Consider the following 72,089-nt stretch of genomic DNA (forward strand, 5'->3'; position numbering starts at 1 on the left):
GTTTTTATAACGCCTCTTCACAATATGATCTAATACGCAGTCACCAAAATATTGTCCACATTAATTTATAAATATCCCAACTCAACTAACTCTAAAAATAATCCAACAAAAGAAAACATATTTGTGTATTGTGTCTTTGACATGCAAGCAAGAAAGTTAATAAAGAACTCCCAATAAATATACTATGTTCAAAATGGGAAAATGAATCAAAGTTGCAGAGTTCACTAAGATTGGGCACAGGTTTTTGAAACCTGAAGGTGCAATTCTTTGCCCTTCCCAAAAATTTTAAAATGAGTATCTTAAATTTTTCTACAGTTTTCATCATCTACTTTTGCTTTAATTTTTTCAAGCAATTTTCCATTGAGTCTCTCTTCTAGAGTTTGTCAAGTATTGCATAAAGAGAAAATCCAATTTAAGCACTAAATGACAAAAAATAAAATAACAATAGTTTATTGCAATCTTTTGACCAAATGGTTTCTTAGTGTTAATATGTCTGCCTTGAAATTAAAGTTCTACAAAAATGCACACCTCTTATGAAAAGTAGGCTTCCATTGGAACTCTTAGATATGAAAACCCAAAACCACGATGCTCATATGGCTTGTTGGATTATAGATATAGACTTTATTATCTGATTGAAAGTGTTGGTGGCCTCCTAATGGGTATCACCTTCTCCACAATGGGCTAGATTTCTTTTGTTGGATATAATTACCTCTGTTAAATTTGATTATAAGGGTGGGTTTCTTCTTCTATGATATCCTATGAATATTTGACAAAGGTTTATTCTTGTTAACATTACCTCTTTTGTATTTAACTAGACAACTTGAGTTTTTCATCGACTAAGTATTGCCTTTTCAACAAAATATGGCTTTTTCCCCTATACCACTTTTGTTTTGTAAATTAAGAGCCTATAAGAGAGCTTGTTATTGTAGTTACCCTAGGCATGCTTGGAAACTTATTTCTTGCTTGTTATATTCATACAATTTTTTAATATTGGTTAAATCAGCATACTATTTATATGAAACATAGTTAATGAGTAATATTTATATATCATGTTGGTTGAGAGATTGTCTCTCTTTAATATTTCCTTATGTTCAACTCTAGTACCCAATTGATAGAAACAATAATTCCCAACAATTAAAAATATTGGTTGCATTGTCAAGAATTCCCTTTGAATTGCAAGGTAAAACTCCCTTATTTCTGCGATGTCCAATGAATTGTGTTTGAATTCCTACTTAAAAAGGGTGTGCTCTTGACCCAAGAGAAGAAAAGATGATAACCAAACCTTCCATATCCATAATAGGTTTAGGCATAAAATTGGTTTGCAATTGAATTAAATCTCACACACAACTATGAGTGGGTTTAATCTTCAAATTCCCTCCCTAATTTAACATACAACTACTACGCTCTTACATACATGATTCACTTGATATGATTTACTAACTTCCAAACATGCAATTAAATGATGAAAGAGAGGCAATTGAATTACAATGACACTTAGATTACTATTACCCTCGTATTCAAATAAATATCTCACTCCACTTCAAATTCAACGCCATTTAATTCAATTAGCATTCACCCATCACATGGAAAATGAAAAGCTAAGTGGACTAATTGAACAATAAACTTTGATATAACTCTTGAGACTTGATTTTTCCAACAAGGGGAGAATTCACACCAAAATTTGTCAATCCTTTCTATTGATTCTCCAAATAGTTGTCATCTTTAAGAAGTTAAAAGGGAAGCCAAAAAGAGAAGATGACACTCGTCATTTTGGAATAGAGAAATGATTAAGGTTGGGGAGTTGAAGCATTTCCACTTCCATTCAATTTGCTTGGTACTTTCTTGGCTCGCCTTATGTGTCTTCATAGCCCCCAAGATAACCAAAAGGTCCTTTATATTAAGAATATGTACATTTTTGAGTGAACCATCCATAAATCATGATCTCTAACAAGCCTTTCAACTATGTTAGCTCAGGTTTGTATCTTTTCTAAAACCTTCACTAGCATTCCATCTAAAGCGGTTAACTTATGGAGTTTGTAAATTTGAAAAATTGGTGGGGCACACCAAGTCATCTATGAAGTCCTAATATGAAGTCTTCATGTGCTCAATATCGACAAGCTCACCGCTTTTGCTTATGTGGGACTTTGTATGCAACTCCTTGAGATGCCCAAAATTGTTCCCTCTACTTTCTTCACACAGTCATGCACTTTTCTCAACTGCTTCTCAACCTTGAGCATGCTCTCTCTCTTAAAATCAAGGGATTGCATCCAATGCAACAAAGGTTCATTTCCAATCTTCAAAATCCCTAAGTTGATGGCACTTTGGAGTTTTAAACCCATGAAATCTTCCAGCAATGACATAGACTCTTTATACTTATCAACATCTTCCTTTAAGGATTTGAGGAAAATAATCTTGTTCAATCTCACGACCTCCTTGTAAAGGATGTCAAGATTCTCAATCAAGGGTAGGCCCCCGGTTTTCATGTCTTCAACCCATCCACACCTGATTCGACCAAAGTGCCTTTCTTCTTGTAGTTTGGCAATCACATCCTTGTTCTCCTCCATTGATGGATCGAAAGGCTTGGAGATAGAGGATTCTCTTGAGAGGATTGTAAGTAGAGTGAGCAAGCCCTTGATATACTCTAAAAGCTTTTTATTAGAAGCCTTCAGGTATGCTTTGTATATCTTTAACTCTTCCAACTCTTCTTTAACCTGTTGATTGGTAAACTTCCACATCCTCATTGTGGTATTGTATTAAGAGGACTTGTATCACATGTCTAGATGTTGCAATTTGTAGGAGATAGTTGTTAGGTCCCCTTCTCCTTGATCCTAAGCTATCTCTGTGACAACATGGGCAGAAGTGGTGTCTTTTTCGAGGGTGGCCAAGCGTGGTTTCTTCATCTTCTGGACAGAAGTACATAGATGTGGTGTCTAAGTAATTAGGTCCTTGGAGGGAGCACTCTCATATGCTCTCTTTCTTTTCCTTTGCAATGTGCTCTCCATCCATAATTTTACTGCCAAAATATTCAACGAGTTTTGGAGAGTGTTTGCATCAAAGAGATTACTTGCCATTGGGGGAGTGGATTTTATACTTGGAAGAAAAAGGAAACACAATGGTTTTAGCAAAAACACTAGTAGAAGGAGCTTTACCTTGGTTGCCTTGGCTCTATGGTGTCTCTTATTGGTGTGCACCACCATTGTCTCCATCATAAGGTCCACCTAGGTTGATAATTTGAATGGCTAGACCATTGTTTGACTCTGGCTCCTTTCCTTTATCTCCTTCCTTGTCCTTCTTTGCTTCCCCTATTGTTTTGATATTTGGGACTTAACCACCTCCACACATTGGATGGATAGGAATGTGCTTCTCTATAGGTTGGTCTTCTCCACCAGTAATTTGCACAAGACCCAACATGAAAGATACAATGGTCATGGAGCTAGTGGTGGCGGTAGAAGGGGAGACCTCTATAGGGTTAGATGTTAAAGGTGATGCTTTTGTTCTCTTATTTCTTACCTTGGTTTATTTTACCAACTTGTTTGTTATTTTGATGGTGCCAACTAACAAGTCATCCAAGGTTTGAGTTGTAGGTCCCAAGAGTGGGGTAGAATCGATTGGGATGTCTTTGATTTCCTTTAAGTATGTGGGTGGTTTCATATGTTGATTATCGTCCTCAATCTCTTCAACATCAGTATTCACACCTTTCAACCTTATCTACTTAATAGTTATCCTTGAGTAGAATCTCTCCATGCTCTCCAATTCATTGACATAATCAACCCAATAATATTTGAGCTCAAGGACGTGCCTAAAATTGTAGGTTGTCTTTGATGTAGTTCACAAGGTCAAACTTGAGTCTCAATACTTTATAGGAATCCACCTTATATATCTCTCCAAACACCTTCAACATGTTCTTGGTGTTTGATAATGATGCACATGAGTAAACCCCAACAATAATGGAAAAGGGATGTTTACTTTTTGTGCATCTACACATAGAGTATTTACCTCCAAGAAAAGTAATGTGACTCGAACCCGGCTTAGACTCAATAAGGGTAACTTGACTCGTGACTCGGCTCAGACTCGAAAGTGACTTGACAAAGTGAAAAAATCTCAAAATTTTGAGATTTCTTAGGATTTAAAGAACATTCGATGATTAATGAATAAAGCTCAAAGAAACAATAATATCATTATATAGAAGATAATTTGATCATAATGCACATACTTAAAAGTTAAACATATATTGATTACATAAGTACAATACTACAAAGGAAAATTGCTAAATACTTATTGTAGACACCTAAAAACCTTTAGAAAATAAAGTATTTTTATTTTCTGAAAAAGTCCTGATGACATCATCATTTATTAATTAATTAATTATTTAATTAATTAATTAATTTTTATGCCATTAAATCCTTTTATCTTAATTAAAAATATTTAATTAAGGAATCCCTCCCAAAAATGTTTAAATCTTATTTAAACATTATTTCTTTATTTATTAATTATTTAATTAATAAATTGACCAAAAATCCTAAAATAAATTAAAAAATTATTTTTTGCCCAAAAATTGGCCAATTTCCTTATGACCAATAACCTCTTCCAAAATCTTCTAATCCTTCTTTAATTTCAATTAAAGGCTAATCTCATCATTTCCTACCCCTAACCCCAACTCAAAATATTTAATTAAAATTAAATATTAATCCTCATATTTATTAAAAAAGTTTTAATAAATATCTCCTCAACCCAAACCCTTGAAATAAATAAAACTTTATTTATTTCCTAAAAATCTAATTTATCCTCACCCTAAGAAGTTCTAGACTCTTCTAGAAAGACTTCATCCTCATCCTAGGAAATTCTAGACTATTCTAGAAAGTCTTTATCCTCATCCAAAATCTAGACTCTTCTAGAAGATGTCTTTAAACCTAATCCTAATCCCCTCCTAACCTTGTCACATTCCCTAAACATGGGTTAAAACTTACTAACCCAAGCCAAAGTTAACAAATATCTCTTCCTTCACCCACCCTCATTAAATGCCATCCACTTGCCTATCCTTAAGCTAATCCTAAACCATCCTAATCCATCCTCTAATCATTTGCACAAGCCTAAGCAAGCTTAAAACTTTCCTAATCAAGTCCAAGTCGAATTTGCTCTCATCACCCTCAAAATATCTCAACCATAAAACTTTATGAAGTCCACTAGGCCATAAATGACTCTTACAAGCCCTTTTATTGCTCTTACAAGTCATTATGAGGGTCTTTATGAAGATTTTATCTCTTGAGCCTCCTTTGTTGACTCATCCTTGCCCTTTCCTCCATCCTCTCACCATGTGACATGTGTCACTCCTTGATTGGCTATAAGGAAGCACAATCCATGTGCTCTCCTCTCATGCAATCTGAGCCTTCCATAAGCTTTTTCCCATCCTTGCATCTTAGCCCTCAAACCCTCAAGCCTCTTGCCTATAAATTGGATCCTTCCCCTTTGCAAAATAACACAATCCATGAAGTAAAGTTATAATGCTATTTTGAGAGCCAAATCCATACTAAAGCCATCTATCCACACCAAAAATCCACAATCATCCATTGAAGCCCTTTTTGAAGCATAAAGCTTGAGCATACATCCTATCTATTTAGACAAAGCTACTCAACAAGAGAGCTTCTTATTGAGAGAGCCCATTAATGGCTCATACTCTCAATTAAGAGCTCATCTTAGTCTATCTTGAAGTTTATGAATTTTGTTTAGTTTGTAGAAGCTTTATTTAAATTTGGTTTCTATTAGCATACTAACATTTTCTCATATACATTTTGGCACGCCCGGTGGGACCCCGCATGGGTCATCTTCATTAGCTTTTTTAGTTAAGTTTTGTATGTCATTTGCTGATTTTGGCTAATTTTTCTTGTTTTTGTGATTGGTAGGATTGTATAAATTGGTTTTGTAGGTCTACATGAGCATGAAGAAGACAAAGGAACTCATAGTCAATCTCATAGTGTTTGCAGATTTTTCAAGCTTATAGGTGGAGAAAGCACTTGGGATTATTCTTCCTCTTCTTGTCTATATTCTTCTTATTCCATCTACTTCTTCTTCTTCTTCTTGTGGGAGATCTTGGCCATTTTTATTTTTTGTTAAGGAAGCAAAATCATACACACTTCTTTTTAGTGCTTAAAATGAACCCCCAAATCATACTTAAATCCATTGAAAAACTAACAATTTGCAAAAAAGAAAAAATCTTTTAACAAGTGAAACTAAACCAATCTAATCATTTGCATCCTTGCAACATCAAGGTTTTAGATGCATTCATGCAAAATTAGGAACACTTCATTTTTGGGAATTTAAAAAGAACTTCAAGTTTCTATTTCAAAAGGTTCAAAATCAACACTAAGTGCACACTAAAGTTCTTTTAAAAAATTTCATGAAAACTAAGAGTCCTAAATGGTTGCCAAAAATTGTCCTAAAAGCTTTGTTATTTGTTCCAAACAAATGTCTTATTGCAAAATCTTGAATGTTTCTTAGGATTTTCATGCATCAAAACAATCTAGGAATATCATTTTTTAAAACATGCAAACTAGAACACAAAATTTTGAATGAAAACCAAAGTCCAAAGAGTCATTTTCACTTTTGAGTCCAAAACAAAATCTTGAATGATCTAAGGTTAAAACAAAGCACTTCAAAGTTCTTAAAACAACACACAAAATCTCAATCTTGAATGCTCAAAAGAAAACACTTGAATGTTTAACCACTTGTCTTTGAATGCATGTTGCTAAAATCACTCTTGAATGCCATGGATTAAAATCAAATTTTCCTTGAATGCATGATTAAAAAAACAAATCCAATCTTGAATTCTAAGGATCAATTAACCATTGCAATATCAAACACTTCATTTGGAGCTTCTAAAAATTGAACAAAACAAATCTCTTTTTGCAATCTAGGTAAAGTTTGATTTTTGGACATTTAAGAAACCTTGTTAAGTTAAAATACAAATTTGCAAAAATCAATTTGAGTAGTTCCTTGGACTCACCTCTTTTCTAATCACCCATCAAATATTAACCATTGGTTGCAATCTCAACGCCATTTATGGGGATGGGTCTACTTGAAAAAGGTGTTAAATGTTCCACAATCTAACTCACTCACTTGGTCTTTGAATGTTTGCTTTAACTTTATCAAAATTCTTAAATGATCAAAACTCTAGATTAAATCGATCACACTTCAAGTTTGGGCACTAAAATTGAACAACAACTGACGTGGAGAGCCTCCGGGTGCGCGCTTGAAATCGAATCTCACACACTTTTGTTTTGGGCTTAAAACAAACTCACACTCAATCTTGAATGCCTTAAAGAAAATTAATCGATACTTGACGTGGAGGGCCTCTGGGCGCGCGAGTTTGCTTTTGTTGACCCTAACTCTTCTTATTGTTTTCATTCTTCGATTGATTTACTTTTGTTGGCGCTTCAAGTTGGAATAAACATTGTATCTTAAACATGAGTGCTTGCAAAGTCTAGATCAGAAAACTTAAGCATCAATTGGTAAAAAAACAAGCGTGTTTTTTAGCCCAAGGTCATCCAAGTCTTCTCTCCCCTTGTCGTCTTTCGAGGCCATCTTGGGTGCATAAGATTAGGATCCAAAACCTTGTTTCTTTTTAGGAGGCCTGCTTGGGGATTTCATCACCCCTTGGACGACCTCAACTCCAGCGTTCTGGCGGAGTATAAGAATTGGGAGGTGAATCGAAAGACACCTCTCTTGGGATCAAGATTTTGTCACTCGGGCTAAGCCTCAAGGAACTTTATACCCTTGAGAAGTGAAAGAGGAGAAGTGGGTTACCGCTCCTCTCGGCTGTGTGACATCTTTTTGGTCTCATCTACGGATTTGGGCCTCACGTACCTTGGGTATATCGAGGACTCCTTAGCTAAACCAACTGTCAGCCTTGTAGACAACCATCTAAGATGTTAATGTGTTTGAGGTGACTGATCGAAACATTTGTAGAACATACACACTCCTTGGCGCAAGTATCACTTTCTAAGAATCAAAAACTTCTATTTGGTTGTTTCTATCTATTGCTTGATCTTTTATTTGTTGAATGAATGTTTGCCAAACTTGGTCAATCCTAGCTTAGGGCATACTTAGCGTAGTCACTGCCTATTCCAGAAGTTGAATGAGTTGAAGCAAAACAACCAAGATCTCTCAAAGCCAAGCAAATTCAGAAATTGATGTCAGAGCAACCCAAACCCAAACAGAAGTTCCACAAAGTTAAACTCAAACCATCTCTAGCATACCAAGAACTTTCAGCCAAGAGAAAAGAAATAACACCAAGCCCACGAATTGCCAAACTCCACAAAGTAGAGGAAAAAGCTACCGACGAAGCACTTCAAGAGGCCTGGTTAGAGCGCACCATCAAATTTAGCCAACATTCAGGAGTTAATCCTGCTTATGCCTTACCAACTAGGCATGATTTCTATGATTAGACACCCTTGTTTCTTCACATCTTCTTGGATAAGCTTCACTTTAGAGTCATTTTTGTAGAAAATCCAGCCATCTTAGGTTATCCCCTTAAGCATTATTAGCTCATCCATCTCATTTAGAATCAAACCATCTAGCCAGCAATCAAAACCTCACATCCAAGCCTTAAAAATTGTTGTCACTTTTGCCAAAAGTTTGCCACTCCTAAAATCTTCCAAATCCATCAATCTCACCAAGGTTATCCCTTTGACAGAGCTTTGTCTAGGGTGATCCAGCTTTGTCACTTGTTATCCCTCATCACCTTGAGCTAAAGGTTAGGATCCACAAGTGGTCAATCTCGTGTTCTTCCTAAAGGATCATTAGTCTATCCTTAAGTTGACACAATCACCACCAAGCTTACACATAGGAAAGCAGACCTTTTGTGCTTTGACAACATATCTTTGAAGTTAGAATCTCCAACCCAATCCTCCTTAGGTTTTGTCGTATAGCTTTGCCTTAACCTAGGAAATCATTTGCATAGAGAAGCCTTCCCCCTTTTGCATCCATTAGCATTATTGCATCTCATCCCTAGGAGCATTTTTCATGCCACCCGTCACTCGCTTAGCCAAGAAGAAAGAAACAATGGAGCCCTATCATTTGGATCAAACAGCCTCACCCCCTTTGAGCACTCAGCCATCCTTCAGCGCAGAGAAAGCTATGCCATCACGTACTGACATTGAAGCTTTCATGAACCAACCAGGAAATGCAGTATTGGTAAATGCCATTATAGACAAAAACAAAGAGACAATCATGGCTAATTTTCGAAGGGAAAATGTAGGAACCTTTGACTTTGGAAGACCCCCTCCATTATCAGATCCATCTCACCCATTGTTTGGGCAGCTACCACCACCCATAGGCTCTTATGATCCAAATTATCCTCAATATATGCCAAAAGAAGAGCCTCCAGCCAATCCATATGATCCAACAGACCCAAACATACCATCATCCACCCAAGTTGAAATCTCCATGCCGCAAGCCAACCCAGCCACCACCACTCCATCCTTGGTTCATACCTCTCCGCTCCAAACCCCCTTTACCCAAAACAGCTCACCGTTCACCCCCTTCACTATTGCTGCTGCTGCTCCCCAACCCAGCCTTCCAAAATCCACCCATCTCCCAAATCAGTGCTAGCATCTTTGGCCAACCTCAGCAATATACAACAGGGATGCCACCCATGGGGCCAAGTAATCAACCTTTCATCACCCCCAGCTTGTTCACTGCAGCCCAACACACAATCCCATCATTTCCATTAGGTCTTGGGAGCTCAATACCATTAGCCACAAATCTACAAGCTACTACCCTCACTCCACAAAGCTATCAAATCCCACAAGCTACTACCAATTTTCTACCAAGCTCCCAAGTGACCCCAGCCCCTGCCACCACTCTACCAAGCTTCCAAATCCAACCACAAAGCTATCAAACCCCATCAGTTCCATTCCCAAGCTTTCAATTCCCACCACCTCCACCACCAACTAATCCATTACCTCCAATTACCAACTACTTTTCAATGCCACTTCTAGGAGGTAATCCACCACCCCAGCCAGCCACCAATTATTTGCAGATACCATCCCAAATGGGGGCACAACCCACATATATTGGTCAAACCCCACAAGCCCCCCGATCCTTTCCCCAAGCCTCTCAACCATCTTATACCTTACCTCCACAAAGCAATCCATTTATCCCACAGCCATCTTATGTTCCTCAATCCCAACCTCAAATCCCATATCAACAGCAAGCCTCACAGCACATGCAGCAATATGCGCCACCTCCCCCTCAGCAACCTGTCATCCACCATGCAGCTGCCCAAACAATGTACAATCCCTATCAGCAAATCCCTCATAGCCATCCATATTCAGTGGCCCCATCCAGCACATACCTACCTCAAGGCACTCCTACATTGGGGGCACCCCATCCATCACCTATCAATTCAGAATGGGAGCAAATGAAGATAGCTCTGAAAGCCATCCAAGAAGGGAATGATCCGAAGACATTCAAGTTTGAGAATGTGTGTCCTTACCCATTTGACAGAGCCATTACCATGACACCATTTCCCAAACACTTTGAGGTACCCAAATTTGACAAATTCAGAGGAAAAGGAGACCCTGTCACACATATCAAAGAATTTTACATGCACTGCCAGGACGTAGCATACAATGATGTCTTCCTCTTGCGCCTTTTTCCCAAAAGCTTAGCTGGACTAGCTCTTGAATGGTTTTATAGAATCCCCTATGGCACAATTAAAAACTTTGCTGAATTATCTGAGGCATTTGTAGCCCAATATGCCCATCTTGTTGAAACAGAGCTATCAATAGTTGATCTTGTCCACACCAAGCAAAAAGGTGGAGAAAGCCTTGCCGAATACCTGCAAAGATGGCAAACCCTTACCACTCGCATATCCTGCACCTTGCCAGAACGCCATGTTGTGAAAATGTTTATTGATAATGCCCATCCTAGCTTGGCTCACCACATGACCATGAACTGTTTGCAAACCTACAAAGATATCAAAGAGAAAGGAATGATCCTTGAGCAAGGACTCATTAAAGATGGTGTGGTCAAGCTTTACAAGGAAGCCAACCAAAATCAATCACATTCCAATGAAAAGTCTAGGTATTGGAACAAAAACAAGCACGTTGCAACAGATGGCGTCACTGACACCAGACATGTGAATATTGTTGGTCCTTCTCACAACCAGTCCAACCCACCATATCAACCAAAAAATCAACAAGCTATCAACTACCAACAACAGAATAACCAAAGCTATCAAAACCACAATCCAAGACCCAACTTCCAAGGGTATAGCAATCAAGCTAATGCCATCAATGTAGCTGCAGGACAAAAGCCTAGATTCCAACCTACACCTAGAAACTATACACCCCTTGGTGAACCATTGGATGTCATTTTTGAGAAATTAGTCAAAGAAAACCTCATCAAATTTCCTCCTACCCAGCAAATTGACCCAAGCCAATCCAAAGCTGCATGGTACAAAGATAATGAGTACTGCAAATTTCATAGGGTAAAAGGTCACACTACCCTCAGATGCATGAAACTAAAAGACTATGTGCAGGACCTCATTGATCAGAAGGAAATCACTGTTGGTGCCCAAACCTCTCCCAATGCAGGCTTACAGATCTATCAAAATGCTTTTCCTCCACACCACAACCAAAATCCTGGAAAAGCACCTATCCAAACCAACAACAACAACACCAACAACCGTCAGCCAAACCAACAGCATGGGAAGAACAATGACCACACTTCATCCTATATAGACTATAGTAGCCTTATAGGTTGTATATCCAAGAAAGAGCCTTCCGTCAATGTTATCAATATCCAAGGACCAAACAATGAGTGTGCAGTCACCACTCGAAGAGCGCGATTTAACATCGCAGGCCCACCTGTTACACCAACACCATCAGCTCCATCAAAAAGCCAGTACAATATCTTGGAACACCTTGGGAACATGCCAGCCCAAATCTCCATTTTAGACCTTCTTCGCACTAGTCCTGTGTACAAGAACATCCTTGATAGTGCTCTCATAGAATCTCGTGTCCCTTTTGATATCAATGCTACTGATTTTCGTAATCTTGTTGGACACCTCTCATCCTCATGTGCCCTATCGTTCAAACCCACTGACATACCCGTGGTCGAGCCAGATCACACCCTTCCGCTTCGCATAGCCATCATGGTATCCAACTTTGCTGTAAAAAGAGTAATGATAGATAATGGATCAGCCTTGAATATTTGCACCCTAAAATTCATAAAACAAGCTGGGTATACTGAGGCAGATATCATCAGTGAGGTTATCACCATCAAAGCTTATGACAACTTGGAAAGAACCACAGAAGGAACTATTTTGCTGCCAATCAAGGTTGGGCCAGTCATCCAAGAGACACTCTGCCATGTTATTGATCTAAACCTACCATTTAACATCCTCCTTGGTCGCCCATGGATTCATGCCATGAAAGCCGTTCCATCCACTTACCATCAGTGCATCAAATTTCCGCATCAAGGCACTGAGGTAACCATCCATGCCGATCCAGAACCCTTTGCTTACTGCAATGCAGTTGAAGCTTCATATACAAACCATTGCCCTGGAATTGATATTGGCACATCCATCGCCAGCTCATCCCACACTTATAATGACCCAGAAACCATCCTCGCCTCTACCCTGTCTACCGTGAAGATCAATAACAAAGGTTGTGGAGAGTATAGTCTGTCAGATGCATTTGTTGTCGGGGCACTCCCACTTGATCCACATGCCCATGGACGACCGACATATCACAAAGCTAAGGAGGTTCCACCTCCTCGATACAAACAGTTTGGCCCAACAACCTTTGTATCCTCAAAAATCCCTCTTCATGAGGAGCTCACTCCAGATATCAACAAATGGTTACATAAGGATGCACCTCAAAGAAATCAAGCACGCCTTGATCACTTCAGCCAAAAGTATCCCCAAGAACATAAGCTCATCACTGACAAATGGAACTATCAAGGTGGTGGTCTAGGACCAGAAGAAAGAGGCATGCAGTGCCCCATCGACGCACATAAGTGGGAATCGAAGTCAGGTCTTGGCTTTGGCATATCCACAACTGGGGGCACCAATGAGAACGGTCACGCTTTTTCAAACATTCAACGCAACCTTGTCGAAATCGAAGACATTCCTGAGGAAGTTGAAAAGAGAGCCTACGACGATATCCTAGACCAAATCTCCCTCGGAGACTCTGTTCTCCAAGAACTATCCATCCACCTCATTGACCTACCACTCGCCCATCCACAACTCATAGATTGGGACCAACCAAGTGTCATACACATCGATGAGTTCACATCAGAGGAGGCACTTCTAAGATTCATGGGAGCTGAAACTCCTCACAAGAAAACAAAGCCAGATTCTGCCTATATCTACAAGCTAGATCCCAAGGGGTATTTTGGAGAAAATCCCCAACCTAGTTTCGATACACCCAAAATTGGAACTAAGGTGAATCTGAGACTAGCTAAGGCAACGAAGAGAACCCCTCAGCAAGAAAATCCAGAGCCACAAGAAGAACATGAGGATTTAGCATTGCCTCCTCAAGATAATCGACCAGAGGTGTCTTCTATTCTAATCGAGGATACTCGAGAAGTCAACATTGGTTCTTCAGAGATCCCCAGACTTGTTCACATTGCTGTGTCCCTATCACAAGACCAAGCTGACCTCCTCTTTGAGGTCTTAAGAGAGAATATTGGCCGATTTGCATGGTCATATCAGGACATGCCAGGACTTGATCCAAAGCTTGTAGTTCATCATCTTGCAGTTGATCCAAAGATCAAGCCCGTCAGACAAAAGCTTAGAAAAATGCACCCCAAGGTGGCATTATTGGTCAAAGCTGAATTAGAAAGAATGCTAGCTGCTAAGGTTATCCGAACTATCGACTACTCAGAGTGGATCTCCAACATGGTCCCTGTCACTAAACCTTCCGGTGACATCAGAATCTGCACTGATTTTAGAGATCTTAACAAAGCTTGTCCAAAAGATGATTTTTCCTTGCCCAACATAGATATGATTGTAGATCTTACAGCTGGACATGAAATTTTGTCCCTCATGGATGGATTTTCTGGGTATAATCAAATCAAGATTGCAGAAGAGGATCAGCATAAGACAGCATTCACTATCCCTTGGGGAACCTTTTGCTACAACATGATGCCTTTTGGCCTAAAGAATGTTGGGGCTACCTATCAAAGAGCTATGACAGCCATTTTTCATGATCTCATCCATAGCATTTTGGAGGATTATGTGGATGATATCTTGGTCAAGTCTCATACCTTCATGGATCATCTTACTGACCTAGAGAAAGTCTTTGATAGGTTAGCCAAATATCATCTCATGCTGAATCCCAAGAAATGTGTCTTTGGGGTCACATCTGGCAAGCTTCTAGGTTTCATAGTTTCTAAACGAGGTATAGAGATCGACCCCAAGAAGGTCAAGGCTATCTTAGACATGCCTCCTCCCCAGACACTGCGACAGCTTCGCTCTCTTCAAGGAAAGCTCCAATCTGTTCGGCGCTTCATCTCCCAGCTTGCAGATAAGTGTACACCATTTTCACATTTACTGAAGAAGGATGAGAACTTCAAGTGGGATCCTTTATGTCAGCGCAGCTTCGACCATCTCAAGCAATATCTCATCAATCCCCCTATCTTGGTTCCACCAGTTCCTGGTCGTCCCCTGATTTTGTACATATCAGCAACACCTACTGCTCTAGGGGCACTTCTAGCACAGCTTGATGACTACAACAGAGAAAGAGCCATCTACTACATCAGTAGAACCCTAGTTGGTTATGAACTCAATTACACTCCTATGGAAAAAGCTTGTTTGGCAGTTGTTTTCTCAACTCAAAAACTTCGCCATTACATGCTAAGTCATACCATCCAACTAGTCTCCAAGATTGACCCTCTCAAGTATATGCTCTCTAGAACAGCACTTACAGGTCGTTTGGCCAAATGGGTTATGCTCCTTAGTGAATTTGACATCCAGTATGTGGATAGAAAGGCAATCAAAGGGCAAGCTATAGCAGATCACCTAGCTGATGCACCTCTAATAGATGTTTATCCGTTGATCACAGAATTTCCAGATGAGTATATCTGTCTAATTGAAGAACAACCCCCATGGAAACTTTATTTTGATGGCTCATACACATCTCATGGATCAGGGGCAGGAATATTGTTGGTCACACCTCAAGGAGATTACATTCCAAAAGCCTTCAAGCTACAATTCCCTAGCACCAACAATATAGCTGAATATGAGGCCCTCATAGCAGGATTAAAGATAGCTGTAGAATGGAACATTGTTGAGCTACAAATCTTTGGCGATTCTCAGCTCATCATCAAGCAAGCCCTAAATGAATATCAAACCAAAGATGAAAAGCTATTACCCTACAAAGAGCTAGTTGATCAGCTAACCCAACATTTTACAAAGCTTCAGTTTACACAAGTGCCTCGAATACAGAACAAAGCAGCAGATGCTATGGCTACTATAGGCTCGCTCTTGGAAATTCCCCAAGCAGCTACACAATATGAGTTTTTAGTGGAACAGCTCCTCACACCCGCCTATGCGAATAAGGATTCAAATCGTGTTTGTATCTTGGTTGGTCCCCAATCCCCTTGGTACCATGAGATTCATGCTTACCTTAACGATGGTATCATATCCCCTCACCTCACACGTACCCAACGCCAGAACCTCATCCGAAAATCATCCCGCTATGTTATCATAGCCAATACCCTATATCGTCGGGGTTATCACGATACTCTCTCTCGATGTTTAGACCAAAATGAGGCCGCGATGGTGTTAAAGGAAGTACACTCTGGACTTTGCGGTGCCCACACGAGTGGTATTGTCCTAGCGCGACAAATCCTTAGAGCAGGCTACTATTGGCCTACCATTGAAGAAGACTCCTGTGACTTTGTCAGAAAGTGTCTCCCATGTCAGCAGCATGCAAATCTTGTGCACGCTCCGACACAGGATCTACAGCCTATTGCACCACCTTGGCCTTTCGCTTGTTGGGGCCTTGACCTAGTTGGAACTATCACACCCCTCTCATCTGATGGACATAAATGGATAATAACAGCTACAGACTATTTCACTAAATGGGTGGAAGCAGTCCCCCTAGTCTCAGCTACAGGAGTTCAGGTCTCCAAGTTCATCTTGTACCACATTGTTTGCCGCTTCGGCATCCCATCCACCATCTTCACTGACCACGGAGGTAACTTTGAAAATCTCAACATGGAAGAATTATGCACTTCCCTTCGCATCCATCACCGCTTTTCTAGCCCATATTTCCCACAAGGTAACGGCCAGGCAGAGGCAACTAACAAAACCCTCCTCAAAATTCTAAAGAAAGTTGTCAATGATTCCGGCCGTGATTGGCACCTACAAATAAATCCAGCCCTATGGGCCTATCGAACTTCCTTCCGTACATCCACAGGCACAACTCCATACTCCCTAGTCTATGGTGCCGAAGCAGTACTACCTATAGAGGTTGAACTTCCCTCCTTGCGCATATCTTTGCAAGGGCAAATATCAGATGAAGAATATAGAGTAGCTCGGCTCACCCAGCTAGATCTCTTAGACGAGAAGCGACAACAAGCCTATGATCATCTCACAGTCTATCAAACTCGTCTCAAAAGGAATTTCAACAAGAAGGTGCTTCCACGACACTTTCAGCCAGGTGACATGGTCCTTAAAGAAAACATGAAAGTCCAAGCAGATCGAGAAAAGAAAGGCAAGTTTGAACCTACATGGCTTGGTCCTTATGTTGTCACTGCTTCCTTTGGCTCTGGAGCTTATCAGCTATCTATACCAGAAGGAGAACTCTTGAATGATCCTACTAACATCATTCATCTCAAGAAGTTCTATGCTTGAAGATCCTTGGTATACCAGGCTTTTGAAAAATACAAAAGAAAAAAAATAGTAAAGAGAAACAAGCGTCCAATGGTGAAAACTTGGCAATTCAAGCACCTTGGATAGGTACCTTGGTGAAAACCTGGTAATTCAGGCGCCTTGTGTACTAAAGACTAATCCATTATCTATCACTATCCTATCCCTCATCCATTTACCCACCATCCCATAAGACACACTTTCTTGTTCCCTTGGTGTTCCAACCAAATATCCAAAAATCTGATGAAGCTTGTAAATACCTCCTATACACCTTGTAAATCTTGTACCAAAGCTTGTATTATACCTTGTAAATCTTGTACCATACCTTGTCTATCCGAATCTTGTCCAAGGTTTGTACCATATTCCAGCCTATAAATAATCTTGTATCCTAGCTTGTATACTATCACGTGCACACACAAAACCCCATTTTCACTTAATCTTTTCGCAAACCATCTACCTATCCACCTATCACCTATTATAGACATCCCATCCTTCACAAACATTTCCATCTCACAAAAACCAAAACATGAAAAAACTTGTACATTTGTAACATATCTTGGTCCATCATCTTGTACATCCTCTTTAGCTTAGTACCATTGTATCTATCCAACGTTCGTGTCAGTTCGTCCTTGGTCAACATCTTGCACACATCACACACTTTGGTTAGATATTTCAATGCATCCTTTAGCTAGATTTCCTATCACCAAAGTGTTATCTTTCTTAGTTCAGCTTGCCAGATGCATCACTCATCCAAATCCACCAGCTTAGGTGCTCTCCGATAGGTCCTTGCAGGATTTAGCTTTCCTCATGTCTGATCTTGGTCCGTTAGTACCTCGTCCTACCCATCTCGTTGGCAAACGGTTCTCTTTTGGATTTTCACTTTCTTTTGATTTGGGATCTTCCCTTTTGGGTTTTGAAGTATCTTTTCCAAGAAATCTCCTTGTTCCCTCCTCAAGGTTGCCATGATCTTCCATATCATGGTATGCTGCGAATGGGGCAATTAGAGCGTAAGGTCTTGATCAGGTCTTTCGTTTGTTTTTCTTTTCTGCTTGTGGGTTCTCCAGTGTCGTTTCCACGCTGCTTCCTCTAGGATTCATGTGTGATGCTGGGGCAATCCTTGTGTGTTTGTTTTGAGTTAGTTTGTCAGTCCTTTGGACGGTTGGTGAAAAGGCCTTGATGTTCTTGGTAACCTTGGCAATTAACCAATAGTCCTATAGCAAATCTAGTGCTCAACTACATGGTGGTACTTCTCTTTGAAGTATCCCCCCGCTCAAAAAGCTTCAATGGTTTTCCTTCATCTCCATTATCCCCCATCCATTTCTAGCATCCGTCTCTCCTACCCCAGCTGATGCATCAGTATCTCTTTGAATCACTCATCACTCTTAGCTTTAGGGATCCACCAATCCAAATCAACCCACCAAACCTCATCTTTCGAGATCCACAATCCTAGTCCTAGGGATCTCCGAAACCCATCTTCTGCCAATCTAACTCTTTGAAATCCTGTTCCATCAGCTTTATAATCCCCTCATCCATCTCCCTATCCTGGATTCCTTTTTATAGCGCTCTGCTCCTTCATCCTCCACCTTCCCTAAGGTCTTAAGCTTGCTTCCTCTTGTGCATCTGATTCTCCTTTATCATTCTCCCATAGTGAGAGTTTGAGCTAATTCAGCCCCTTCTCTTTGCCAATCTGAGTCTCCTTGCTCATCCCAGATTCTTGTGTTTTTCAAGAAGCCACCGAGCCTCGCTTTCTCTCCCCGCTGCCTTCTTGAGGGGGGCATCTCACAGTCCATTCTCTCCTCTTCTGCTCTAGCCTTGGGCATCTTATTTTCTTATCTTTGATGCCATGCCACTTGCGGCATCACATCAAAGAGGGGCAAAATGTAGACACCTAAAAACCTTTAGAAAATAAAGTATTTTTATTTTCTGAAAAAGTCCTGATGACATCATCATTTATTAATTAATTAATTATTTAATTAATTAATTAATTTTTATGCCATTAAATCCTTTTATCTTAATTAAAAATATTTAATTAAGGAATCCCTCCCAAAAATGTTTAAATCTTATTTAAACATTATTTCCTTATTTATTAATTATTTAATTAATAAATTAACCAAAAATCCTAAAATAAATAAAAAAATTATTTTTTGCCCAAAAATTGGCCAATTTCCTTATGACCAATAACCTCTTCCAAAATCTTCTAATCCTTCTTTAATTTCGATTAAAGGCTAATCTCATCATTTCCTACCCCTAACCCCAACTCAAAATATTTAATTAAAATTAAATATTAATCCTCATATTTATTAAAAAAGTTTTAATAAATATCTCCTCAACCCAAACCCTTGAAATAAATAAAACTTTATTTATTTCCTAAAAATCTAATTTATCCTCACCCTAAGAAGTTCTAGACTCTTCTAGAAAGACTTCATCCTCATCCTAGGAAATTCTAGACTATTCTAGAAAGTCTTTATCCTCATCCAAAATCTAGACTCTTCTAGAAGATGTCTTTAAACCTAATCCTAATCCCCTCCTAACCTTGTCACATTCCCTAAACATGGGTTAAAACTTACTAACCCAAGCCAAAGTTAACAAATATCTCTTCCTTCACCCACCCTCATTAAATGCCATCCACTTGCCTATCCTTAAGCTAATCCTAAACCATCCTAATCCATCCTCTAATCATTTGCACAAGCCTAAGCAAGCTTAAAACTTTCCTAATCAAGTCCAAGTCGAATTTGCTCTCATCACCCTCAAAATATCTCAACCATAAAACTTTATGAAGTCCACTAGGCCATAAATGACTCTTACAAGCCCTTTTATTGCTCTTACAAGTCATTATGAGGGTCTTTATGAAGATTTTATCTCTTGAGCCTCCTTTGTTGACTCATCCTTGCCCTTTCCTCCATCCTCTCACCATGTGACATGTGTCACTCCTTGATTGGCTATAAGGAAGCACAATCCATGTGCTCTCCTCTCATGCAATCTGAGCCTTCCATAAGCTTTTTCCCATCCTTGCATCTTAGCCCTCAAACCCTCAAGCCTCTTGCCTATAAATTGGATCCTTCCCCTTTGCAAAATAACACAATCCATGAAGTAAAGTTATAATGCTATTTTGAGAGCCAAATCCATACTAAAGCCATCTATCCACACCAAAAATCCACAATCATCCATTGAAGCCCTTTTTGAAGCATAAAGCTTGAGCATACATCCTATCTATTTAGACAAAGCTACTCAACAAGAGAGCTTCTTATTGAGAGAGCCCATTAATGGCTCATATTCTCAATTAAGAGCTCATCTTAGTCTATCTTGAAGTTTATGAATTTTGTTTAGTTTGTAGAAGCTTTATTTAAATTTGGTTTCTATTAGCATACTAACATTTTCTCATATACACTTATAACTAAACAGTGGCTGAAGGAAATATTGTAAACTAAAATATAGATATATAAAATGATAAATCCATGCAACCCATCAAAATCTATATGCATTATGAAATCCAACACATCAATAGTCATCATCAAATGTTCCAAGTTCTAATTATATGTCAAGTTAAACAAAAAGTTAAAACAAGACTATAGCTATGGCTCCTAGTTCTCATCGTCATCCTCATCCTCAGCATCATCCCCATCGTCATCGTCATCGTCATCCTCATCCCCAACCTCAACCCCAAGCTTAGTATAATCTATAAAATGCTTCTTAATAAGGCATCTAAGGTAGGTCCTGGATGATTGATTAGCTATAGCATCAGCCTATGAGGTGCTTTTAGGATTGACTATAGTCTTTGGCTCTGCCAATGCTTGTGAGGTACCACTAGGAACAACTGGAGCTCTTTGGTCCTCTGTTGCCATAGCCACGACCTTAGCCTCTCTATTTGCCTTGTCAACCCACTCTAGGTCCCCATCATCAAAGACAAGATCAATAGCCTTAGTAATCCCCTCAGACTCTGGATCAACATCTTCTAGAATAATCAGAGAGGTGTCACTATCCAAAATTTCCGTGGTCCTAATGCGTAGGTTGTAATGCACAAGGACTAGCCTATTCATTTTCTCCATAAACAACCTGTTATGCCTCTTTGAGTGGATGTGCTCGAACATACTCCAATTGCGCTCACATCCAAAAGTGCTACTTGGCTGGCTCATTATGTAGATGGCAATTTGCTGAAGGTTTTTGGTTGAAGGCCCAAACATTTGCCACCATCTATCTGAATTTTGAAAAAAGGAAAAGACAAAAATATTAGTCTCATTTCAAAATTTGAACTTCAAAGCTAGAAATTTACAAACTAGATTGTAAAAGGCTTAACCTACAATTTTTACCTGGCTGCAATTTTGTATGACCTTCTTTGCAAATTTGACTTGAAAAAATGGGCCCTGATGCATTATTACAGACATCCATCTCAAGCAATATATTTGTGGCAATAGTGGCCATCTTCAATATCAGAGTGTATCGGCCACTAAGAACCTCCTTATCCACCTTCAAATCTTCACAGAAATGGTATGCCGAATTAAGGTAATAGGCTGCTATGTGGATGGGCTTGTGAAGCTAATTTTTCCATGTTCTATCAATTATATCCCAAATAGGGCCATAATTTTCCTCAACTCCTACATTTTTGGCCTTAATAGCCTCCTTGGCCCTATCCATGCCCTCATATATGTAGCCCATGGAGGGCTTCTCCCCATTAGCAACTCGTAGGAGGGCTACAAGGGGCTCAGTGATCTACAAAACAATTAAACAAAAAAACAATTTAGTGAATGATGAAACTTTGCAAAGTTGCACAATGAAAATAAAACAAAAATATGTATGAGGTAAATTAATTTATAAAATTTTAAGACTCAAGCTTTTAAAATTTAAATTACCTCCACAATCTTTGAACATGTTTCCCAAAAACCTTCTTCATCATAAATGCATTTTGTTGCATCTATCCTTGAAGGGGTGGTGGCAAAGGAGTAACTCCATTGTGGACCAACAAACATGTACCTCAAAGCTAACCTTGAACTCAACAAGGATTTTAGTGTGATAAAATTAGAAGCAAATCTTTTGATACCAGGATGAGCCAACTCGTTTCCCTTCATGTATTCCCTCATAATGTTGAGGACCAAGGCATGATTATAGATGAACTTACAAATATTTTTTACCTTAGCAACACATGATTTCACCCATTCAAGCTTGCTAATATCCTCTAACATGAGGTTGAGGCAATGGGCCGCACATGGAGTCCAAAAGATTCTTGGGTGTCTCTCCATCAAAAGTTTTCTTGTAGCAATTTTAAATTAGTTAGTAAATAATGAAAAAAAACAATGTATTAAAAAACTTTTAATTTTCAAAATTTAATGAAAAACTAAAATAATTGTTTTAGAACTTAGAAAGTTAGAAGTTAAAATTTTACTTGCAACAACATAATTAGCTACATTATCAATCACCACTTGGACAATATTCTCTTCCCCACCTCCCTTATGACCTTCTCAAGAACCTCACATAAGAATTTTGCATTTTTTACATGTGAGGAAGCATCTATAGACTTCAAAAACATGGTGGATCTTGAAACTGAAAAATAAACAAACTAATTAGCATTCAAGAATCAATAGTCAATAAAACAAAATTTTAGTTATTCAATAATACATTAAATTTTAGACTTCAAGAAGTAGAGGATGATGAATTACCTCCGCTAGAAATAAGAAAATTTAGGAGTGTCCTATTCCTCCTATCCATCTATCCATCTGTCATAATGGTACACCCCTTTTGGCTTCAAATCTTTTTATGGTCCTCTAACTCAAGTTTCATCTCCGCAACCATTTCTAGTAAGAGGGGGCCACTCAACTCATCTTTAGTGGGGGCTTTAAACCTTGCACCACAGATGGAAATTGCATCAATCATCCCCTGTCAATAAGGAGTCTTGTTACATTATAAAAATATTTTAATTAGCATATTTCAAATTTCTAACATTAAGTTGAAATTATAAAATTGAATTTAAATTTAAAACTTAAAAGTTTAAAATGTAAAACAATCAAATATAAATGAAGTTGAAGTACCTGGCTACTATAAATGGAATGTTGTAGAAAAACCAAAACTAAAAAATTGCTTGGATTTTCTAACTCTATGACAAAAGGTAAAGCCAATACTACTAGAAGGGGCAGTAGCCGTAACACCACTAGCAGTGCAAGGAATAGATGTAGAAGAAGTACAACTAGCAAAAGCACTAGGATGATAGGGGGAAGGGAAGAACCTTCTCTAACACAACCTACTGAACCTAGCCCGGATGTAAAACTAGACACAAAACATTTCTAGATGAGTGTGGAAGGGAATTGGAACCAATACGAGCTAACTCTACTAATTGTTTTTGTTTTAATTCCTTTTTTTGTTCATATTTTTCCAAGGCAATGTAACAAAAACATTGAGCCTCAACAGTTGCAACTCTACAAGGCTCAACATCACGACCACATATGCCAGCAATATGGTATTTCAATCTATTTATCCCCCCACTATTACGACCTTACAAAATAGACATTTTATTTGAGTTTCACCTCTACCCGAAAAATCTATGGTGTACTTCTAACACTCATCTTTTTTATTTCCTTTAGAGAACTTGGGTTTTTTACCTCCAGGAGCAATTACGAGTAAGGAAAAATGTAAAGGTTACTACAATAAGACATTTTAGACCAAATATTACCATTTAAGTATTGTATTTTATGAAGATCTAAAGTTTTTTTTTTATTTTTTAAAGCCCATAAACATACAAAAAAAATCAAAATCTAAAAAATAAACTCTTACCTCTTTGAAATACTTTGGGAAGTGTTGAGAAGAGCTCCTATAAACTCCTCGATGATCTAAATGCAAGCTCCAATGTCACAAATGCAAGCTTTTCTCCTCTTCCTTTCAGCTAGTTGCAAAACAATGACTCTCTCTCTCTCTCTCTCTCTCTCTCTCTCTCTCTCTCTCTCTCTCTCACGCACGCACGCACGCACGCACGCACGCACGCACGCACGCACACAATAGAGTGCCATGAAATCCCTTCTAGGGTTATAAGAATAACAAAGGAAAGAAAAAAAAAACATTGTTTTTATGTTATTTTAACTCAATCGGAAGCTCGTTGCTGCAGTCAGGTTAAGTGGGTCATGACTCACAAGTCACGGCATGACTCGTGAATCAAGCAATTCATGTCACCTAACCCGTCGAGCTTGGGTCACGGGTCATTTTGACCTAGCAGACCATTGGTGACTTAGCGACTCGAGAGACTCGCTCGACTCGCGGCGAGTCACATTACACTACCTCCAAGTTTTGCATATAGAGCTCCACCAGAATGTTCCTATCATTTGGGTATTTTGGTAGCTTCTATGGGAGTTCATCAAACTTATCTATCCCAATGTAGGAAAATGAGGGGAACTAGATGAGCTTCTTAATTGGGCAACGAAAATAACTTCAGATGACAATTGGTTTAAAAAAATTTACGTCATTGAATACGACTTACAAAATTGTGATTTTAAGCAAAATTTCATGAGATTTCTCTCTCCTCTCAACATTAGGGGAGGATTCCTTCTTATCATAGGTGGATTCAATAGGAACTTAACTAAAATTATAAAAAGAATGGTTCTCTTAATCAATTATTATTTTTTCAGAAATAATTTGCATATAACTACAACTTTCTAGCTTAACAAAAAATGCCTTATTGCTGTGATAATACTAGTGACCCTAGAATTAACGTAGGAACAATGCCAGGGGTAGTAGTTTAGTTTTTAATATTTTTCTGAAACAAAAAGAGGAACCTAAAGTCTCATGCATTCATCTGGAATAAAAACTCAAGAAGAATAACTAGTAAGGCACAAAGTCTTTTACTGGACACACTCAAATTTAATAAAAAACATTTACAAATGAAGCCCAAAGTCTTTTTAAACTCTAAGTGATTACAACCACTCCTATCTATGTAGTACAAAGTCTTCAGAAGTTCAAAGTTTCTCTAAATGCAATAGGCAGCTCAAATTTTGCACAATTAAATTCAAATCCCTCTTGATCAAAGCTCCAAAACTCACAATCAATATCCATAAAATGTCGTCACATAACACCTTGAATCAACACAAAGTTTGAATGTAAGTTGCCTCTTTTATTGATAAAAAATTATATTTACACCCAACTACAAAGTATTAGAGTTCACATATAAATTGACTAGTTTTTCTTGCCTTGCCACAAGCTATGTTGGATACAATTGATTAATTGTGTGTTGTCTTTGATGTTACACAAATGTCATGTCAATTGATAAACAATGCTTATTGAGCTCACTTGGTCAATGAAGATAGTTTTCCTTGTCTATTGAGTGTTCATAGATTTACTTTGAACAAATGACAGTGTCTACCAAGCTCACTTGGGTGTTGAAAGAATTTAGGCAGAAAAGAGTGTTAACCGGCTCACTCAATTAACAAAGAGAAAGTTGGACAGAGTTAATATTCACCAAGTTCACTCGGTTACCAAAGGATTTCTGCAAGTTCACAGTGTTGACCAAGCTTATGTTGGTTAACACAAGAAATCATTCTAAAGTTAGTTTCTACCGAGCAGGGTCGACTTACGGAGAATTTTTTCTTATTTTGGCATATGAAGCTTAATTACTTTATGTATTGATTCTAGCTGACTATGATGATGAATATTGGTGGTTGTAATTTTAATTTGGGCTAACTTGACAATTTGGAAGGTATAAATAAAATGCCAAGTTGAGATTTCTAGTGTGTGTGCAAGTGTGTTGATTGAATTGAAAAGAAAAGAGAGGGAGTAAACTTTAAGGATAAGCAAGTATCCTTGTGGAGTATAAAAGTATTATTTGATCGGGAGGATCAAGTTTAAGCAAAAAAAAGATCTGGATTCAACCATTCAGTTGCATCACAATCAGGTCATTTCATTGTTACTCTCTAACCATTGTAGCAGTGATCTAAAATCTCTTAACAGAGTTGGTTTAACAACCAGTTGTAAATCCTCTAACAAGGTGGAAATTCCATTGAATTGTTTTAAGACCTCTTGCAAGACCACTCCTAGCAGGGTGATTAAATCCTCTAATAGGGCCACACCTAACAGTGTGTTTTGTAACCTTTAATAGGGTTGGCTCCTAACAAGGCTTACTTCAGAAGAATGAAAAAAAATAACTAGTTACATTGGTGTTTTTTCCCAAATTGGGTTTCCACGTTAAATCCCGGTGTCTCACATGTTCATGTTATTTCTCTTATGCTTGCAAGTTAATTATTGATAATGTTTTAAGATCTACTAAAAGTAATTCACTATGCATTTACCGAGTTACAACAATTTCTATTTGTTTACTGAGCATCAACAACAATCAATTTTCTTAGTCTAAATTTTATTGTTGACATCTAAGGGATCTGGGATATATTTTAGTGGTAACTGATTCACCCCCCCTCTCAGTTACTCCTTCTGTATTTCCAACAAGATGATCATTTATAATGAGCTCCCTCCTTTATATAGGAAAATGGGAGAGAGAAAGGTGGAGGAAAAAGGGAAAATTCTCAACCACCTTGACTTATTCTCTAACAAACTTCTAACTAACTAATTTGACTTATTCAAAGTTGCATGCCTAATGCAGATTGCACCTTGATTGCATGTTACAAATTTGCACATGATACTATCACATGCAATTACATCTTGTTTTTCCATTGCATGTAATATATCAATTACAAATACATTATACATGATAAAATAATCCAAATGCCTGACAAGACATGACTTTTATTACATCATCCTTTTTCTTGTCTTAATGTTGCTATAGGATGCTCAATGATCAACATGCTCGGGTTTAGTTGAAGCTCTTGAATTGGAACATGAACTTGCTTCCTTGCTTGCTCCGTAGTGTATTGGTTATTATTTCTTGAAAAATACATTTGTTTCTTTTCATTTCCAGTTTGAAAACTTTTTATGCATTCAATTATTCTCTCATCTCATTGTAAGCTCCACTATGTGATCACTCTTGCTTCATGTTCCTCTTTCTTCTTTGCATGTTTGGGGTTATGCATGTTGTTGTTATTGAGTTTCCAAAAAAACCAATGTATGTTCTTTCAAGCCTAGATGGGTCCATTTATAACTTTTTATCTGTAAAAATATGGACTTGAACAAAGTGTGAATAGGGACAGTGTATGGGATGGTTGTGGCCAACGAATGAGTAGATAGGTTAAGCTCATAATGACTAAAAAATGATTAGAAAAGCCAAAAATAGGCTTTTCAAGGTATATTGCATGTATGGCTAGCAAGCTCAAAGTTAAGTGAATGAGAAGAAAAAATTATCAACACATTGGGCATGATATGCTTTAATAAGTGCAAAAAGTGATACTCTATCCGACAAGCATGTGGGAGAAACTTAAACCATAGGGCAGCCATATGGAGGTCTATGGAATGCATGGTCATGGGGTTTTATTTTTCATTCACATGTGAGGAAAATGGTGAGCTTGCCTTTCTTTTGAGAATGGTTTTACAACCAACTGCATATGCAAGTAAATGAAACCTTGCACACGTAACTTGGAGAAGAAGACATAAGATATAAGAAGCAACTTCATGCATGCAAAAAGAGATGCAAATCTAAAAATAGAAATGACAAATATTTGCATTTGTAAGAAAAACAAATATATACATCAATTCCTTAAGGAAAATAACAAATGAATTTTACCTCAAATTTGCCAAAAATGGGAAAATGAGTCTTTATCCAAATCTCGATCCAATTTGAAATTAATCCAAGAGATTTAGGATTTGTCTAATATCACAAGACTTATATAGATTTTGAATTTCAAACATTGAGGATAGTCAAGATTAAAATTTGGACATGTGGAGTTAGTTAGAGAGATTAAATGCCTAAACTTGCAATAAAATTTGACCAAATCAATATCAGCAAATGCATTAAAAAATGACATCTAGGGCATCATTTTAAGATTAGAAATTAAGAACAATCTAAAAATAAAATACATAACCTAGGAAGCTCTTTGGAAGAATTTGAATGTAGAAAACACTCACAAATGAGTAATTTTTGGCAAAAAAACATGCCCTAAGCAGGCTATTTGTTAGGATTAAACCACAGATAACAATTACATTCAAATATAACCAATATCAAAAAATAATATAACACATAGAAAAGAACACAAGACACCAAGATTTAATGTGGTTCACCCAATCCCTGGGCTACATCCACCAAACAACAAGTCCAATATTATTATGATCCAATAATCACAGCCTGATTACAATCCATAATCCCTTACAACTCAATACCACCACAAGAACCAATTTCACATCACAACTATGAAACAATCCCTAACCCCAAGCTCTTTTATACAAGCATTTCTACTGCTTTAGGGTTATAATTAATAATTACATGTCAGCCCAAAATCTCGATAAAATAGGGGCCAATTTTTATTTTTTTCGGAGCAATGCCCCAAGCCCCAAAAAATTTATGAAGTATGTACAATAATTTCCTGATCAGTCACCACAATCTAACAATTTCCCACTTGGGAATTGATTAGGCTCCACACTAAACAACAATTATCTCCCATTGGAGACTGATCTTATAGCTATGCCGCTACTCCATGAGGCTCGCACTAGATCAAACCACCCTGGACTCTATTGTTCTTTTATTCATTGTCAATCTAGAAGACCAACCAAAGCTGCAGAGGAATTCAACTTCTCCCTTGTTACTACCTTTGTCAACATATTTGTTGGATTGTCATTTGTATGGTACTGCAACTGTATGTGTTTGGTTTGTGAATGTAGAGCTGAATTCTTTGCAAGATGAATGGCACTCTGACTATCTGTGAACAAATAATTATTCTAAACTGAGGATATCCCAATTCTTCCAAGAAGAACTGAAGCCATATCATCTCCTTGGTTGCCTCTGTAGCAGCAACATACTCTGCCTCTGTAGTGGATAGAGCATTAATCTTCAGTAGCCTAGAAACCTAGTTCACGACTGCCCCACCAACAGTAAAGACATAACCTGTAGTACTCCACCTAGTATCAATATCCCCTGCAAATCTAAGTCAACATAGCCCTGTAAATTAGTAGTAGAGCCCCCAAAGTGTAGAAACTTATTGGATGTTCCTCTCAAATATCTGAGAATCCATTTGATTGCATTCCAATGCTCAATTCCTGAATGACTCATATACTTGCTAACGACTCCCACTACATGTGCAATATCTAGCCTTGTACATACCATAGCATACATCAAGCTTCCTACAGCTGAAGCATAGGGTACCTTGGACATCTTATCCTCCTCTTCTTGTGTCTTGGGACACATCTCCTCAGTCAACTTTAAATGACTAGGTAAAGTTGTGCTGACAACTTTAGCATTCTCTATAGAGAAACATTGCAACACCTTTTCCACATAATCAGCCTGAGATAATGTCACTGTTCTGTTCTTTCTATCTCTACAAATCTTCATACCAAGGATTTGTTTTGCTACCCCCAAATCCCTCATAGCAAATGCATGTGCTAATTGGTATTTTAGCCCCTTAATATGTTCCATGTTAGACCTATCTACAAGCATATCATCAACATATAAACATAAAATAATGTAGCTGTTATCATTCAACCTCTTAAAATAAACACAATGATCTAAATGACACCTTCGATATCCATGCTCGTGCATAAAACTGTCAAATTTTAGATACCATTGCTAAGGTGCTTGTTTCAAGCCATATAAACTTTTTTTCAATTTGCAAACTAAGTTCTCCTTACCTTTGACCTCAAATCCCCATGGCTGAGCCATATATACATCTCTTCATCCAAATAACCACGAAAGAATGTTGTTTTAACATCAAGCTGCTCTAAATGCAAATCTTTAGTAACCATAATACTTAAAACAGTACGAATAGAAGTCATCTTAACAACAAGAGAAAATATCTCATCAAAATTAATGCCCTTTTTTTTTGTGCAAATCCTTTTACACCTAACTTGGCTTTAAATCTTTTTTTACCTCCATCCTCTTCTTTTAACCTATAAACCCACTTATTCTGTAAAGCTCTTTTACCTACAGGCAACTTGCATAAATCCCATGTCTTATTCTTCAACAAAGAGTCCATTTCATCTTTCATTGTAGGCTCCCACTGAATCTTAGTATCCACTTGCACAACTTCATCATAAAATTCAAGTTCACCAACATCAGTAAGTAAAATTGAATACACAGAGGGAGAGAATCTTTCTGGAGGTCTAATTTGCATTGTTGACCATCTAACATTCACCGATGTGTGTGGTATTTGTTGTTGTGATTGTTGCACATCATAAGGAATGACTGGAACATCAAATTTTAGAGTATCATCCAGCACTACATAATCATCTTTTTCTTCTCATGTTGCTGCAACAGATCTTTGTACAACACTTTCTCATTGAATGTGACATCCCTGCTTCTTACAATTTTATGATTTTCAAAATCCTAAAGCCTATAACCAAATTCATTAATGCCATATCCAAAAAATACACATTTCTTTGACTTAGCTTTCAACTTGGTTCTATTTTCAGAATCTATATGAGCAAAAGCTTCACAACTGAAGGTCTTGAGAAAAGAATAACTCACCTTCTTACCACTCCATGCTTCCTCTGAATACCACAACCCAAAGGAGTAGAGGGACCTCTATTAATCAAATATACAATAGTGTTGATAGCCTCCACCCACATGTGTAAGGGCAACCCAACATGCAACTTCATGCTCCTTGTGTGCTCCATTATAGTCCTGTTCATGCGTTCAGCCACTCCATTTTCCTATGGAGTTCTTGGAACAATTTTTTGTCTATGAATACCATTAGTGGAGCAATAATCTTCAAATTCATGATTACAATACTCACCACCATTATCAGATCTGAGACATTTTAATTTCTTACTAGTCTCATTTTCAACCAAGCATTTCCATTTCTTAATAGTTTGAAATACATCAAATTTATGTCTAAGGAAATAAACTCATACTTTTATAGTTGCATCATCAATAAATGTAACATAATAATGAGAGCCACCAAGGTAAGATACCTGAGTTGGTCCCCCATACATCGGTATGCACAAGCTTTAATTTCTCATTTTTGTTTTCCTTCCTAGTGTTCACAAAACTCACTCTCTTTTGTTTTCCACACATGTAACTTTCACAAAAATCCATATTAACACATTTTAGACCTAGTAAAACTTTATTTGAATGCAGTACTTTCATACCTTTCTCACTCATGTGCCCAAGTCTGTTGTTCCACAACGCTGTATCAGAATTTATAGCAGCTATTTGTTCTCCTTGCTCAACTATAGCAACTATTCCTGAACATTCATTTTTCTTTGAAACAATTAAATTAGAAGGAATAATATGACCTATACAAAGATATAAGGTGCCTATTGAATCACCTAATCTACTAATGTAACATGAATACTAACTATTAAATGAGAGTATTAACAAAACCAAAGTAGTTAGCACTTAAGAGAGGACAAAGGTTGTCACCACAAAAAGAAGAAAACCAAGAATGGTAGGCTCCTTATGGTATAATCCATGATGAATTAGATGTGTCCCTAAGGAGAGGGGATGTATGCTCACGTTGTGTGCAAGCTTCCAAAGGATGGGGGTTTTTACCAAATGTGTGTATGGATGAAGGTTTCAAACAATGGAGGTATGGAGGGATTTCAACATTATGATGATATTTTGGTAGTTTTTAGGCTCTCAAAATAGCATTATAACTTTGCATGAAAGTTGGATGATCTTTGTGAAGGGAGATGGTTTCATTTATAGGCAAAGGGGTAGAGAGATGGATGGTCAAGATGCAAGGATGAAAAAGTAATGAGGGAAGATCAAGATGCACTCAAAAGGGAACACATGGATTGTGCTTTTTTAGAGCCAATAGGAAAGTGACACTTGTCACAAGGAGGATGAGTGTGAGAGGATAGGACAAGGGTTGGTCAAGGGAGTAAAGAGAGAGGTTGAGTACGTAAGAGACATGTAAGAGTCATAGAGGGGGATTTAAGAGCCATAAATGTTGGAGGGTGAGGGGAGGAGATATTTTGACTTTGGCTTGGGTTAGCAAGTCTTAACCCTTGCTTAAAGTTGTGCACATGTTTAGGAGGGGGATTAGGATTAGCTTAGAAAGGGGGTTAGGGTTTAAGTGGTTTAGCTTTGATGGGATGGGTTAGTTAGGTGGCTAAGTGAGGTTAGTATGGGTGAATGGGTTAGATTAGGAGTAAAATTTGGTCTTAGGGATGTTTTAGGGATTTAGATATTTTATTAAATGATTTATTTAATAAAATGGGGATATGGGATTAAATTAAATAGATTTGAGGATTTATTTAATTTTAATAGAGGAATAGGGATTTAATTGATAAATTGATTTTGGGTTATCATTTGATTTTATCAATTGGACTATAGTTAATTAAACCAATTAATTAACTAGGGAATGATGATTAATTAATTAAATAGTAAATATTTAATCAATAATGTCTTAGGAGATAACTAAATACGATTGCCTAGTGATGTGATCAGATTTAGGTGTCTACATTTTGCCCCTGTTTGACATAGTGTTGAAACAACATTATTTAAAAAAAGTTTGAATATAAACAGTGTGAAGAAAATTGCTTAAAGTAACACGGTTGCCCTAGTTTTGAGTAGAAGAGGAGAGAATGGACTAAGTGTTGCCCCCTCAAGAAGGTGGTGGGGAAAGAACATGAGGCAAAATGGCTTCTTGAAAAAGTTGCAGTAAGCCTGTGTGGGACAAGAGGACGTGGAAGAGGAAAAAATAGGTAAAAATGAGAAGAAATGGTAAGAAGAAGAAGGATGGTGAGCAATAGGAGGTTGCAAGAGTAGTCAAAGAGGCATCAAGGGCATCAGGGGGGTCTATAAGGGGCTGAAAGAGGGCTAGAAAGGTTCATTTGCTTGCATACAAACGAGGAGATATTGCTGTCACGAGCTCTGAGTTGGATTTTACAATGGCAGTGATTCGAGGGCGGCGAATGTCGAAAACCTCTCTATGATTTTTTATTTTTCAATAGCTTAGATCATTCCCGCAAAATCAAAAATGCAATCTTGTTGACTCGGGTCTAGCGAGAACGCATGTGGGATTGATAGGATCACGATCCCACAAAAATAGATAGGAGAAGGTCCAAAAAGGGCTGGAAAAGCAAGTTTCACAGGATTGCGAATTCAGGAAAGAAATTTTCTGCGAGAATGATGGTAATTAGGTAGGATCGCATGACTGCAAGGAAAAGTGTGAATAACTTTGTGGGAATGCAATCCCGTGATAGGGATGAGGTCAACGCAAGAACAGGGTAGGGTTGACCAGGGGGAAGAAAAGGTAAAACATGATCTCACTGGAACATGTGTCCGTAGGATTGTTAGCGTAAGCTTATGTGGGAATGTAGGTCAAATAGGCCAAGGGGGGGAAAGGTAAAAGGTCAATCCTACGAGAACATATCTCTGTGGGATTGTGAGGTTCAAGGCTCATGAGAATGTGTTTGCAGGAATGCGGGTTTATGAAAAAAAGGTGCAAAAAAATAGGGGTTTGGGTAAAATAAGGTGTGAAAAGCTAAGGTAGGCAAAGTATGGAAAAGAATACTAATGTGTAATTGGGTATGTGGTGTGCAGTGGTCGCTGGATGCCATGGTGTTGCGCAAGCGACAAGTAGCCGTGCTATGTGCAAGAGATCAACTGATGGCCATGGATTGGGTGAAGATCGAGGGCATTGGTCATGGATACTTAGCAAGGTTTCCCCACACACGGACATACATGGTCATGGTTACAACTTTGTGCGAGTGGTGGCATAGTGAGACAACCACCTTCCACTTGCCCATAAGGGAGATGACGGTGACATTGGAAGACGTATACCAGATCTTCAGACTACTCGTACAGGGGATGCCAATGATGGTGACTAGAGAGATGACCACAGAGGTAGTAGTGCAAGGATTGGTTGGGCCAGGGGTGGTATATCAGATTCAGAGGGGACAATTTGCACTAGATGAGCATTTGGATTAAGTGGCCCTAGAGAGACGAATTTACTTATACATATGTGGGCTAGTATCAAGATATATTGCCCCAGATACAAAGGGGACAAGAGTGACATTGGCATTGATCCCCGTGATCAAGTGACTAATAGATGCAAGAGCCCTTGCTACATGGGGATCATTGATGTTGGCCAAGTTGTACAAAGATCTTCACCAGATTGTGTATTAGGGAGCCGGTCCATAAGGGAGGAGTATAGGGTTTTCCACCTTATTATAGGTATGAGCCTAGGAGCATATTGTAGTATTCAGGCCGATTGGGTAGAGAGATAGGTAGGCGGAGGAGCTAATGGCACATAGTTGGGGGGAGCCACTGACATACCACCACACAGAAGATGTGGACTATTGGAGAGTCTGAATTGATGAGATTGCGGCAGTGGTATGGAGACTCTACACGAGTCTAGGGCCATGGGCATAGGAGGGACAACAACTGCCCTATACTATATCCCTGTGCTTCATTTTTGGATGATGGGAGTACATTGTTGAGCGTCTTGCAGTAGTTTGGATGGCGACGGGTGGCTCCTAGAGAGCCAAATTAGTATTAGTGAGTGACTCGTGAGCTAGTGTCGATTCGAAACAACACTATGGAGAGAGGGTTTGCTTTGGGCTTGGCTAGAGTTAGAGCCACAATAATGAGATTGGTTTGGTGGGGCAATAGATGCAGGCTCCACTCAGGAGTACTGGGATGATTTTCAGTGATCGAGACTAGTAGGCCAAGGACATGTCACAAGGGCAGTAGTGGTGGCAGGAGAGCTAGCCCAGGCAATGTGGTAGGGGAGATACATAGCGAGAGAGCTATGACAATGGGCAGAGGCCATTGCATAGGAGGAGGGGCCAGTGCGGTAGAGGCCGAGGGTAGGGAGGTAAGAGAGAGGGGCACAACCGAAGAGAGGAGAGGAGAGATGGGTAGTGCCAGAGAGAGGAGGATGGGGAGCAGAGGTCACAGAGCCTAGTAGGGGGTGATGGAGGAGGGTCATCTACAGGGGGAGGGGATGATGGATGGGCATCTCATTATGCATCATTGCAACAGATCCATGATGCCACCAGTTAGTTAATACATGATACACAACAAGCGTGAGATCAGCTCAGGATAGAGTGAGATCAATTATGGTAGGAGCGAGATGTGGCACAAGGTCAAGCTGACAGGGTAGGGATGGAGGTGGGGAGACTACAGATGGAGGTGGGGTAGATGGAGGGGAGGCTGGATGTGGTTAGCCTAGAGAGGTAGGCTATAGAGGCGAGATTAAATGCCATGTAGCAGGAGCGAGACAGATTGGTGGTGGAGGCGATGACTCTATGAGCACAGATGGTGATGGGTGGAGGGATGGAGGAGTTTAGGAGACTACAAGTCGAGGTGAAGGATTTGAGGGAAAGGGTAGGATTCTATCGAGGGAGGTACCATGTAGCAGTCTTAGTAGACTAGATAGAGCACTATAGGTGACCAACACGATCAGGGACAACTGGGACCCACACAAGGATGCAGGGAGGGGGGGAGAGTGGATGAAGCACTGGGGGTTCACAAAGTACAGGTGGGTCTCAGTGCACTAGGTAGAGTCGTAGGATAGGACAGAGCCAGAGGTGAGATACGGGGATGAGGGGAAGGAGATATGAGGTAGAGAGCTTAGGGACAAGAGGAGGATTGATGAGGCCACCACCTCCACCACTAGTAGCACCAAGGGCAGGGAGGGATACATAGGAGGACCCATATGCGAAGGTGACAAATCAAGGAGACCAATGATGATAAAGAATTGCTCAATGACAACTACAAATGATCAGCAAATCAATGTCTCTTGTTTCAACACAATGATCCAATACAATGCCAATCCATAAGACAAGACTCTTGGCATTAAAAAGAAATTCAAATATATTATATGTTGGTATGAAAATGCACTACTATAGCTATAACTAAAAGTTATGAAATGATGGACTATATGCAATGAAACTTGGTTGGCTTGAAGCTCCCTTGTGAATAGATGAAGAAGCAACCCTTTATTTAGATAAGTACAATAATACATCAACTATTGTACTCAAATATTTTTTCTCAATGTAGCACAAATAGAAGACTGAAGTATCTTCCTCCTAGCTGCAATAATTCAAGTGATCTTTCACCCCTCAAAATTGCGTACCAATTGAGAGTTTTCATTCTTAATGGCCAATTGTGACTACTCAAGAAACTCTAGGCTCCACAATGCACATCAACAAATATCAACAATAAATCTAGATGATAGACAATGAGCCCTCAATGCCTATTTATTCTTTTTCCTTAATAGGTCGGCCTCCTTGAACTTTTCTTAAGTCACCTTCTAGAAGGAATATTATTTTATTAATTGTTTCTCCGCTTCTTCCAGCAACCTCTAGAACATTATTTTATTAAGTGACTTGATAAAATATTTTATAATTCAAGTCACTTTATTAAATTAATTAAATATAAAGTTACCTTTTAATATTTATTTATTTGATAAATTTATAAATAATTAACTCCTCCAAAATGGGGACATTACAGTCCGCCCCTCCTAAAATTGCTTGGCCTCAAGCAATCTCAATGCTAGATGCTACAAAATCACTTCTCCCTCCCAATTAGCATCTTTGACAGGTAAATCTTTCCACTTAACTAGATACTCTCTGATTACTCTCCTTTGAAGCTGCTTCTCTTTGTTATCCAAAATGGATTCTGGCACTAAGATCAATTTCTCCTCATCATCCAAGGGAGATAATACTGCAGAAGGCACCACATTCTGACCCAACGCCTTTTTGAGGCATGATACATGAAACACATTGTGCACTCTACTATCTACGGGAAGCTCCAACTCATAAGCCACCTCACCAACTCGCCTGATGATCCTAAATGGTCCATAATAGCATGGCTTGAGTTTCTCTACACCACTCTTCTTGAGAGTGGACTACCTATATTGCTACAACATGAGGTAAACCATATCATCTACCTCAAAACTACACTCAGTCCTCTTCTTGTCTGCATACTGATTTTGCTAGTTCTGAGCTCTAGCAATGTTGCCCATGAGAGTAGCAACTATATCCTTACTCTCTTTTAATAGTTCACCTACACGGGGTACCCAACTATCTCCCAACAACAAATCTAAGAAATTGGGTGGCTCATAACCGTAAAGTGCCATGAAAGGTTCCATTTGTATAGTCATGTGGTATGTAGTATTGTAGCAATACTCACAGAGATATATCCATCTGACCCAAGCTCGCTACTAATCAGCCACATAATTCCTCAAATACCCTTCCACCCATTTGTTCACAATCTCCATTTGAACATCGTCTGTGGGTGATAACTGGTGCTAGGTGTAAGCTCTGTGCCACACAACCGGAATACCTCCTACCAGAAGTGACTCATGAAGTGGCTGTCCCTTTCACTCACAATGTTCCCAGGCAAACCATGTAATCTAAAAACCTCCCTAAAGAAGACCTCTACCACCTGAGCTGTCAAGTATGTAGTAGTGATAGGGAAGAAGTCAGCATATTTTGTCAGCCTATCCACCACCACATAGATACAATTGTACCCTTGGGCCTTGAGCAAGCCCGTGATAAAATCCATTGAGATGCACTCCCACTTCCTGTTAGGAATAGGAAGTGGTTGTAGGAGCCCTACTGGATTAGTGTGCTCTTATTTGCTCTACTAGCAAATAAGACACTCACGCACATACTACAAAACATCAGCCTTAAGCCCCTTCCAGTGAATCGCTCCTGTACTAACCTGTAAGTCTTGAAATACTTGGGATGGCCTGTTGTCAGTGAATCATGGAGTGCTCTCAAAATCAACCTGCTTCACTTTTGATCATGGTGTTGGCATTATGATACATTTTTGTCATTAGTTACAACACTTATTGGATTCTGAATGCTTACTGAGCTCTCACCGGACATTCCTTTGTAAGCCAAGCTTTACCTAGTTCTCAGTGTTTACCGAGTGATCGAGGTGAACAAAGAAGTCAGTATTTACCGAGTGATCGAGGTGAACAAAGCAGTCAGTGTTTACCGAGTGTTCGAGGTAAAGAAAGGAATCAGTTTTGACCGAGTGAAGATGTACTTAGTATTGACTGAGAACTTCGTGATAACCGAGCTCCTGACGGTTATCAAGGAAACTAACTATCACCGAGTCACAAGGTTCTATCGAGTGTTTCCTTTGATCACCGAGCTACAGTTCAGATAGAAGTGTTCACCGAGTGACATCTCTTATACCGAGTCTCCAGTGGTTACCGAGTTCAGAACTACTCGAAGTGTTTAGTATGGACCGTGCCTTCACTTCTACCGAGTGCATGACGATGCCGAGTAACGCAGTGGACGCCGAGTATCAGAAGGACACCGAGTCAATTCAGTGAACCCGAGTTTTTACCTTGGGCCGACTTTGTATAGAGATTTACACTTGTTGTTTTGGCCGACCTTGCATGTATTGTTTATTTGGATGGTATATATATGCAATGTATTGTATCATTCAAATATGATGGTAATAGTAATGGTAATGAATGAAAATGCGAAAGTGTGAAAGAAATACATGCGTGCGAAAGTATGTGTGCTGAGTTGCGAAGGTATTCAGCAAGGTCAAGTTTTGGAACAGAAAAGTTTTATCTATCACATCAAGGTGAATCAGAGCATAGTGGATCTTATCAGCAATCAGTTGTAATCAGATCCACTGTTTCATTCTAACAGGTGAATCAGTTTTTGTAAATCCTTTAACAAGGTAGACTTAACAGTCTTTTGTAAATCTCCTAACAGAGTGCATACTTTATTGTATGTTTGTAAATCCTCTAACAAGGTGGATCTAGCAATCCTTTGTGCTCCTAATAGGGCAGATCACCAGAAGTGGTCATTGTAAGCCTTAACCGGCCAACTTCATACTGCAGTAACGAAGCTTTGTGGGTTTCATCCCCACCCTAGTTTTACTTTCTATTTGGAAGGTTTCTGGGTCACCAAATCTGTGTGTTCAAGTGTTGCAAATGATTTTGTTTCATGCTTACAGTAGGTTACTTGGATGAATGGTGAATATATCAGTATGCAGTTTTATTGTTTGAAATTTTAAAGTTACTGATTCACCCCTCCCCTCTCAGTAACTTGTCATATCTTGAATATTTCCAACAATTGGTATCAGAGCAATAAGGTTCTCAAGATAAAAGTTTCACAGCTTGAGCAAAGATCAAAGATAATGGAGATATTCAGACTTGACAAAACTATTGAGAATGAAAAGCTAGATCTGAAAATGGCCATGGCTCAACTCAATGAAGCAAAAGAGCATCTTTCACAATCCTTGAAAAGAAGAAAAGAACTTGCAAGGCAAATGAATGACCATCAGTATGTTGAAGAAAAGATTGAAGATCTCTCACCATCAAGTAGTTCAGATGAAGCTAACAAAGCAATCAAAGAACTTTTAGAAAAGAATGGATCTCTGCAGGAAGAATTAAGAAAGCTCAAAAGGGAACAAGAAATCCAGTCCATCAGGCTATGCGAAATCTTGGAGCAAAGGAACAAGGCAGCTGAAGACTTAGAGGTAAGGAATAATCAATCCTCTCAGCTTGAAAATCTTGTAACTCAATTATCTAATGCAAATGAAGAAATTATGAATCTAAGATCTGAGAATGAGAATTTGAGAAATGACTTAATTACTGAAAGGCAAATCAATGCAAGCTTACAAAGTGATCTAATCTCTGAAAAACAAGTCAATGAGAGAATGGTAAAATCTCAAAAGGACATGGATCAATTGAATCTGCAAAATGAAGAAAACTTTCATAAACAAAATGGTAAAGCAGGCCTTGGATACAAGGAAGAAGGTGAATCCTCCAAACAGGGTACTCAAAAGAATCAAAGACCTACTTGCAGTCACTGTGGTAAGTTAGGTCATACATCTAACAGATGTTGGAGCAATGGAAAAGGCAAATTTAATGGAAAGTGCTACAATTGCAATCAGCATGGACACAAATCCAATGAATGCAAAGAGAAACCGAAATTTGAAAGTAAATGTCACAAATGCCAAAAGCAAGGTCATAAGGCATCACAATGCAAATCCAAATCATTTAATCCAGCAGAACAACTTGTCAAAGCAATATTTGGTTGGGACTACAACACTTGGTGCAAATGTCATTATTGTGGAGAATATGGTCATACTGGCATAAACTGTGCAAGGCATCACCTAAGAAAAAGGGATACCACTGTAAGATGTTATACATGTACAGAACTTGGTCATATATCTAAAAACTGCATGAACATAAAGAAAGTCGAGGATGAGAAGAAAATCAAAGTAGACAATATTCGGAAGCAAATGAAACAGCAATGGATTCCTAAGTCTACCGAGCCAGATAATTCAAGTGATGGAATGGTCACTCAAGAAGTGAGTGACTCTACCATTTCCAATTAAGACTCATCAGGATAAGACCAGGACTGTATCTACAAAGCAATATCCTAAGCAGTCCTAGAATGAAAACATGATCAAATCAGTATTTCAGATACATCAGGATCATGGTCGGTACATGACCTTACCGAGCTCAGTCGGGTGCAATAAGGCTTCTTTCACCAAGTTGCACTTACCGAGCATGGTTGGTTCTTCTCTTACCGAGTTAAGGTCGGTTTAACCTATTTTCTTTTGGTCACTGAGTTGCGAAGTTTAAGCCGAGCTAGTGGATGACAGTCTGTCGATCGCAGCTACCTTCGTACTGAACATTAATGGCAAATTTTTCATCAAAAGGGCAGATTTCGACCTCATTTATCACCGCGAATTCAAGATTTACACAAAAAAAGGGGCTTTCAAGCGATTTGAAAAGATTTTCCAGCGAAGTATTCTTATGAAACCTTTTCACTCACCGAGCAGCAATGGCATCCGCAAGCACCAGCAGCAGCAAGGCGAAGAAGGGTTCCGAAATGCTTGTGAAGGGAACAGAATGGAAGACACCTACGTTCAAGCTCGTTCTTGCCATCACTGAATCGCTCGATCCCAATGGAGCTCAATCACAGATTCCACCCAAGGTACTCCTTGTGAATGACATTCGCACTCATTTTAAGTGTGCTATTCAAGAAATAGGGACATTGGACATGGATAATGCCCTAGCGGAGTTATGTGTAAATGGTTCTCTCAAAATCGAGCACAAGCATTTGGAAACTAAAGGTTTGACTCACATCGCGCATATACCTAGAAACTTCCAAACCAAATGGATTAGGTATATCTTGAGTCAAGTGCATAATGGTCAGTTGTGGTTGGAACAACCCGTTTTGATAACCAAGAAGATGATTCACAAAATCACGGGTCTCCCGATGCTCAGCAAAGCCAAAACCACCAAAACCCTAGGACGGGATGAGTTACAGAGGCAAACCCTAGCCGAGTGGGACGGTAGAGGTTTGAAGGTTAACACTGTAACAGATTCGGAACTAAGATTTGGCATACATATTATTGCATATAAGTTATATAGTTCCAGCAGGTTAAATAGTGTACTGTGTGAAGCTGTGGATTTGGCCCTGAAAATTGTAAAGAAGAAATTTGAGTTTGATCTGTCAGAAGTAATGTTGAAGCAGTTAAACAAGAACATGGACAGTATAAGGACATCGAAGAATAACCCCTGTAAATTTGGATCTCTGTTAATATGTTTACTATTTTATGTACAAAAATTCTTTCCATCAAAGGGAACCGTAGAATGGAGAAAAGATGTCCCAATTTTGTATCAGATTAATGAGTTTATAGCAGAGATGGGAGAAAATTTTGATAGTATCATGGATAACTATTTTGAAGACTTTAAGGAGAGGATGAATAACCGATTCAGAATTCCTCCTAGGCTTGTTGAAGAATATAAAGATGACGTATGTTTTATGGTTGACTGTGACGAGATGTACATACAGGCAGTTAGACCCCGAGTTGCATGGGTGAAACCTCTTCCATATGAGGTAAATATTGATGAAACAAGGGATATCATTGAAGCACTGGTAAATGAGCCAATAGACCCAAGGCAACGGATTTTTGGTACTTATGATGAAGCAAAGGCCAGAATTGAACTGGAAATCAAAATTCCACAGGCCATCAGCAAAGGTAAGAGGAAAGTGGCCAAACTGAAAACTGCAATGGGTCCTCTTATGCTCACCAAGGGAAAAGGTGAAGATAAAGAAAGTGAAGAAGAAGGAGAAGGAGAAGAAGAATCAGAAGAAGAGCAACTGGCAAAGAAGAAAGGTAAGGTAATCATTACCAAGCCCAAGAAGCAGCCTACTGCAGTATTTACTCGGAGGACAAGAAAAGGTATTCAGGAACCTGTATTGGTCAAGCCTGCACCTACATTCGAGCAAAGGCTCAAATCATTGGAAGAAGGAATTGGCATCACAAATTTCAAGGCATTGAAATTTGAGACAAGGACTGATGCAGAGAAATTGCAGATTGAGGAACTGGTACTTAACAAAATGGGAAAATGGAAATACTCCCCGGACCAGATTGCTCCTCATATCTCTAAAGAACTACTGGAGAGAGTACAGTCAAGATGGGAGTTAGCCACCAAGACGATAAAAGATATATATGAGCAATCCCTGAAGAAACTTCGGCCTAGTCTCACTGGAGCAGAGGTAAAATCTGAATTGAAAACCTATGAAGGTAAAATGATGATCAGATTCCACACTTGTTTGATTTTGATCAAAGATATAGAGCATGTTGTAAATGATGCTACAAACATGTAGAAAAACATCTATCATCTACATAAGCCCAGTGTAGACCCAGTAGAAATAAAGGATAATGACAGCAGCAATAGCAGTGATGAATCAGATAGCGCTCCATCCATCACAATTACACCAGGAGAGTTGCATGCAATGATGAAAGACAAAGAGGAAGAAGACAAAGAGGAAGAAGCTGAAGAGGAAGATAAGGAGGATGATCCGGTAAAAATTGTAGCAACAGTTATTGCATCCCTTCCTCACTCCCCAGCTAAACCTGTGACATCATCAAGGTTGGAGTCAGCTTCAATAGGTTCATCTACACTGGATTTGCCATCTACACCTGCCATATCTCAACTCCAGGTATCATCAGTGGAAGTGACTACCACTTCATCTACCGAGCTGCACCCCTCTTCATCTACCGAGTTGGCCTCCTTGACTCCATCATCATCAGTTGGTATTGCTGTGAGTTCTCCAATTTTGACTACTCCAATTTGTTCTACAATTTTGTCGCCATCTACTTCAGGCACAGTGAGCTTAGATACTATATTACCGAGTGTATCACCATTTTTGGCCAGTACTCAAATTTTTGACCCTGTACATACTCCTATTGGCACTCAACCCTCAAGCATCCCAGTTTTTACTGCTAGTCCTTCTGGCTCTACTATTGTGTCTATTCCAAAGGTCAAACCAGTCATCTCAGAAGCCAAACAAAAGCAACCATTAAGACTTATGATCACTGGAAAGGAAATTCCTGAAGACATTGACTTGGACACAGAGATAGTAATTCCAAAGATTGATTTTGATAATGCTACCATTGAAGAAATGAGGTATGCTAGTCAACTTATTGAGAAAAAGGCTACTCAGATGCAGTTAAGATCAGAAAGGGATAAGGAATACAGGATAATTGAGGATGCCTGGAACATAATTACTGAGGCTATAGGTGTTGATGTTGATACTTCTCAACACATTTTGATTCAATTGGAAGAGGCAGTTAATAAATTCAATGAAGATGCCTCCGGACAAGAAAAGCTGATTGAGCGTGCAGCAAAGAAATTTGATAATAAGGTGTTGGGGCACATTGCCCAGAACATTGCAATAAATCAGGTTGCATTAACCTCAGTTTTGGCAGATATGGAAAATTCTTTTAATAATGTAACATCTCTTTTTGCTAAGCTTTGTGATGTTACCGAGTACACTAAGGGAATAAGAGAGAAACTAAATAAAATTAATGAGGATCTGAAGGTGAGCGCACAGAACTTGAAGCTTGACCCCAGTTCAAACTCATCTCATCACCTCAGGATCAAATTTTTGTCAGAGAAGCAGGCAGAGCTATTGAGAGAAGAGGCAAGGATCCGATCTACATTGATAGATATCCAAAACATGATCCTTCCCATCATGGATTCAATGCAGAAGCACATTGCACATTCAAAGACATTAATCCATGATAATAACTTCTCCATTGCAGACCATGTGATTGAACTTTCGGCTGAAGTTCAAGTAGCTCTTTCCACCTGCAAAATTTTGCAAGAGAATTGGGATAAGACTCTCCAGCTTATTCTTCAGGTACATTCAGAGTTCATCTCTCATTCTGGTGTTTCTATATAAGTATATATATTCTTTTATTCTTTGGCATTATTGTCAAAAAGGGGGAGATTATTGTTGGATATGTATACTATGGGTGAATATGTGTTTTCGGAGAAATTGTACAAAGGAAGAGATATACAGCTCATGTAAATACTGTATGTACATTCTATGGGGGAGTTGTATATAACGAAGCTATGTATATTCAGAATCAGTCATCAGCATGTCAGATAAATTTTGTCTCATAAGTGTTTTTGTCACTAATGCCAAAGGGGGAGATTGTTGGCATTATGATACATTTTTGTCATTAGTTACAACACTTATTGGATTCTGAATGCTTACTGAGCTCTCACCGGACATTCCTTTGTAAGCCAAGCTTTACCTAGTTCTCAGTGTTTACCGAGTGATCGAGGTGAACAAAGAAGTCAGTATTTACCGAGTGATCGAGGTGAACAAAGCAGTCAGTGTTTACTGAGTGTTCAAGGTAAAGAAAGGAATCAGTTTTGACTGAGTGAAGATGTACTTAGTATTGACCGAGAACTTCGTGATAACCGAGCTCCTGACGGTTATCAAGGAAACTAACTATCACCGAGTCACAAGGTTCTATCGAGTGTTTCCTTTGATCACCGAGCTACAGTTCAGATAGAAGTGTTCACAGAGTGACATCTCTTATACCAAGTCTCCAGTGGTTACCGAGTTCAGAACTACTCGAAGTGTTTAGTATGGACCGTGCCTTCACTTCTACCGAGTGCATGACGATGCCGAGTAACGCAGTGGACGCCGAGTATCAGAAGGACACCGAGTCAGTTCAGTGAACCCGAGTTTTTACCTTGGGCCGACTTTGTATAGAGATTTACACTTGTTGTTTTGGCCGACCTTGCATGTATTGTTTATTTGGATGGTATATATATGCAATGTATTGTATCATTCAAATATGATGGTAATAGTAATGGTAATGAATGAAAATGCGAAAGTGTGAAAGAAATACACGTGTGCGAAAGTATGTCTGCTGAGTTTCGAAGGTATTCAACAAGGTCAAGTTTTGGAACAGAAAAGTTTTATCTATCACATCAAGGTGAATCAGAGCATAGCGGATCTTATCAGAAATCAGTTGTAATCAGATCCACTGTTTCATTCTAACAGGTGAATCAGTTTTTGTAAATCCTTTAACAAGGTAGACTTAACAGTCTTTTGTAAATCTCCTAACAGAGTGCATACTTTATTGTATGTTTATAAATCCTCTAACAAGGTGGATCTAGCAATCCTTTGTGCTCCTAATAGGGCAGATCACCAGAAGTGGTCATTGTAAGCCTTAACCGGCCAACTTCATACTGCAGTAACGAAGCTTTGTGGGTTTCATCCCCACCCCAGTTTTACTTTCTATTTGGAAGGTTTCTGGGTCACCAAATCTGTGTGTTCAAGTGTTGCAAATGATTTTGTTTCATGCTTACAGTAGGTTACTTGGATGAATGGTGAATATATCAGTATGCAGTTTTATTGTTTGAAATTTTAAAGTTACTGATTCACCCCTCCCCTCTCACTAACTTGTCATATCTTGAATATTTCCAACACATGGGACTAAGTAAATCCTATTCTTTTAAATTATCAAATCATCTATAAGAGTGTACTTGGTGTCAATCGTTGTTCCCTCAACTATATCAGAGGCCCATGTGTCTCTGGCATATTCTGCTACAATCAAGTGTCACCAATCCTCTGATATTTGAATCATAGAAGTGAGGTGTGGCCTACAAGATAAAGCATCTGCAACAACATTATGTGTCCCCTTAACATATGTGATATCAAAATCATAGGCCTGTAACTTACTCACCCACTTTTTTTGATGATCATTCAAGTCCCACTATCCCAAAAAGTGCCTCAAACTATTATGATTAGTTTTAATACAAAATTTTCTGCCCACAAGATACTATCTGAATTTGGCCAAGGCATGCATGATGGCCAACATCTCCTTATTGTATATGTTGAATGATCTCTCGGGCCCTCTTAGTTTCTTGCTCTCATAAGCTATAGGATGCTTGTCCTGCATGAGTACAACACCAACTCCCTCTCTAGAAGCATCACATTGAAGCTCAAGTGGCTTCATAAAATCAGGAAATGTTAATATTGGGCATGTAGTCATTATTTCCTTGAACTGCATAAAATAATCTTATGCCTCCCGAGTCCACAGAAATGCCCCTTTCTTCAGAAAATTTGTCATGGGTGTTGCATGTCGTGAGTAGCCACTGAAAAACCTGTGATAGAATCCACATAGACCAAGGAACCCCCTCAACTGTGTAAGGTTCTCTGGTGGTGGCCAATCAACAATAGTGCGGATCTTTTCAGGATCCATCCACACTCCCTTCGCACTAATGATGTGTCCAAGATACAACAACTCTGCCATCCCCAAATCACATTTAGACTCCTTGGCATACAAGGACTCCCTCTGTAAAATGCTCAATACTGTCTCCAAGTGCTCTAAATGTTTCTACCACATCCTGCTATAGATCAAAATATCATCAAAGAAAACTAGCACAAATTTCCTCAACTGATGGTGGAAGACCTTGTTCATAGTGGACTAAAAGGTGGCAGGTGCATTAGTCAAACCAAAAGGCATGACTACAAACTTGAAGTGCCCACAATGACATCTAAAAGTAGTTTTCTCAATATCCTACTCTCAAACTCTGATCTGGTGATAGCCTGATCTCAAATCAATCTTTGTGAAATAACAAGCCCCATGCAATTCATCTATCAACTCATCGATGCGTGGGATGGGATACCTATTCTTTATAGTTATCTTATTCAACACCCTGTAATCAATACACATCCATAGAGTACCATCCTTCTTTTTTACCAAAATAATAGAAGACGCAAAAGGTGACTTGCTTGGTCGGATGTGTCCCATTGCTAGCAACTCCTTGACGATCCTCTCGATCTCATCATTGAGTTGTTTTGGGTGCTGGTATGGTGTGATCATGATAGGCTTAGCACCTTCCTCCAACTCAATAATGTGCTCAATGCCTATTTATTCTTTTTCCTCAATAGGTTGGCCTCCTTCTTGAACTTTTCTTAAATCACCTTCTAGAAGGAATATTATTTTATTAATTGTTTCTCCACTTCTTCTAGCAACCTCTAGAACATTATTTTATTAAGTGACTTTATAAAATATTTTATAATTCAAGTCACTTTATTAAATTAATTAAATATAAACTTACCTTTTAATATTTATTTATTTGATAACTTTATAAATAATTAACTCCTCCAAAACGTGGCACAACTTCTGAGTGGAAAATACCATGGCTAAGCAAGCCTTAGCAATTGGGGTCCCATATGAAGTTCTTATCCTTTTTGAATAGATGTGTAAACAGTTGGCATCTATCAGCGAGCTAGGAGATGAATCGTCTGACTGATTGGAGTTTCCCCTAAAGCGAACGAAGGTGCTTGAGTGTCTTAGGCGGAGCCATATCCATGATGGCCTTGACCTTTTTAGGATCAATCTCAATACCATGTTGTGATACAATGAATCCCAGGAGCTTTCCTGAGGTAACATCAAAGACACATTTCTTAAGATTGAGCATGACACGATATTTAGCCAATCGATCAAACACTTCCTCGAGATGAGATAGGTGATCAAGGGCATTAAGAGATTTGACTAAAATATTATCTACATAATCCTCAAGATTCTTATGAATTAGGTCATGGAAGATGACCGTCATGGCATGTTGATATGTTGCCCTAGCATTCTTTAGCCCAAATAGCATGATGTTATAACAAAATGTTCCCCAAGGTGTGGTAAATGTCGTCTTATGTTGGTCTTCCTCTGCTATCTGAATCTGGTTGTATCTAGAAGATGAGATAGGTGATCAAGGGCATTAAGAGATTTGACTAAAATATTATCTACATAATCCTGAATATTCTTATGAATTAAGTCATGGAAGATGACCATCATGACATGTTGATATGTTGCCCCAGCATTCTTTAGCCCAAATGGCATGATGTTATAACAAAATGTTCCCCAAGATGTGGTAAATGTCATCTTATGTTGGTCTTCCTCTACTATCTGAATCTGGTTGTATCTGGAGAAACCATCCATGAGTGATAAGAGCTCATGGCTTGCGGTGAGATCAACAATCATGTCTATATTTGGTAATGGGAAATCATCCTTTAGACAAGCTTTGTTGAGATCTCTGAAGTCTGTGCAAATTCTAATATCACTAGAAGGTTTTGTAATAGGTACCATGTTGGAAATCCATTCAAAATAGTCAATTGGGTGAATGATTTTTGCTTCTAGCAATTTTTCTAGCTCTGCTTTAACTAACATAGCAACTTTGGGATGCATCTTACGGAGCTTTTGATTGATAGGTTTGGCACTTGGATCCATAACCAAATGATGTACTACTAACTTGGGGTCCAACCCTTACATGTCTTGATAAGACCATCCAAAATGACCAATATTTTCACAAAGGACTTCAATGAGAAGATCTGCCTGCTTAGGTGGTAGAGAGGCCGCGATATATGTGATATGTGGTATTTCAGTCAGACTGATATTGACTGGTCTAGTTTCTTCTGTCGGGACTAAAGATATGGGAGGCCTGGGCTCCTGTGGGGGAAGGATGAAATCTCCATCTTTAGGTGCTTGAGAGAGGTTTTCACCGTCAGATACATCCTTTATTTTTATTTCATTTTTTGAGTCATCCAATGGTGCCCCAGAGAAGTTTTCACCAGAGGATGTTTTGCATTTGTTTTTTTGCTTTTTTGTTTCCTTTTTTAATTCAATTTTGTGATTGGAGATTTCCTCCTTCCCAAAGTAACTTGTTGGATCCAGTTTGTAGACATATGCAGATGGTGGTGGTGGTCATTTATGTGGTTTCTCTACTCCCATGAATTTAAGGAGTGTGTGCTTGATAGAGAATTCGTCAACATGGACAACACTTGGTTGGTCCCAATCAATGAGTTTGGGATGAGCGAGTGGTAGGTCTATAAGATTCAGGGATAATTGGTAGAGCACAAATGCTCCTAGGATAATCTTGTCAAGGAAAATATCATCATAGTATTTCTTTTCTACTTCCTTGGGAATGTCTTCGACCTCAAAAAGACTATTTTGGATGTTTGTGAAGGCATGGCCTTCTTTCATAGTGGCCCCAGTTACGGGGAGTCTGTAGCCTAAGCCTTGATTTTTCTTTTTTGGGTATGCCTCTATAGGCTACCTAATACCTATTTCTAGGCTTCTTAGACCACCTCCTTGATAGTCCTAGTGTTTAGTGGCCAGGCAATGTGACCATGGGTATTTTTGTTTAAAGTGATCGAGCAACTCTTCACTCTTTGAAGGTGGCTCTTTGTATAGCCATGTGTTAATATCTAGGGCGGTTTCTTCACCATCAAGGATACCCTTGGTGATGAATGTGGTAGGGCCCATCTATTTGATTTGAGAGGTAGTATTTGGCTTTGGCCCTTGATGTGTCAGGCATCCTTGAGTATGTGGACCAAGTGGTAGAGTGCCAATAGCAAAAGCATCTGTGAGACTGTATTCACCACATCCTTGGTAGTTGATCTTAACCGTGGAAAGAGTGGAAACTAAAATGGTATCCGAATCGAGACAGGTGCCGAAGGAACTAGCCATGGTGTGGCCAATGTTGATTTTAGGACAATGATTGGTCTATGAAGCTTCAACAATAAGCAAAGGGTTTAAGATCTACATGGATGGTTATCTCGGTGCCATTATGCAAAAAATTGATGCACTGATGATATGTGGATGGAATGGCTTTCATGGCATGAATCCACGGGTGGCCAAGGAGGATGTTGTATGGAATGTTAAGATCAACTATGTGATAAACTATTTCTCAAGTGGTTGGGCTGACTCTAAGAGGGAGCAAGATGGTTCCTTTAGTGGTGCACTCCAAATTGTCATATGGTTTGATAGTGATTACTTCATCAATGATATTTTCCTTAGTGTATCCTGCCTGTTTGATAAATTTTAAAGTACATATATTTAAAGTCGATCCATTGTCTATCATGACCCTTTTGACTGCGAAGTCATAAACCATGACAACTATGCAAAGTGGAAGGATATGATCGGGTTCAACTATTGGGATGTCGGTGGTTTTGAAAGATAAAACACATGATGTAGAAAGATGGCCAACTAAGTTGCGGAACTCAGTGGCATTTATGTTAGTGGGGACATGTAACTCGTGGAGAGCACTATCGAGGATCTCTTGATAAAGTGGGCTTGTTCGCAAGAGATCTAGAATGGAAATTTGAGATGGTGTGTTTCCAAGGTGTTCCAAGATATTATACCCTGGTCCTAATGAGAGTGATCCTGATGAAGGTGCTCTGGATGGAGGTGGTCTTGATGGTGCAAACATAGGTGGGCCAACAATATTGAGTCGAGCTCGGCAAGTAGTAACTGCACATTGGGTATCAAGGCCTTTGATGTTTATAACATTGATAAACGACTCAACTTGGGAGATGCAGTCGATGAGGCTCCCATAGTCCAAATATGCTGAGGTATAGTTTTGAGACTTATCTCAGTTATCACCTTGTTTATTTGGAACATTGTTTGGTTTGTTGACAGGGGTGTTTGTAGGTGCTTTTCCTGTGTTTGTGTTATGAGGAGGAAAAGCGTTTTGATGTATCATCAATCCTGCATTGGGTGAAGCTTGTGCCCCTATTGTGATCTCTTTCTAGTTAATAAGGTCTTCAACATAATCTTTGAGTTGCATGCACTTAAGGGTGGTATGTCCTTTGACATGATGGAATTTGTAGAACTCATTATCCTTATACCAGGATGCTCCAGACTGATTAGGTTCCAAGGGTTGTGTCTGGGGATATCGAACAAGATTATCCTTGGCTAGTTTTTCAAATATCGCATCAAGGGGCTCCCCCAACAGGGTGTATGTGTGTGGTTGTCTCTGAACACATGGTTTGGGTCCGGTCGAAAGTGTGATGGCATTAGTTTGATTGTGATGGGTGGGCATTTGTTGATTTTTCTACATAGGTGGTTATTGATATATAGGGGGTTGTTGTTGATAAGTTTATTGTTGAAAAAATGTGGTGGGGTTGTTGGCAGTAGCCCCAATGATATTAACACGTCGGGTGTCGGTGACACCATCTGTCACTGTGTTTTTGTTTTTATTCCAATATTATGTTTTGTCATTTTTTGGGCCTCGGTCTTGGGTGTTTTCTTTGTAAATTTTGATGACACCATCTTTGATGAGCCCTTGTGCAAGTACCATCCCTTTTTCCTTAATGTCTTTGTATGTTTGTAAATAGTTCATAACCATGTGATGGGCAAGACTAGGATGTGCATTATTTATGAACATTTTGACAAGGTGACATTCTAGGATGGTACATGAGATTCTAGTTGTGAGGATTTGCCAATGTTGTAAGTATTCTACAAGGCTTTCTCCTCCTTTTTGCTTGGTATGAACTAGCTTCACTATAGATAATTTGATTTCGACAAGATGGGCATATTGAGCCACAAAGGCCTAAGAAAGATCAGCAAAGATTTTAATGGTACCTTGGGGGATGCGACAGAATCACTCTAGGGCTGGTCCTCCTAAGCTTTTTGGAAAAAGTCACATAAGGAATACATCATTATAGGCTACTTCTTGGCAATGCATATAGAATTCTTTGACGTGTGTGACTAGATCACTTTTCCCTCTAAATTTATCAAACTTGGGGATCTCAAAAATTTTAGGAAATGGTCTCATTGTGATGGTTTTGTCAAATGGATATGAGCAATCATTTTCAAATTTAAAAGTTTTGGAATCTGTCCCATTTTTGAGGGCCTTAAGAGCATTTTTCATTTCCTCCCATTTAGAATTTATAGGTGGGGGAGCAGATGCCCTCAGTCCATGTGCCCCTAGTGTGGGATACATAATAGATGTTGAGGATTGACATGGAATGCCCTAACTGTCATATGGTGTTTGTGGAAAAATAGGTTACGCAACTAGTGGGATGGACACCATGGGTTGTTGGAATGTAGTTTGTGCATAGTGTTGGGTAGAAAATGGATGGGGCTGGTAAGTATGAGGTTGTTGCCCTACTAGATAATTTTGTGTAGATACTTGAGCATATTGTTGACGTGATGATTGTAGCTGAAAAGGTGGTAGTGTCGAAAATGCCTGGGCCATGCTTTGGGAATGTATACTTTGCCTGATATATGTTGGTTGTGCTCCTGCATGAGAGAGCAACTGAGCATTAACAGGGGCAAGGTAATTAATATGAGGAAAAGTACTCACAGCAGGGAATTATAGTGGAGGGGTGATTTGGCTATTGCCTAAGGGTGACATAGAAAAATAGTTGGTAAGGGGTGGTAGAGAATAGCTTTGCGAAGTGAGGGATGAAAGTGTCTAAGGCATGGACATGGATGTTGTGGTAAAGGGGAGGCTAGTGGCAGGTCCTTGTGCCATAGTAACACCCCAAGGTCCTGGAGGAAATAAAGTTGACGTATTTTAGCTAGTAACAAAGGGATTGATAGTGATGTTGGGTGGAATGGAAGACGAGGTATTTGACCCCAGTGGTGGCAGTCCAATGGTAATCAAAATAGATGTGTTGTGGGATGGAAGGGAAAATGCAGTGTGGCTGGATACAAAAGGAGGATTTTGTGAAGTAGGGAGATGAGTGGTGGAAGCAGATGCAAATGATACACTTGGAGTTTTTTTAGATGTAGTGCGTACTAAGGGTTGAGTGAGGATGGGATGAGTACTTTGTGGAATGGGAGTAGTCACCTGGTTTGAGGGTATATTTAGGTTCGCAGGCTTTGTCTACGGTGGTTGGTATCCACTATTGGGTGAAAAGAAGGGATCCAAAGGGTCTAATGATCCTATGTATGGTGGGTGCCACCCAAATAGGGGATGTGTTGGATTCATAATGTGGGGAGGTGATGGGTGTCCAAACTTAAAAGCACCAACATTGTCCCTTAAGAAATTTATGATGATGGTTACCTTATTTCAATTTATGATGGTATTAACAATGGTTGCATGGTCAAGTTGGTTCAAGAAAGCATCAATGTCTATAGAAGAACTTGTGTCTTTAGGGAGTTGTGGTGGAGGATCCGATGGTGTCATGGAGACTACAGGGTAGGGTTGAGCCCGAGCTGCACTACTGCTATGACTAGGATCCATATCCTTCTTTTTTCATGTGTTCTTATCGAAACATGTGGTTGGTGGCATGAAATGATGATGTTCCTAAGGATGGAATGCAAGAAGGATGATGGTTTTGTGATGGTTTTGTCAAATGGATATGGGTAATCATTTTCAAATTTAAAATTTTTGGAATCTGTCCCATCTTTGAGGGCCTTAAGAGCATTTTTCATTTCCTCCCATTCAGAATTTATAGGTGGGGGAGCGGATGCCCCTGGTCCATGTGCCCCCAGTGTGGGATACATAACAGATGTTGAGGATTGATATGGAATACCCTAATTTTCATATGGTGTTTGTGGAAAAATAGGTTGTGCAACTGGTGGGATGGACACCATGGGTTGTTGGAATGTAGTTTGTGCATAGTGTTGCATCTGCTAGGTAGACTATGGATGGGACTGGTAAGCATGAGGTTTTTGGCCTACTAGATAATTATGTGTAGATACTTGAGCATATTATTGATGTGATGATTGTGGTTGAAAAGGTGGTAGTGCAGGCAATGCCTAGGCCATGCTTTGGGAATGTATACTTTACCCGATATATGTTGGTTGTGCTCCTACATGAGAGAGCAACTAAGTATTAACAGGGGCAAGGTAATTAATATGAGGAAAAGTGCTCACAGTAGGGAATTGTAGTGGAGGGGTGATTTGGCTATTGCCTAAGGGTGACATAGAAAAATAGTTGGTAAGGGGTGGTAGAGAATAACTTTGCGAAGTGAGGGATGAAAGTGTCTGAGGCATGGACATGGATGTTGTGGTAAAGGGGAGGCTAGCAACAGGTCCTTGTGCCATAATAACACCCCAAGGTCCTAGAGGAAATAAAGCTGATGTATTTTGGCTAGTAACAAAGGGATTGATAATGATGTTGGGTGGAATGGAAGACGAGGTATTCCAATGGTAATCAAACTAGATGTGCTGTAGGATGGAAGGGAAAATGCTGTGTGGCTGGATGCAAAAGGAGGATTTTGTGAAGTAGGGAGATGAGTGGTGGAAGTAGATGCAAATGATACACTTGGGGTTTTTTTAGATGTAGTGTGTACTAAGGGTTGAGTGAGGATGGGATGAGTACTTTGTGGAATGGGAGCAGTCGCCTGAGTTAAGGGTATATTTGGGTCAGTAGGCTCTGTCTGCGGTGGTTAGTATCCACTGTTGGGTGAGGAGAAGGGATCCAAAGGGTTTGATGACCCTATGTATAGTGGGTGCCACCCAAATAGGGGATGTGTGGGATTCATAATGTGGGGAGGTGATGGGCATCCAAACTCAAAAGCACCAACATTGTCCCTTAAGAAATTTGTGATGATGGTTTCCTTATTTCAATCTATGATGGCATTAACAATGGTCACATGGCCAACTTGGTTTACAAAAGCATCAATGTCTATAGAAGAACCCGTGTCTTCAGGGAGTTGTGGTGGAGGATCTGGTGGTGTCATGGAGACTGTAGGGTAGGGTTGAGCCCGAGCTGCACTACTGCTATGACTAGGATCCATATCCTTCTTTTTTCGTGTGTTCTTACCGAAATGTGTGGCGGGTGGCATGAAATGATGATGTTCCTAAGGATGGAATGCATGAAGGATGATGCTAAATGTATATGACAAAGGGATTTTGCCTAAGTGTGACTAGGGTGGACTGGTTTCTTGAGATGTGAGAAAAACCTAAATGATATGGTGCTAAAGGAAGGAGACTAGGTTTCCCTTAAATGTGATCCTAAACACGGTGGTGGTATCAAACCCTAAGGTATCCAAATGTTAGTTTTTATAAGAGATAAAGGAGGATCAAGTATATAATTCCAACCTTTGGTTCAAGGTGATGCAGGACACAAGTGAGAGCCTATTTGAGAAAATGCTTAGTTTCAAGGAAAACTATGATGGTGAGATGGATAAAAACTATTTTAAGGGAAATAAAGTTTTCAAGAAATGATGCTAAATGTTTTTAAGTATATGAGTAAATGGTGTAAGGTACTAGGGCTTAATGATGCATGTGGAGGATTCTTTGAAAACCTAAGGTTGATGCAAAAATGGGAGGAGGTGATCCTATTTTAAATGCTTGTATGGGGGAGTGGCTCCTATGTGAAAAACTAAACCTATGAGGAAATAAGTGCACAAGTGTGTGTGGAAAAAGAAAGACCTAATCAGAGTGAGTAACCCTAGAGTTGTTGATAAGGCTATGGTTGACACCTTGTCGAAGAGTTAGGTTCTAAAATTTGTAATCCCACTCAGTTTGCAATGTGATGTCTGCATTGTCTTTCTCAATTTGGTCTAACTTGGAAATCCTTGGGTTGGGGGTATGTTTTTTGTGTTCTGCATCTATTTCCTTGTAAACTGGTATTTGTGGAAGTTTAGCCTTTTTGAACTTAGCCTTGGGTTGGCCTGACATGAGATAATCCTAAAAGATTTGATCGCAACTGTGGGGTTTTATAGGTAGTGACTACGCTAAGTGTACCTTTTGACCTTGGGTTGGGATCATAAATCAATCGAGGGATAACTAAGTTTCTAGAAATGGTAAAGTATTGAAGTGAGGCAAACTTAGACTTTTAGGTTTTGTTGCGAATTAACTTGCTAACAATCCTTTGGTCAAGAAGTAAGGAGTACTTGTTTTGAGGACAAATGTGTTATTTTTGGTCAAGTAGGATAGGTAACAAGGATACTTTGAAAAAGGACAACTTTTGGATTAATGGAAAAAGGGTTTGTTTGCAACTGAATTTTGCTGGATAGTGTGGTTTTGAGGTAATAAGTATAGTTCGGAACAAGGTAAGGATAAACCAAAGAGATAAACCATTGTTGTGAATGGACTTGCTCACAACTGCTTGTATATGAAAAGAGGGGGTCTTTCAAAGGCAATATGTATTATTTTCGGTCAAGTAGGATGGGTAATAAGGATATTTTGAAAAGGGAAAAACTTTTGGTTTTAAGGACAAAGAGTTTATAATTTGGGACTTGCTTAGTGGTTTGTTGTTTTGAGGGAACAAGTATAAATTTGGACAAAAAGGGGAAGTTGAACCAACGAGACAAAAGTTGTTGCGAAAGGACTTGCTAACAGTTGCTTTCTGTAATAACAAAGATGAGATTCTTCTGATATGAGGGATTTATGAGCAAACAGTTTCTCAAAGGACAAAGCAACTTTGAGAAAGACAAACAAATGATCTCTTTAGCAAAATGATTTGATAATAACCATAGAATTGTGTATGTTTTACAAATATTTTTCATGGGTCTTGAGCACAAATAAAACAATTCAAACACATGCTTTATCCCTAAGGTCATTTTTTTTGTTGCAATATGCTATTCAATGATCCACAACTTGATGTCTTCTGATTCTAGTGCAATATGTCCCTTTCATCGAAGAGGTAAGTCAATACAAGAATTAATCGACAAATGATACACATCAAATAATCTTCAAGGCATGACAAATAGAAGTCTTCCTTCTGCGAGAACGACGATCCTTGGAGATGAAACCCAAGTGGCCTTATGCCTCTACCAAGGGAGCACAATGGTGAGTAATCTTGAGGGATGTTGTTTCCCTTGCACTGTCAATGAACATACCATGGAAAATATCAAGAAACTTTGACTAAGAGGGTTGTGAATGGGTATGTGGCATCTCACCAAACAGTTGTTACATATGCGATCCACTTAAGAATCTATTTCGAACATGCTGAAATTGTGGGAAAGTGTTCCCACCTTAGGCTACCCCTAAAAACACACTGCTTGAACTTAAGTGATAGAGCAAGAAAGTTTACCTTTCCCCTCATTTATATACCAAACAAACTTTTTACTGGTTTGAGCTTCTCACCAAAGGGGATGTGCTTCCCAAAGGTGGATTAACTCGCTAGAAGCACTCCTAGGTTGTTGCGAAAGGTCTTGCTAACAAATTCAGTACATGTGTCACGTATTTAAATGGTTTTTACTTTGTAAGAAATAGAGAAGTCAAAGATGTGATAAAAGGCACAATCTCAATACACACAAGACACTTGATTCATTGCTATTTGGACACTTTAGTGCTCTATTTTATGACTTGAAGACACATGTGATTATCATTCAAAGGTTCTTTCCAACTTAACAACATTACCAAATAGTAAATTGAGTCAACAAAAGGGAAATTGAACGTGAAAGCTTTAAAGAGGAGGGAATAAGAACATTTTTACTCTAGAGCATTCAAGATTGGATGAAGTTCATTTTAAGCACCAAATTTGAAGTGTTCACACATAATGTTCATTTGCACTTAAAACAAAATGTTCATCGCATTGGTTCAATTTTAAGCCTTAGTCATTCATTCCATGGAAAATGCAAGTTTTGTTCAATTCTAAACTTTTTAAAAGAAAATTATGGTGATATAACCTGTAGTAAAATAATTAATTCAAAAACCTACAACAAAAAATGTTAGAATTTAAAACAAATCAATCAAATTTGCAAACCTGCAGGTATAGGTAGCAATCCCGCAGGCATGGGAACGTGGTCAAGGGTCACAGGAGTGTTGTATAGGAACTGGTGAAAAATGCAGGAAAATGGGCCGCGAGATAAAATGTTACAGAGCGATCCTACAAATAGGTGATCCCACGGGTGCTTGTAGTAGCGTTCCTGCAGACAAGTTATTCAACGGGTTTGACTAGAAATAGTGAAAGTGTGTTTTGAAGGTTTGACTAATAGGAGGATGTGTTCTCGCAGGTTTTATACAGTGATCCCGTAGGTGAATTCTGGTGTTCTTGCAGGAAGAAAAATGGCAGGGATGCGAGGGTACTTTAAGACACGTGCAAACGAGGGTTAGTGGCAAACAACAAACTCGCTTTCACGGGTTAGCGTTCTCGCTAATATGTAGCTACAATCCCGCGGTTGTGGGTTCACATTCCTGGGGTTGTGGGATCACAGAAAAATAGGTTTGAAAAGTGTTTCAAACTTAAAACCAATTTGATGGCTGGGAGCACAATTTTCAAAGAGTGACTTGTGTACCTGCAAAAAATTAGCAAACCACCTGCAAGTACCCACAAGCACAAAATGTTATGTTGGTTAGTTTATCATAAAAAACCTAAAAAACATGATCATATTGACCCAAATGCGGGGTCCCACTGGGCATGCCAAAATGTATCACCTAATCTAGTAATGTAACATGAATACTAACTATTAAATGAGAGTATTAACAAAACCAAAGTAGTTAACACTTAAGATAGGACGAAGGTTATCACCACAAAAGGAAGCAAACCAAGAATGGTAGGCTCCTTATAGTATAATCCACGATGAAGTAGATGTGTCCCTGATGAGAGGGGATGTATGCTCACGTTGTGCTCAAGCTTCCAAAGGATGGGGGTTTTTACTAAATGTGTGTATGGATGAAGGTTTCAAACAATGGAGGTATGGAGGGATTTTAGCATTATGATGGTATTTTGGTAGTTTTTAGGCTCTCAAAGTAGCATTATAACTTTGTATGAAAGGTGGATGATCTTTGTGAAGGGAGAGGGTTTCATTTATAGGCGAACATGTAGAGAGATGGATGGTCAAGATGCAAGGATGACAAAGTAGTGAGGGAGGGTCAAGATGAACTCAAAAGGGAGCACATAGATTGTGTTTGTTTAGAGCCAATAGGAAAGTGACACTTGTCACAAGGAGGATGAGTGTGAGAGGATAGGATAAGAGTTGGTCAAGGGAGTGAAGAGGGAGGTTGAGTATGTAAGAGGCATGTAAGAGTCATAAAGGGGGATGTAAGAGTGATAAATGTTGGAGGGTGAGGGGAGGAGATATTTTGACTTTAGCTTGGGTTAGCAAGTCTTAACCCTTGCTTAATATTGTGCACATGTTTAGGAGGGGGGTTAGGATTAGCTTAGAAAGGGGGTTAGGGTTTAAGTGGTTTAGCTTTGATGGGATGGGTTAGTTAGGTGGCTAAGTGAGGTTAGTGTGGGTGAATGGGTTGGATTAAGAGTAAATTTTGGTCTTAGGGATGTTTTAGGGATTTAAATATTTTATTAAATAATTTATTTAATAAAAAGGGGAATATGGGATTAAATTAAATAGATTTGAAGATTTATTTAATTTTAATAGAGGAATGTGGATTTAATTGATAAATTGATTTTGGGTTATCGTTTGATTTTATCAATTGGACTATAGTTAATTAAATTAAATAATTAACTAGGGAATGATGATTAATTAATTAATTAATTAATATTTAATCAATAATGTCTTAGGAGATAACTAAATATGATTACCTAGTGATGTAATTAGATTTAGATGTCTACACCTACTTTCACACCTTTTGCTACTACAAGGGAACCTTTTGAAACCTTCCAATTTTTATTATTAAAAGTAACTACACAACCCTTATCACCAAGTTGCCCTGCTGAAATTAAATTCCTACTTAGCCTTGGAACATGTCTTACCTCATGTAGTAGCCAATGATTCTCATTCTACAACTTAATCTTAACTTTTCCCTTTCCAACAATTTGACAGGGTTCATTATCCCCCAAATAAACAAGTTCAAAATCCCCTTGGACATAATCAATGAAATAACCTCTATGAGGTGTAGCATGAAATGAAGCACCATAATCTAAAACTCATGAATCATCAACACTTTCTAAAGATAGAAGCAAAGCATCCTCTTCGGATTTGTTACTTACCACATTTGCCTCCTTGTTTCCATCTAGTTTATCTCCTTCATTTTTCTTTCGATTCCAACAATCTTTCTTTTTGTGCCCTGGTTTCCCATAGTACTAGCAGCCATTCGGTCCTCTCGATTGAGACCTCCTCCCCTTTGAATTTTCTCTTGATTTTCTACAATTTCTAGAATTACTTCCTCTCTCAGTCGTTTTGCCCCTGCTTTGTGCATTCAAAGCGCTTCCTGATGTAGATCCACCTAAGGTTTTCCTATGAGTTTCCTCACTCAAAACAACACCAATCACATCATCATATTTTAGGGTACTAGATCCAAGAATAGAATTACTCACAACCATTACCAAGCCATTCCAGCTTTCAGGCAAAGAACACAAAATCAAGAGAGCCATAATTTCTTCATCAAAATTGATACCCATAGAAGATAACTAACTAGTAATAGTATTAAACTCATTTAAATAGTATGCAACAGATCCACCTTCTGCCATTTTCATATTAATAAATGCTTCATGAGAAATACCTTGTTTGAAGCAGAGGGCTTTTCATACAGTTTCGCTAGGGTTTTCATCAATTCTTATGTCGTCTTCGCTTTTGTAATATTAAATGCCACTGATGGTGCCAAGCATAATTGAATGCTTCCAAGTGCCTTTTTGTCTAAAAGATTCCATTCATCATTTGACATAGATCCATTATTCTTGGATTTGCCTTCCAACGGCTTCCATATATCCTTCTGATAAAGATAGTCTTCCATTTGCATCTTCCATAACTGGAAGTTCTGCCCATTAAACCTGTCAACCCTTAGCTTACCCTTGTCTGCCATTGCTCCCACTCAACCATGAGACTCCCACTCAATCGTGAGACTTTCCTACAAAGGATAACTAAAAAACAACCTCGCTCTGATACCACTTGTTAGGATTAAATCATGAACAACAATTACATGCAAATATAACCAATATTAGAAAATAATAGATCACACTAAAAAGAACACAAGACACCAAGATTTAAGGTGGTTCACCCAATCCTTGAGCTACATCCACCAAACAACAAGTCCAATATTATTACGATCTAGTAATTACAACCTAATTACAATCCATAATCTCTTATAGCTCAATATCGCTGCAAGAACCAATTTCGCATCACAACTATGAAACAATCCCTAACCCTAAGCTCTTTTATTCAAGTTTTTTTACTGCTTTGGGGTTATAATTAATAATTACATGTCGGCCCAAAATCTTGATAAAATAGGGCCTAAAAAATTTATGAAGTATGTACAGTACTTTCCTTATCAATCACCACAATCTAATACTATTTTTGACCAAAAACATGTGTATATTAATGTGCTTTCACTCCTCATTTCACCACTCTTCAAAAAATGCCTTATTTTTGTTAGCATGAATGCTGATGATACTAGATTGGGGGAGTATCCTAAGCATTGGAGAGTATTGACATGTTGCATTCATGACTGTGTTTGTCATTGATGTCAACATAACATAGTTTCTATAAAGACTAGTTGAGTAACGAATAGAGATCTTAGTGGTATGGACAATGGTTTGATTGTCTGGTGATGCGCGCTTATGGACATGTTTGATGTAGTGTCCTGTTGACGTGGTTAAGTGCACGTCTGAGTCGAAGATGTATGGAAGTTGTACCTAATTTACAGAGAGCAGTTCAGACACAGAGTATTGGGAAAGCAGTTCCTAATGTTTGTTTGCTAGATTACATTTGAGATGCAGTAAGAAGATGCACAATCTAGCAATGACAAAGGAAAGTCAAGTGGTGACACCAGCAAGTGCACGAGCCCCAGTATCACATGTGTGAAGTTTTGTATAGATTGCGAGTCGATGGTGCTATTATAATTGTAATTAATTAATTATCTTATTATAATTAATTGGGAAAACCTCAAGGCTCAGTCAAAGAATTATTATGAAGATATGGTATAAAAGAAAGATGTTTCCTTGTTTGTAAAGTATCTATTATTACAAGAAGTGTGAAGTCCAAAAAGAAGCAGAGTGCTTACTAAATGAGTGTAAGCGATGTAAAGGATTATTAGATGTGAGATTTATGATTTGGTTACAAGATCAGAAGGAGCTGAAGTCTGGTTGATAGGACAGAGAAAGAGGAAGGAACAATACAATACAATTTTATTATTCTTCGATGAATAATACAAAGATCATTTGGACAATGGGTTCATTGGTCTTGCCTTTGAAGTTGTTTGGGCAGTGGGTCCAGTTGTCTTCCACAACTCCTAATAGGGATTCAAAGTCTCCTAACATGGACTCATATGTATAAAATGTATCCATAGACTCCTAATAGGGTCCATCCTCTAACAAGAAAAATTTATATCAGTTCATCATCTTGTGGGTACCATCCCCACCGAGGGTTTTCCTCTAATTAAGGATTTCCTTAGTTAACATATCTAATATTATTGTGTATGAGTATCTTGTTGTGGTTTTAGTTTATATTACTCATATGGCTATATTTTTATAAGGTTGATAATTGTGATAATAGTTGGATAATTGATTCACCCCCCCCGGCGGTTATATCAATGGACTATATATTCTAACAACTGGTATCAAACACTAGTAGAAATCTAGCAAATAACTACATGACTAAAACTTTTGGTCACAAGACTTAAAATTGTAGTCATGTGACTAAAAATGATCAAATTCTACTAATTTTTTACAATTCACAAGTATAAATGACTATATAAATGACTAATTTGGTCATCTGTAAAATCAAAACTAAATAATTTATTAGATAAACTAAATTTACTAAATAAATGACTAAAATGAATGTTGCTCCTCTATTTTTTTCTTTTAAATTTGATCATAATTCAAATATTCTACGCAATTCTTGAGTCAAACTCATTAACTATTTTTTTATGAATAGTGGTTCATAAGAACATGTCTCTCATGAGAATGAATGCAACACTTAGTAGTCATTGCATCTAGGTGATTCTCACTCATCTGAATACTTCTCCAACTTGAGTTTGCTTTATATTAACATTAAAGATTGTTTATATTTTTACTTAAACATATTTTATGATTTTAATTTGTAATTCTTATTCATTTGAGAGGTTTATTATTTATTATTACTTTAATAGTATTTATAAATAAAATTTTAAATTTTAAATATCTAACTTATTATATTTTTATTTTTATTTAGATACAATTTGTAATTTATTTTAAAATTATTAAACACCCAAATGCTAATAAATAATCTTATAATTATTAACACCTAAATATTAATAAATAATGTTATATTTATTTTAATTAACTAATTATTACTTTAATTGCGATTACATGTGCTAATTATAAATCCATCTGACTTATTATGCAAGAACATTTGTCTACTATGTCCATATAATACTTTCTTTTGAAGTGACATCCAAATAAATGATGCACAATAATTTTTTTTTCCTTTTCACTTCCTAGTTCTTTGATATACATGTCAAAAAACAATAGCCTCTATTCCTCTAACTCATATGATAGTGTGAAGACTAAGAAGTGGAATTTTATATGGAAGAGAAGTGTTATAGTAGGGGAGCATTAACAACCATAAAAATTATCAAGGATGATTGTTTATGATGATAATAGTAATCATTTACCCCATTTTCCTCCAACCTTTTCCATTCTCTTGAGGTAATAGATCATAAATTACATATTTAGGAAAAAAAATTGTTTTGACTTCTAAATTTTTAGTTAGAATGAACATAGTACCTCTCATCCCTTTTTAAAGTTTTCGAAAATATATACTTTGAAAGATAAGTTTCAAACTATGAAATTTCTAAATTTTAGAGAGCAAACATGTGCAATAGTGATGTTTTTTCATTATTCAAGCCTTATCTTTTCCTAAGATTTAATAAAATTATTACACCTCAAAATAAGTATTATAGAATATTACTTTCAACTCCTATTCTCATTTTGTTTGGATCAATGTAGTTGGTATCTGAAAACAAATTTTAGTGTCCCATCAAAACAGGGCAAATATTTTTACAAATAATATGTCTAATCTAAATTAAATTAAATTTATATTATTCTTTAGATTAAAATTTGAGTATAATTATATTGATTTATCATTTTAGAAAAAAGTACTTATTTTATTTATTTTTATGTAAGATTCCTTCACTTTTACAATTATACATATAATAATTATAATTACTATTACACTTACTAATTGAAAAATATTTGCATCATCTTATTTATTCAATATAAAAAATTAATTTATTAAATCATATGATAGAGTAATTCTACTATGTAAACTAATGAATAAATTTAAGATTGTAAATTTTTTTAATTTCTCAAATGAAAAAATAAAAAACCAAAAACTAATATGGTTGATTTTTTAGAGATTTTAGACACAATTAATTAAAAATTATTAAATAATTATATTAAATTGTATATTTAAATTTTTTTATAATTAATATTTATAAAATAATATATAACACATAATATACAAGAATATAGACATAATAATAGATTTAGATTAATTTGTATTATTCCTGTAAAAATATTTTGAAATAGTTAAAAGATTTTTTAATATCTTTTATAGTAAAAAATAAATAAATTATTTTCAAATTCAATAACCAAAAATAAGAATTTGACTCCTCTTCTCTTTTCTCATTTATCATTTAACTTTATATTGTAAAGTTTATTTTATTATCAAACTTATATAATATTTTATTAGTATTTGCTAAATATTTTTAATTGCTTTTTAATCCTTCATACTTTCTTATGTTCTATATTGAATATAATTATAACTAAATATGAGCTTAATATAATTTGTATTATCATGTATCTTAAGTTTCATTTTGTAAAATTAATGAATTAATTTTAATTAAATATTAAATTAAAAAATTTAATCAAAACATTTGAAACAAAACTTACAAAAAAATAATAAAGAAATATAAAGAATGAATAACAAAAGAGTGATAAATAAATAAGAAAATTTATTCATTAAAAATGAGCTTCCAAAATCTTTTGAATTAATCTTTAATTGAAGTGTAGGGAAATAAGGATGCGAGAGAGTTTCTTTTTTAAAACGGCAATGACACAACCTTTTTAAATTTAAAATCATATCTTATGGGCATCGTCTTTGGCAACCAATGGTTTCCACCTCACACATTTTTCTCTATTGTTTGGAATACCATTGGATCAACTGATGTCACCAAAAAGAACATAAGGAAATGTCTTGTTGCGATTTGCTACTCGATGAGCTACAAAGGAGTATGATAGTGGTTATGGGTTTGAAAATATGAGATCTCAAAGGATGATACCAAAATATTTGATGCAATTACTCAACGAAATGCAACCTTACGAACTGTCTCAACTGCAAGAAAAGCAGAAGTGTCGACACAGGTATATTCAACAACCTTTGTTAGCATCCTACATACAAGTCCTGATGAAAATTGAATATAATCACTCAAGTGCATGATTATCTTATAAAACTCCATGATGGTGCATTATTTGTCGAAAAGAACTAGTTCTGAGATGAATGGTGAAAATAAAAACTCGTGACCTTTGCTCACTTCTTCTTAGCTCTACCGTATGTCATCCGTTTGACAAAATGTTGAGTGTAGTAATTGCTTAAGTAGCCTAGCAGAATGTCTATGAAAACATTAACATCACATGTAAATTGCTTGACAAAATGCCTCAAAGAAATGTCAGCTAGTGTGAAGAACCGATTACAAGTTTTTATTTTGCAAAACTAATTTGTTAAAATGGCTTTTGAGCAAGTGAAATTGGGTGGTTTCAGCCCAAAAACTAGGATCTTTATCAGCACGTAAAATGAAGAACCTAATATTGTTCAACAAAGCTACCTCAAAGAGAAGCCATCAGTAAGGTCGCTTGCATGTGAACTATTTCGTTAAATGCATGATTGTAGGATATACATAGATTTGGTTAGTGAAAAAGTTTTTCTTTCATGCAAATGCAGTTGGCAGGTGTAAAGTTGAATTCCACAAACTTCGTTTCCAACTTCCCATCTGTGCAAAATGTGAAAGTATAAACAAAGCACATGAATGACTTGATAGAATACTCAGAATGAGATTATTTTCCTGGAATCCGACAACTGTTGGAATGCATAACATTGCTTGCAACTAGCCACTACAAATTTGAATAATAAAGGCTAGTTTGCAATAATATGAGAGCTTTAGAATAAGTTACCAATATCCATAAATGCATATAGAGAAGTTCTAAGTGAGATGAATTTGTGCTCATGGATCCCATAAGGGAATTGGTGGTGTTGTCAAGAAGGTAGGGTAGATTTTAAAATGCACTCTTGATGCCTTCATGCTTAACAGTTTGAGGATCCTGCAAATGTTAATGTTGGTTTGGAAAGTTCTGCTTTTAACTATTGGATTGAAAGTTTGGAAATTTCTTTATCCGCAGTTTATAAATATTTATTTTATCATACATTTTTTTAGAAAATAAGTAAAATATTTTTGATGAATGTTTATGCTTTAGTTTTAATATATTTAAGATTAGTTTGATATGGGGTTCATAGACCACAAAAACCCATCATTGATATGGGTCTCTAGATGTATATACAACATATATGTGACTTGTTTACAATGCCTTATTTGGTACTCTAGATTGGTGATGAAGTATTGCAGTTCTAGATGATATATACATCATGTAAATTAGTTTTGTGCTTTGCAGTGAATCATTAATTTGGAGCCCAATTTCATCAAATGACTACTTGATGGAGTTATTTTCAGCAACCTAAATGCAGTGCATTAAGTTGAGATGTTGTTAAGTTTCTTACATCGGAGGGAGTTTGTATTATAAGCCTTGCAGGTCAAAATGAATGATACATCAGGTAAAATTCTCTCAAGTCTAAATGGTGGAGATAAAAATCAACAAAACCCAAAGATTGGAGGTTGTGTATGGGATTTCTTACATATGTTTGATTGGAAAGAGATTCACAGGAACAAAGTTGTTTGATTGGAAAGATATTCACAAGAAAGAAGTTGTTCTCTAATAGGATTCTACCAATAGAATGATGAAAATAGGTGTCAAAGAAGTATACAGATAAGAAAGTACCCATGGAAAAGATTCTTCTGATTGCATATGAAAATATAAGTTTTTGAGATATAAAGTAATTATATTTTGGATTAAATTTATCTTACAATATGTCTCTCTACTTGAGAAATTTTCTTCCATGGGAAAGATGATGTTGTTGTTTGTTTCTTTTTTTTACTCATATACATTTTTAGGTTTCATTCAGAATTTACTTGTCTTCTAATCCTACCAATGAATCAACTTGGGGAAATATGCTTGGCTTTATGATATCAATTTTACTCATGTTTTTGTGCAAAGAAACTTTGTTGAGAGCATGGCTAGATATTCCATTCTTTGTTACCTGTTGCAGGTGTTTTTAATTTATAATAGCTACCTTCACAAGTTTTCTAGCTTGTAGATTTATTGTTATTGTATACAATAGTAGATGAGTTACTGATTCTTAGCCAATTTGTTACAAAGGGGTGGTGATGTGGTTTCAACACCTAAGGTGGTCATTTAAAACAACCAAAGTGGTCTTTAAATCTTCTACAACCTTTATAAAATGACAATAAATAGATATTGTGCTCAGTAAACCCGAGAGTGCCAATATTTTATTGTTCTAACTAAGAATAATCCATACAACTAGGGGTGATGGATATACATGCTATATTCATATTGAGTCACAGCTTCAATAACATTCACAAGGACTTTGAAACATCACCAAAACCCAGCGATAGTAAGAAAAAACATAAGACTATGACCAAGTATCTGAGAATGCAGATTTTACTATCCAAATACCATGTGCTAATATCTTGGTAACAACTCAAAGGTATTAAGATTATCTATAATATCTCTAAGATGTATTCATTTTTAAAACAACTTAAGGATCACCATAACTCAATACAAGGAGAGGATTGTGAACTAAATACTAGTTTTTATCTGGAGTATTGCACAAATTAAATGATTTGTTATACAATCACAAAACCCTTTGAATCTCTCCTCCATATATTCCCTTTCCACTCTATCTTCTCTCGATATGACATTACATTTCTTTATAGCATAACATGAATATTTGCCTTCCTAAGAAGTTTGAACAATATGAATGACTATCCACCTTCTATACTTTGTCAATTTTACACAAATTGCTGATTGCACTTTTTAGCATTTTTACACTTTTTCCATATTTTGCATTTTAATGTTTTTGAACTTAATGTTTTTGAAGTGGATCTGTGAGATCCAAATTTGATCTAAATATTTTTGCTGGCGCTATATGTTTCAGGAGTATCCAAGTAATGCATATGAAATGGATCTACGAGATCCAAATTTGATCTAACTTTTTCAAAGCCTATACCTTCCCTCATTAGTGAGGAACCCTATTTTGCTCTTGCCTTTGTTCAGTTTGTTTTTTGGGTTTGGATTGTTCTTGTTCTCTTCTTCATTTTACTTGTTCACAAACTCTATAAGGCCTTGCATCAAGCATTTATTTTCCTCATTAAATTTCCAAGTCTACCCATTTAAAACCTCAGAAGAGTTAACTAGAACAACTCCATTCTCAAGTACCTTCAAGAACTTGTGCATCAAGATTTCTATTGTGAGGGAGAAGTCAACCAAAATTAGAATATCGAACAAATATGACTAAGATGCAGTTTATTATACTAAATATGACTTTTTAGTTCTATTTACATTATGATATTTATTTCATTTTCTCATTTAAATGACTATTAAAATTGATCTTGTATTTTAGGTGGAGAAGAATAGTAGAGAACTAGATGCAAAAGATATTATCAATTATATGGCAGCAACAGATCCTACCAAAAATAATAGTATGAAGTGGAAATCTAGTTCGTCAACATCGATTTCACAACCATTTGTGGAACATAGAGTAAGAACCTCTCCAAATCATGCTAACTCAAATGCAGGATACCAACATACGATGAGTTATTTGCATAGTCTTGGTGAGAAAGTTTCTCAATTGACTTCCTTAGTTCAACCTATGCTTTTTGCATGGAATGACCACAATTCCACAAATTCATATCAAGTGAGAGGCTCTATTGATGAGTTAAGTCTAATTCGTACTAATGTATTTTTGCATTGTTGAAGACATCATTTTGATCATTGTCTTTTAAAGAAAAGAAGAATACACACACACACACACACACACACACATGACATTATTGATATTGCACTTTCACACCATTGGTATATGCTATTTTCTCTCTACCAAGATTTTATCAATTTTAACTACACGTAGAACAATTTTATCAAAGAAATGCAAAAACAAAAAAACCTTCATGCCAATGAAGCTACTAATATTAATAGCGATCATGATGAACTAGTGGATACAAATAATTTGCAACCCAATCATAGTTATGCTGAATTTGAGGTAATACAATAACTGTTGTAGATTTTGTTTTAATAGATTTTGTATTCTCTACTTGAACTATATTAACTCCACGTGATGATTAAACCACAAGCAGAGAAATCATATGAAAACAAATTGAAAAGGAAACAACAATGTTGACAGTGATTATTTTGACTTTTATGAGGATGCACATGATATTTATGGAACTAGCAATACTAAACTTGAGGTGAGTGCTATAAAATTTTATGTTTTCGTGATTATGATATGATTGTTAGTTGTCAAATAACCCAAAATAGTCATGAAATTGCCTCAAAATGATTCTTTTATTCATTGTACACAATTGAATTTATTATTTTGTGACCGTGTATTTCTTTATATTTGATTAGCTTTATTTTTTATTCACATTCCACGTAAATTCAAGTGATCATATACATCTTTCTTCCTTTCAAGCTATTATCTTTCATTGGTAACTTACTCTGAGTCACATAAAAGATATAACCAATCTTGTCTTGTTATTTGTATAACCAAAAAATTAATCTTTGGAAGATTCTAAGTTGAGACATGTACAAATAAAATCATAATATTATTAATTTATATAGTATTTTGTGAGTGTTCTTATATTTTAGAAGAAAATTTTACCTTTAGCAAAGAAAAATGAATATTTATCACAACCACATTATTATTGCATTATTTTGGCTATTCATTACCTATGTAATCTGATGTATTTTTTTATTCATTTTGCAGAAGTGTATTGATAAACTCAAAGAAGGGGATAAAGTTAGGGTTTTGGATCCATATGATGGTGATGCTATAGCTATTGGCGAATTCATTCTCTGTCCATTATACATGGATCCAACCTGAATGGAACTGGAGATGCCAATATAAATATTATAAAGGTCACAAGTAATGTTTTAGTTGCTTATGAAGATGAACTAGATGGAGCCGCTCATCTCAAAGAGAAAGAGGAAACCTTCACATGATGGCCACTAAAGTATTTTCAAAAAATGACATAGTTGATCAATGCTTTATAATGTTCTATTTGTTAGAAATTTTGGATTATTGAAAGTGGTGTTTAAATATTGACTATCAAGGTGCATTTGAAAGAGTTGCAAACTCTTAGACAATTTTGATATTTTTATTATATTATGTACTCTTTAAGACAAATTTGATGTGTTATTGCATATTACCTTTCTTTATCATGATATTAAATCAATCTGTTAATTTTATTATGTTGTGGCTTGTTCATGTCTATATTTTCATTTGCTTTTATGTTTTAGTTCAAGTCTATATCATGTTTTTTGTATTTTCAAATTTACACTATTGAATAAATTGTTCATTTCATAACCATATTTGCTACTAATGAATATAAATGATCAATAAATGACGTTAACAACAATGAACTACCATATATACTACCCAAAAAACTACCAAATGTACTACCTAAAATGATACCAAATATACTACCAAGTAACAGCAATAAACAACTAAATCAATGACCTAATCAATGATTAAAATAGTTTAGTCATAAATTTGGTCAGGAGATAAATGTCTAGCAATAAACTACCATTGGTCACATGATCAAAATTAGTCACATATCTACAATTTTTAGTAATATATTGTTGTTTTTGTACTAATGAGAGCTCTAGGTCCTTGAAGGATAAGTTTAACAACTTTGGGAGATTTTTGGTGAATCTTTTTAGAAAGGATAGTCCTAGATTTGATGGGGCCAACTATGATAGTTGGAAGGAGAAAATGAAGACTCATCAATTGTGCATAGGTTCGAGATATTGGATCTTGACTAAGAGTAAAAAGACAATCATTAAGAAGCAATGCTAGAAGGATGCAGTGAAGAGGAGAGAGATATTTTCATGTGTAACATGAGAGCAAGAGAAGCTTTACTAAAAGTTCTTCTAGAGAATGAATATAGCCAGGTAAAATCACTTGAAACTTCTTATGAAATTCAGAAAGCATTAGAATCTACTTTTGAAGGTGATGATAATGCAAAGAGGATATGATTACAAAATTGGATATGTGCATTTTAAGATGCTAAAATGATGGAAGATGAATCTGTAAGAAGTTATATTGGTAGAGTTTTAGAAATTATTGTAGGAATTTGGTATCATGGTGAAACCAAGGAAGATGATGAAGTTATATGGAAGATCTTGAAAATTTTGACACCACCGTTCAAGCAAGTAGCTTAGATGATTCAACTAGTAATGCCTTGCACTAAGGATTTCACTAAGGAAACATTGCTTGGAAGATTAGAATCAGAAAAAGTAGATATGAGACAAGTTGGAGATCTAGCAAGAGTCGAAACAACTTTCAGTGCCCTGAATATTTGACCTAATCTAACAAGGAGTTCAAGCACATGTGGATATTTTGTTGGTAGCAACAGACCTAATGAAGACAAGAAGACTGAGGAAGGAATAGCCCTTCTTGTGAGAAGAGAAAAATATGGTAAGAAAATCTTTAAATGTTGGACTTGTGATGAATTTGGTCATTATGCATCGAAATGTCCTAAAAGAGAGAAAAAGTGTAGAGGGAAGTTCAAGCCTAGAAGTGATAGAGATAGAATTTGTTTGTATGCAAATGAAGATGAAGAATCTAATGAGAGAGGTCAAAGTGAAAGTGATGATGAATTGGGATTTGTGGCTATCAAGAAAGATGATCTTGATAGAGAAATTAGAAAAGAAAGAGCTCTAATTTCCCAAGTGGAAAAGAAATCTAATTGGATAATTGACAATGTTTGTTTGCATCACATGATTGGTGATATGAATAAGTTTTTTAAGTTTGATAATCATGATGGAGGTATTGTTAGCATTGGTAACAATGCAACATGTCGTATAACATGAATTGGATCCATTATTCTTGATGGTAAAACTAACACTGATGATGTTTATTTTGTTGATGGATTGAAACATAAGTTGTTGAGTGTTAGATTGTTGGTGGATAA

This window comes from Cupressus sempervirens, chromosome 1 (assembly GCF_028749045.1).
Source record: "Cupressus sempervirens isolate cs-2001-9-10 chromosome 1, ASM2874904v1, whole genome shotgun sequence".
NCBI lineage: Eukaryota > Viridiplantae > Streptophyta > Pinopsida > Cupressales > Cupressaceae > Cupressus > Cupressus sempervirens.